This window comes from Sphaerodactylus townsendi, linkage group LG01 (genome assembly GCF_021028975.2).
Source record: "Sphaerodactylus townsendi isolate TG3544 linkage group LG01, MPM_Stown_v2.3, whole genome shotgun sequence".
Classification (NCBI taxonomy): domain Eukaryota; kingdom Metazoa; phylum Chordata; class Lepidosauria; order Squamata; family Sphaerodactylidae; genus Sphaerodactylus; species Sphaerodactylus townsendi.
In genome coordinates this window covers 125,909,989-125,982,077 of record NC_059425.1, presented here as the reverse complement: position 1 = coordinate 125,982,077, position 72,089 = coordinate 125,909,989, and positions in this window count along the sequence as shown.

Sequence of the window (72,089 nt, the reverse complement as noted above, 5' to 3'; positions counted from 1 at the left end):
GCTGGGCCTCTCTCTGGTAAATTCTGGCCCCACTCACGAGGCCGGTCACACACTGGATTTGATCTTTGGGTCAGGTGTTGATGTGGTCATATCCTTTATTGACAGAGTGCCATGGTCTTACCACTATGCCCTGAAGGCTTGGATGAGCATGCCACAACACCCCTGTCTAGGCAACAAGCGAATTTATGCTTGCCCGCAAAGACTTATGGATCCTGTGGGATTCCTGAATGCTCTGCGGGATCCTGAACCCGCCAGCACCCTCGATGGTCTAGTAGCAGACTGGAATGTCTGCCTTTCAAATGCCATCGAGGTTATTGCCTCTCCCCTAATTTCTCTACAACCCTCCTACTCTCGGCTGGCTCCGCTGCGGTACACCTCGAGGAGCTATGTTGTCATTTGAAAAGGGGCCTTAGACGGCTAGAGTGAGTGTGGAGGAAGTCTCATGATGAGGCTGTGCGAACATCTTATAGGATGCTTATGAAGGCCTATGAGATGGCGATGAAGGAGGCGAAGAGCGTGTTCTTCTCCTCCTCTCTCTGCTAGCCTGCATAATCTCTGTGCACAACTGTTTCGCATCATTCAATCTCTTACCTCATTATCAGAGGGTTCAAAAAATGATCAATTGGCTATTAGCTGTGAGGCATTTATGAGCTATTTCGCAGATAAAATCGCGTCGCTCCGCCAGAACCTCCCTGCCACTTTGGAGACAATTAGCGAACTGGAGGCTCCCTTGCTGTCTTTTGGCCCTTGTTTGGCCCAGTTTTCCCTGCTCTCCGAAGACGATGTTGACAGAGTCCTAGCTGCTGTTAGACCTACTACTTGTCCTCTGGATCTGTGCCCCTCCTGGCTTATTAAAGCATGCCGGGAGGAGCTACGACCCCACCTGTTGACTATCATCAATTGCTCCCTTGAGCAAGGAGTTTGTCCGGGTGGGTTGAAGGAGGCAGTGGTCCGCCCACTCTTAAAAAGACCATCTCTAGATCCTAGTGATCCGGCCAATTACCGCCCCGTCTCAAATCTTTCGTTTCTGGGGAAGGTAATTGAGAGAGTGGTGTTGGAGCAGCTTCAGGGTTTTCTGGAGGGCGCATCGGCCTTCGCTCCCTTCCAGACCAGCTTCCGTGCTGGGCATGGGACAGAGACTGTTCTTGTAGCCATCACAGATACGCTCCGTATGCAGCTTGACCGAGGTGGATCGGCGCTGCTGGTGTTGTTGGATTTTACCGCAGCGTATGATGTGGTCAATCACTATCTTTTGACCCACCGCCTGGCCATTTCCGGGGTGTGGGGTATTGTCCTTCAATGGATTGCCTCGTTTCTCCGGGACCGGAGTCAGCAAGTGTGGCGCGGGGACCAAGCTTCCCGGAGGTGCCCGCTTCATTGCAGTGTGCCTCAGGGAGCGCTGTTGTCCCCGCTGTTATTTAACATCGATATGCGACCCCTTGCTCAGCTGGTACGGAGCTTTGGGCTGGTGTGCCACACATGCTGGATGATACCCAGCCTTAATCTCTGTCGATGGAGCGGGGAGCAGACATCACTCTCGCAGCTCTATGGCATTGTTTGGAGGCAGTTGCTGGTTGGTTGATGCAGAGTAGGTTAAAACTGGAATCCAGCAAAGACGGAGATCCCTACTAGTCACGCAAGGGGGGCGGGGGGCTTTCAGCCACCGTGTGTGGGAGGGGGGGTCTCACGGGCACCGGCCCCCTCGGTTCATTAGGCCTGGGGGTCCACCTGGATTCGTCCCTTTCTATGGAGACCCAGGTGGCCCATGTAACCTGGCTGGCAAGCCCATCTTCGCCAGGACCGGGCGGGCTGGCCCCCTTCCTCTCCCAGGGCTGATCTGGCTACAGTGATTCATGCAACGGCCACTTTCTGATTAGACTATTGCAACCTCATTTATCGTGGGCTTCCAATTCTCTTGAGGCTGATCCGGAAACTGGAAACTGGGTCCAGCATGCGGCGTAGTTCGCTTTGCTTCCAATGGAGGTGCTACCATAGAGATCAAGCATCATCACTCAGGTTAAAATCTCGCTTGCACTGGCTCCCAGTTGGAATCTCAATCGCCTTCTGCATTGGTGTTAACCTTTAAGGCCTTACTGGGTCTGGGACCCTCAATCTCAGGGACCCTCTGGCCCCATATGTCCTAATCGGTCTCTGCACTCAGCAGAGGCCAATTTACTGAGAGATCCCCGCCCCCTCTATGATGCAGCTGGCCTCCACTAGGACCAGGGCTTTTATGGCCCTGGCCCCTGCCTGGTGAAATGCTCTTCCTCCAGCTGTCCGGGCCCTGTGGGACCTAAACAAGTTCCGCAGGGCCTGTAAGACTGAGTTATTCCGCCGGGCTTTTGGGGAGGCCAGCTGCTGATAGGTGCCCATTAACAACTGAGATCCGCTGTTCCCCTCTTAGAGGAGTTAGAGGAGTTAATGGTTGAACGCCATCTGTTTGAAGTGATTATGAATTTTGAGCGCTGCATTTTAACTGGTACTAATTTTTAGTATTTTATCTTGTTTATTCACTTGTTATATTTATGTTGTAAACCGCCCTGAGCCCTCCGGGGGAGGGCGGTATAAAAGTGGAATGAATGAATGAATGAATGAATGAATGAATGAATGAATGAATGAATGAATGAATGAATGAATGAATGAATGAATGAATGAATAAATAAATAAATAAATCCTAAGCAGATGTACACCCTCTAAACCCATTGATTTTAATGAAAAAAAGATGCAAGTCTGTTTAGGATAGTACTACCTGTTTATCTTATGGCAGTGTCATTCAGTGTCCAACAATGACTGCCAAACTGCCCATATCAATTCAAAAATGCATGTTTTTACATTACTTCAAGGTTATTGTAGTTTTTCCCTTACTCCTCCATCTACCAAAGTACTTGCTCCAAAGCATTAATCCTGGCACATATCACTCACATTGAAAACTAAAAAAAAAGGTGATTAAATTGTGCTCATATATACTCGTATATAAGAACCAGCTTGTATAAAAGAGAACATTGAATCCACCTCAGGCAATTTAAAGGATACATCCAACTGTGAACGTGCAAAAACTGGGTGAGCATAAGAAAAATAAGTTAGAACTGCAATTTACAAAAGCACAACTGGGCCATGATCCTGGAGCACAAGTTGTGACTGCACATTTGCTAAACTGCTTGAGACACTGATTCAATTTGAACATTGAAAAACAAAGTTGAGGTGATCTGGTGAATGGGATCAACTTACATGCAAACAAGGGATGAAGGTAAATTCAGCTGGCAATTGCATTTAAATTGAAGTTCTTAGCATCACTGACGACTGCCCATAGAAACAATCAGATATATTTAAACACACAAACACCAGCAGTTTTAACAGCCTAACCCATGAATAATGCACCTGTTGGGCAATGTTACATTTCATCTAAGTCACAGAGAAAAAAATATATCTAGCAATATTTCCTGCCTGTTCAACAGAAAACCAATGTGTTGACTAATACCAGTTTGTCAGAACTCAGTAGAACTTCTGACTGCTGCACTGCTTCTTGAATTGTACAATTAAGTGAGGGGCATAAAAGATGGATAGCAATTTGTGTCCTGAACAAACTAATAAAATAAAAGGAGGGGCACATACCTTTTAAATTGTTTGGAACAGAACCTTTTAATGGAAGAATTTAGACCCAAAGAAGGACGTGTATAGACTGTGGATTTGAGAGTTATACAAGATATCCCTGTTTGTTAATGGAGAAGGATATTTTAACCTAGATGTTGTGAAAGTAAATGACATCTAAAACAGAAAAAAAATTATTTCTAAATTTAGGTGCATTGAGTTCTATAAGCAGAAGAGTTCTATAAGCAGAAACAAACTTTGCATGCATTGCCATTACAGATGTTCACCTCTGTGCAGTATATCCTGACCCACTTCACAAAGCTGAGCCAAATTTTATTAAATGTTATAATAAGTCTATGATAACTGAGCAGTGGCAGCAACTGCACTGGTCATGCTTCCAGGTTTTCCTATTGAATCACCACCTGAAGAAATACCAAACAGAAATGTATGCAATGATGATAAACAGGACAGACGCCTGGCTTGCTACAGCCATACCTGTGGAGTGACAGCAGGTTTCACACCCATACTGGGGCTTCAGTACAAGGTGCATGTGGTAGGTACCTAAATAATATGTATTGAACCCATAAAGAACTGATCTGCAATTGCAGCTGCTCCATTTGCTGCTACTGCAGAGGACTCCAGTCTGGCATTTTTACTTGGCCAGCTGATACACAGAGGGAAACTATTACTTCTTCCTCCAAAGTGTAATACTGTGTGCTCTTAAGTGTGCACATGCAAGACCTATAAGAACAAATCCCATACTGTGCACCCTGCCTACTGACCCATGGAGAACTGGAAGGGTTTATGTAGGGCTGGGTGAGCTGTGATTGGGTGCAGGGGAGGAGGTTTGGCCACCACTGAGGGGGTGATTGGCTGCAGCTGTAGTTGGAATAATGTACTACAACAGGGCTTTTGGGAGAGGACATGCCTGTGGAGAGAAGCAGTTTGTCTCTTTTGTTTTATGTGCACTTGTGCCCTATGCTACTGGTGTAGTTTTGCTTTGTTTTGCTGTTGTAACTTTCCATCAGTTATGGGAGGCATTCCCAGACAGGGGTAGCTTTGAGAACAAACTAATTCTTGCAATACCCATGAACCTGCACCTTTCCCTGCTGACATTCATCTGTGCCATTACCACATCAATAGCCAGCTGCGGTGCAGCAGCACCAGGGCACTCTGCCAGTCCATCCTGGAGATACACTGGTGTACCATTTTATTCCAAATGAGCAATCCACTTCCTCTTTGCCTCTTATTTGGAAAGATCAGGTAAAGAGCATCCCATTGGCATGGACAGCAAATGCACCAGTGTCCAACTACCCCTCAGCTCCACGGCAATGAAACCCAAAAGTCAAGGTCAACTCATTCATTAATTTCAATGTCATTTAGTCTAGTTCAGGGTAGGGAACCTGCGGCTCTCCAGATGTTCAGGAACTACAATTCCCATCAGCCTCTGTCAGCATGGCCAATTGGCCATGCTGGTAGGGGCTGATGGGAATTGTAGTTCCTGAACATCTGGAGAGCCGCAGGTTCCCTACCCCTGGTCTAGTTTATCCATGGCTTCAAGGCCCCCATCTATTGCATGGTCATCATGACTTTAATGAGCTCTTATTGTGCCTGCAGCTGTCTTATGGTGGAATCTGGAGGGGGATAAGAGCTGGATTTCCTCAGCCAATCATCTCCAGTTGTCATGTCTTTGTGGCTGCATGGGTGCTGCCTGGTTCTGCCTAGAAGCCAAGCAAAAGGTGTGCATCCTTCAGATGGTGACTGAAGTTTTCCTGATATTGCAGTTGATTTCCAGATGACAAAGTTCAGATCACCTAGAGAAAATGGCTCTGTCCTGCAAGGCAATAGAGATCGTAGCATTTGATCATCAGAAGATCAGAGTAGAGAGTAGTCATTTCAGTGGGTAGTTCTTTCTCTGTCACCACTTGCAGTGCAGTGGATAACACCAGCCTAGAATTGTGCTGCCAGCATAATGATGCAATATCAGCATTTATGTATTTATTTAAAATATTAATACCCTGACTTATCTCTGCAAAGTCAAGGGGGCTAACTACCTGCTCCCCCTTTCTGCACTTACATACTTTGTGCTAGCAACAATTGTGGGAGGCAAAGCTGTTGAAGCTATACCCAAGTTAGGTACATGAGAGGAGGATAAACAATTGCAAAAGGCATGGTTTTAACTCTCCCTGTCTTATTTGTCTGTGTTGGTACACTTTTCTTACACTACCATTTGGAGAGCAGAGTTTCCTCTTTATTGCTTGTGTGATACGAGAGAGTACTTGTAAAGGCTATGATCACTGCAGTGTTAGACAGATACTACCTTATATTAGTATTGTTGCTGCTGATGTTGTTGTTGTTATCATTATTATTTTGTTCTCTGCCTTGGGACCATTGTACCTCCAGAATCTTGGGTGACACATCGGTCTAGCACCCATTCCAATTCGGCTTCTGTCCCAACTATGAGATGGAGACAATGATGGTCACCACTATGGATGAGCTCCATTGACAGCTGGATCAAGAAAGGTCAGTACTTCTGGTGCCTTTAGATCTCTCTACAGGATTTGACACAGTCGACTATGATCTCCTGACCCACTGGCTTATTGTTGCCAGAATGTGGGGAACAGCTTTATACTGGTAGCATTGGGAGAAGGAGTGTTCCAGTGGTGGAGGCGTATCGGGGGGAAATGGTGCCCATGGGAAATTCCTGCTCCTGGTGCCCATGGCCCACCCCCGCCCATGTGCCCCCTGCCTCCCCTCACACCCCACTTGAGTCTGGGGGGCTGCAGCAGCTGGGGGCAGCATTCAGCAGGTCCGCGGCTTGCTGCAAACAACCGCCTGCTGCCACCACCTCTCAACCGTCATTGGGGGTGGCCCTGCTGCCTCAACTTTGGAGGCAGCAGGCCCACTTATCACAAAGGTTGAGACAGGGGCAGCAGCAGCAGGCAGCAGGCCTACAGCTTGCCGTGACCCACTGGCTGCTGTCGCCCCCCTCCATTTGGAGTGGCCCTGCTGCCTTGTCTTTGGTGTATTGCAGGGTGCCCAGCAGGCCTGTGGGAGGTTTCAGTCTGTGGGGGGCCATTTGCACCCTCCATGTGACCAGATAGGTGGTGCCCAGGGACATGGGTTACCCCATGTTCCTTTGGCAAGTACGCCCCTGCCCAGCAGTATCTTTGCAGATGGTTGAATTAAGGTAAGGGGATGGGGAGCGGTGTGCCCCACACATCCCTCCCCCTACCCCCTTGCCCACCCCACCAAGCCCGGCATAAGCTTTTCAGCCAGATGAACTAAGGTATGTGGGTGAGGGCAGGGGGCGGGGTGCCAACACATCCCTCCCCCTCCACCCTCACTCCACCCAACCAGGCCTGGCAGAAGCTTTTCAGCCAGCTGAACTAAGGTATGTGGGCAGGGGGTGGGGCGCAGTGGGGAAGCAGGGTGCTATGGGGGGTGGGGCCCTGGCAGCATTCCCCCCTATGCCTCTGGGCTTCCCCATGGCATGATGAGGCTCCCTGTCACCTGGCAGAAGCCCTAGCTGGCTGCAGTAAATTGACGACATGCCTAACGTGTGCTATTGGCTTAAATCTGGGCTGTAGCCTGCTGTTGTAATGCCAGCAAAATCCAAGAGGGAGTCGATTAACATCAGCTCCTCCCCCAACTCTGTCCCCAGCGCACTGCTGCTATGCTGGCAGCAACAGGGGTGCTGGGACACTGGAACAATGTTTGGTGCCATGTTCAAATGCCCGGGGGTGGGGGGGGTGGGGGGTGGCAGCATGCCAACAGGATCACCCCTTTGCCAGGATAAGTGCCCTGGGGAGGGCAAATCTGTCAGCACAGCCAGCATGCCCCTCCCAGAAGCAGATTCACACCCCCCCTTTTGGATGGGGCTCTTAGTCTCCACTGTAAGCCACTGTCTAGAGTTTGGGATTGTGCCATAAGGCTCAAAGTGATGTCATGTACAATAAACTACATGTGTCTCACATTGCATGATTTATTCATGCATCCTGACCACTGCAAAGAGCAGAAGAGGAATTGTTGCATGTGATGAGGAATATGCACATGAACAATTATGTTTTAGACAGTATTGCTAATGTATTCCTTTTGACAATCAAATATCCTTTTGACAACAAATCTGGAATATGAAAGATATTAATGTAATTTGACATTATTTTCTTGTATTTGAGTAATGTATTGGGTCATACTAGCACCTGAGTTTAAGTCACAACTCTACCATGAAAACAGCTGGATGGTCTTGTGTTAGGTGCTATCTCTATATCACCTTAATCTGAGTTGTTATGCGTTCCTTGGATAAACAGTGGGATAAAATAGAAGAAGAGTGTGGATTTATACCCTACCTTTCTCTCCTTTAACAAGTTTCAAAGTGGCTTACAAACTCCTTCCCTTCCTCTCCCTACAACAGATACCTTGTGAGAGTTCTGAGAGAGCTGTGACTAGCCAAGATCACCCGGCAGGCTTCATGTGGAAGAGTGGGGAAACAAATCCAGTTCACCAGATAAGAAACTGTTGCTCATGTGGAGGAGTAAGGAATCAAACTCAGTTCTCCACTGCTCTTAGACACTGCACCAAGCTGACTCACATAACAAATATGTTGTATGGATATATCACACACCCCAATGAAACAAAAGTTTGACTCCTGTAATTTTAATACAAAAAGTATGAACATATGTGTTCCAATAAGTTACTATTTATATTGTTCGGTGTTTTGGGACTGAGCTTCATGTTTAGAGCCTAAGAAGTATTTTTCTCAAATGTTTTGAGTGTGTTCTAAAAGCGTCCCTCAGCTGGTTACAGTTACATTGAGATGAATTGATTGTTTTATAATTATATACAGTTACTGGAGTTTTCTGCCATGATTGGCATTTTTTGTTTTTTTTTGATATTCAAAAGTCATAGCTTTCCACCATGTTATTAGAATTCTGACGCCCTTACATATGATGATATACTGTAAGAGGAAGAGGATTTTTATTTTCAACTGTAATTATTTTAGAAACCTATGAACTCCATTTCAAAAATATACTTTTATTATACTAAATAATTTGAAAACCTCTTGAAAAGATGGGACTATTATTTGGTTTGAGTATAGTGCAGACTACTTGTACAAACACAGATGTGTACACACACAAACTCAGAATGTGCCTTGTCATTCAGCCATCATTTGAAGATATTTCTGCATGAGTGAATATGGAAATTGCAGTGTACTTACCTACCCAATTGCCTTTTTCAAAAGCTTCCATTGTCATAAATACTTCAAAATGGCCATGCAAGTCATAAATTATGAAATGCATTATTCATGATTTTTTTCCAGAGCTCACATAGGCTGAACAGTATAGTACATATTTTACTGTCCTCATCAATGTCTGTTTGAATGTTATAATCATGATAGCTCTTTAAGCTTTATTAAAGAAAACAAATTTTGTTATGCTTAGATCCCTGGCTAGTTTTAAATATGAATGGTCTCAGGAAGGCATAGGAGCCATAATTGAAAAAGAGGAAGCGGGTAATAAGCAAAAGGGCGAAGTCATGAGTATTATAGTCTGGTACACAAGAACAACAGCTTTTAGTTTATACTGACTTTTCAAAATTTCATAGTTGGTCCAGGAATTAAAAAGGATTTCACATATTGACTGATTTGACTCAAATTTTGATAGTTTGAGTAGGAATGGTTGATTTAAGAATGTAAAAATGAAAGGTTTAAAGGAAAGCATAACCGGAACTTCAAACTTTTCTATCTTTGTCTGATCTCCAAAATGTATTATAACATGATTTAACTGAATCTTGTTCCACAGTTACTGTTTTCTTGATGTTTTTCATATGGACACTTTTGGTTTCAATATCTACTAATATTTTAGGATTTTTTGAACAGCTGGCAATCATATAAAGAATAGCTTTTTTAACCTGTTCACTGACATTGCCTTTGTTATGCTGATGACTGAATAATGATCAGCCAGTGTTTACTCATTTTTGTACATTAAATGATGTGAATGCTAGGCAATAGAAAAAGAAGGAATTAATTCCACAATTTGAAAATATTAATGTCCAGGGCTGGTGTGCAGACACCACCTGGCTTGTGGGACAACCCTGGCCCCAAACGGCCTCCAGGCCCAGCTGACGCTTGAAGCAAGGGCACAGTAGCCAACCCCCTGCACCCCAGCTCACCTGATGACACGCTCGGCTTCAGCACAGAGCCCTGGCACAGACAGAGCCAGGGGATGAGGCAGAGGAGGCCAGCTCAGAGGCAGCTGGCTTGCAATGCACCAATGCAGAAGGGGGCAGTCAGGACCTGGGGGCCTGGGAGCCATTCACCCGATCACTGGGAACAAGTGCCTCACTCAAGATGCCAGATAGCGGCCCCGCCTCAGCCAGATGAGTGAGGCATGCCCTAAGAGGAAGAGGCATGACCCAGGAGATCCTGGGAAATGGCCCACAGCAGCCACACTGATTGGCTGCAGGGTCTGGGGAGGGATAAAAGGGGATGGACCAGGAGGGAGGAGGAGGAAGTAGGAGGAGAGGAGAGAGGGATGAGGAGAGAGGGAAGGAACAAGATGAGGAGGGAAGGAAAGAAAACTGAAGAGACAAGGGAGGCCAGAGGTCGGAAGCAACTGGAGGCAGAGGGACCCAGCCCACAAGGAGGGACAGGGCAGGCATTGCACTCCAAGGAAGAGGGGGCAAGAAGGGTTATAGCCTGAGGGAAATTCAGACCCCTCGCCACCTGTGGCTGCAATGCCTACAAACATTGAGAAAAACCGCTCCCATCAAGGGAGAGGACGGGCCTGACACCACCATGGACGGGTTAGGAGGGACAGACCAGGGACCCCCAGAGGGGACAGGGAAGGCAAGACACCACAGTTAACTTTAAAGGAAAGCACCAGGCTGCCTTATTCATGGCCAAGGTGGCCAAGGATGGTGCTGCTGCTGCACCACCTCCTCCAGAGTGCTTTCTGGAGGTTCAGGGAGGGAGGAAAAACATAAAAGAACACCACTGGAAAGCCCTCCATATGGCTCAATAGTCTCCCACTGCAGTGAAACCCAGAAATTAGGGGGAGGGCGGTTTATAAACCTAATAAATAATAATAATAATAATAATAATAATAATAATAATAATAATAATAATAATAATAATAATAATAATAATAATAATAATAATAATAATTTGGATTCTTTACAAGCAGCTATCCAACAAGAGTGAGGCCAGGAAGGATTGCATTTCCAGAACAGTGTCAACCATCTTCTGAGATTGCAACTTGACTGATAGATGAAGTGACCAGTATGTAGTTCAGCTCTTGGGTGGCTAACGTTCTTGTTCCAGTGTAAACCTTGCATCATTTCAAGACACATGACAGACAGATGTGAAACCAGAAAGTTGACCCTTTTGTCTGCATGCAGTGATAGGAATAGCTCTATCATAGGATAGTTTATAGGATAGCCTTTTATGGAAACTTTATTTATTTATCTATCAATTTTGATATACCGCCCCATTTTTAAGACTGGACTGTAACCTGGTTACCTGGACATAAAAACAGCAGTGCTTGAATTTATTCTAATCTGAATATCCATTAGAAATACTCATCAGAGTAGGGAAGTTATTTCTCTATGTGTCATTAGGACTAGTATATTAATCACTGAATATGATCCTTTTTACAAATTACAGCATGTCTTAGTGGGCTTAAATGTGGCATGGAGAAAAATGAATGACCCATGCATTTAAAGTTACAGGCCTCCATTTCCCAAGTTCTGCGAGGTAATAATTATTAATAGAGCAAGAAATGTTACATTTAAAAATTATCATGCAGAATTTGAAGCCTGTTTATGCACTGAATTTAAAGCAAATGGCTTCATCCTACAGGTAAGTTCTATGCACACAACTAGTATTTTCCTTTAGTAATACAAAATAAAAACATCGAAATCTTCACTTTCCCATTATCAGGGATGAGAATTCTGTGGTATTTGTCATCTGAATTATTATAACAATTCAAAGACAAATATATGCATTATATTCCCAGTTCTGATTAAGGAAACAGAACTCTACAGATTTCTATATCAAGTTATTGTTGTACCACTCCTCAAAGGAGCTCAGGCTGATTCACTTCATTTGACCAAAGAGCAAAACAGGTGGGAAAAAATAAGATGCATCCTGAGTTTTTCATTCTGCACAGCCAGGAAGGAGATGTCTTACAGGAAGCTATGGGAGAAAAGCTTCACTTTGAAGAGTTCTCCAAAAAGATGTCTTGGGCTAAAATAAGGTATCTTGAGGGTGTGTTGGAAAGAAAGCTGTGTGAAGTGCCTTCCAAGGATGCCTTTTTAAGAGTCCCCAGGATGTCTTATTTAGGCTGTGTGGAATGGGCCATTGTTCTCCCAACTTTTGATGAAGTTCAACTGATCTTTGACGATCATACTGGATCTAACTTTATTAGTGGAGAAGCAAGCTAAAGCATCTGCAAGAAAGGCTTTCAACTAAATCAGCCTAGCCTGTAATAAGGCCCTATAGTTTTATAGGCATGATCTGGCTACCTGGAACCATGCCACAATAACATTGAGATAAGGCCACTGTAATGCACTGTACATTGCTCTTCCCTCAAAATCAACTCAGGAGCTCCAACTGGTCCAGAATGGCATGGCACAGCTATTAACAAGAGTTAGACAGAACTTGCATGTAAGGAAATTCAATCACTGTCAGAACTTTGGTCAAGTTGCTCAGGCTGTGAAAGGGAACCAATTTAAAACAGACCTGTGCATTTTTCGTCTTCTTTAATTGGAAGACCCTGATTAGATTCTGTTTTACCTGTTTGATGTTGTGAGAATGAGCAGGGAGTATTAGCTACTCATCTCAGTGTCTCAAAACATTAAAGAGTTGTTGTGATTATCTGTGCCAGGCTGGCCCAAGTCACTGATTGGTTGATATGTAAATATGACCAGATCCCTCCGGGGGTGAGCCGTTATAAAAATCTAATAATAAAATAAAATAAACTTGGCTCTGGAAAGTTCCATTCAAATTTGGCTCTAAATGGTTGAATTAGATTCACCTGACCATGATTGATGAATCCTTTTTTTAAAAAAAAACTTACTGTGGGGCTAAAGTTACTATTCTATTCTGAACCTACCTGAAATGTTGTAACTTTTCATTGATTTATGCTTGCTGGAAGAAACGAAGGCCAACACTAAGTGGATTTCAAGGACTATGCTAATATTTGAACATTTGTGAGTGCCTTATCCTGTCTTAGGTTTCAGCTAAACTTCTGCTATTTATGCAGATTATTCATGCTGAAGGACTTTTTATGCTGACTTGTTGTTGTTGTTGTTGTTATTGTTGTTGTTGTTGTTGTTGTTGTTGTTAAATCCACCCCCTTTGGGATAGATTTAAAGGGAGAATCTGAGGTACCCAGTTTTAATATTGAAAGGGATGCTGTTTCAGGGTGGGGGATAATCCACCCCAAAACAGCATCACTTTCAATGTTGTTTAAACTGGGGACCCCAGATTCTCCCTTCAAGGTGGATTTAAAAGGAGAATCTGGGCTCCATAGTTTAAACACCATTGAAAATAATGCTGTTTGGGGGTGGATTCCAGCATCACTTGTTTAAACTAGGGAGCCCAGATTCTCTTTTTAAATCCACCTTAAAGGGAGAATCTGGGGTCCCCAGTTTAAATAACAGTGATGCTGTTTCCCCCAATTGGGAGGACTGGATACAACACCATAAAATGTTTTCATAGCAGTAATAAAACATTTTGAAAGCATTTTGAAAATGTTTTCAAAAATATTTCTGCTGTGCGGCATGGCCCATTGCTGTGTTCAGATTTGTAAGTTGGGTCATGTTCATAATGTGATGGTGACTTTGAAATGACCTGGTGGAAAAATCATTGTTTGGTCAAGGTGGGAGAGGATGGCTGCCAATGGGGGGGGGGGGGCATCAAACTCAGGTTTTGCCCAGAGCTCCAGTTTGCCTAGGTACACCACTGGTATGCATAAGAGATTCTATTACAGGCAGAAATATTATCCAACTTTCCTTCCACTCATTTAGTTTTCAGGTGTTCACATGTATCCCAGCTGCATTTCAAGGAGAAGAACAAAAACAGGGATTCAGACCACAGTACATTTGAGAATGATTTGCTTGTTATGCTTGGTTGAAGTCACATTTTAAAGACTTCTGATTTTAAACTGTTATATTGGATCTCCTTTGATGTGAGAAATTGGAAAACGTTTTTGACACTTCAATTTTGTAACATTTTTTTAGACAAGAATATTGATAGACTTTGACCAGGCAAAGACCAGAATGTCACCTGTGTTATCATAAGAAAATAATAAAGATGCACCAGTAGAGTTTCTACTGTCAAGTAGCCCTACTGTAAGACCAAGCTAAAGACAGCCTGAAACACTTTTCATCATCACATAAGAATAGAAAATATAACCTAGTATTCTATTGTATTGGAACTCCTAATTTTCTGTTGTTAGGGGAAAATAAATTGAAGGCAGTAGGCTTGGGAAGCTTTATAAACTTGTGGTCAGGAAAAGTGCTGGGTACTGGTAGCTTAAAATTTTTAACTTCTACATCTCTAGAGAAGATATTTTCCTTGAGAGGGGGTGGAAAGGAGACTTGCAAGGATTACCTGAATTGCAAAATACTTCCCTTTCCCCTATTAGGCAGCTGCTTTTTAAGGGATAAAAAATTCCCATTCATGTCACTAGAAGCTTTGTGAAGTTTAGTGCAATCAAAGTGGATGTTCTGACATCAGAACTTTCTAGAAGCACTCCTATTAATAGCGAGGAGCAACCAGCCAGAAAGACCAGACATCTCCAAACTTTTTTTCTGAATTTTTGGGGCCAAAACCAAGTTTCTCCCTAACTTTTCAACTTATTTATTTATTCCACCTTCCTTGTGAAATGAAATTGGCACATCAGTCTTCCACTGCTGTTAGATTTTCTTGTTTATCAGTTTTGTACAGAACACTGCAAATGTGCCCTGTGCCATAGCTTTCTTATCATTCAGCTCATTTGAATCTTTCCCTGCCCCTATAAATAGCCACATGTGCATACTGATAAAACCCGGCAAAGGGAAAATCATCATGTGATTGTACGTATGATTTTATTATGACTTTTTTTGTGTGCAATTGCAATACACAGAGGACAATTAAATTTTCACAGTGTGCTGTCAATGTGCATGTATCTATCAGTAATTGGTGACAAGGATGCAAATGAGCAGAAGGAACCAAAGCCAATCCATGCTCCAATTATAAAATTGATTGTATCCATTCACACTTTTTAATTTGGAAATATGTGGAAGTGGAATTCCAGAATAAAAGCAAAAAAGATTGTAAAAATATTTGCATAATTATGTTTAGATTCTTCCAGACATACTGCATACATGAACAATCTATTTAAATAAAGCTTCCCAAGATACAAATTCCTATTGCACTCATGAGACTGAGTATCAGAGCCGCATACATGGTACTGACATAGTATTTTCCCTTTACTATTTCCATGCTATACATTAGTAACCTTTTCAGAAGCCAAAGTCAGTTAACATTATTGATTTTACATTAGAGATTGGGTACTGAACTGGATACATGACTAGGGCAATCTAGTTCAAAGTTATTTGAATCAGAGACTTCAGTTTGTAACTCTAAACCTCTACAGTGTATTTGTTTATGTGCTAGTTCATTTCTCATGTATGAAGACTGGATTTAAGTGGAATGATTGCACTAGTGTATTCATTGTAAAAACATGTGTTTTTTTTCCTGGCCATGCCTCTAGGTTGGGTCAACAAAAATGATCTAGAAATTCCCAGGCATCTGTGGATCCAACTGAGACTGGGAGCACAAATCACAGGTAGAGAAGCTTGTCTCCTCTCCCTGGTGCTATTTGGCTGACCTGAAACATCTCTAGGGAGTCACTAATTGAGTTAGTATCCTAACTCAAGAATTATGAACTGGCCTGCATGGAAATGTAGTGTAGTCAGAGGTTGTTGCTCTTATGACAATTATCAATTTCAGTTTTCGAAGAAGCAATTATCTTAATGATCAAACATTTATTCAAGCTCTTATGCTTCACATGCTGCACTATAAATATGCTTAACCCGAATTATAAAAAGTTGTAAAAGATTAGCCTGACAAAGAATATGCAATGGCTACTTGCAAAGCTTGTCTATAAATATTTTTAACACCACAATTAACTGCTAAATGTTTTTCCCCCCACAGCTTAGAGTTACTAGTTCCCCAGAGGAGTATTCCCACCCCTGCCTCTTTTTTCCCACCACTGCTCAGGGGGGTAGCAAGAGAACTTTTTTTATAAAACAAAGTTGAGTCAATGATATGAAGTTCCTTCCATAGAAGACCCAGAAGTAACATCGTACTTCTCTAGAAATCACCTCTATGGTTTTACCAGAGTGGTTCCAGTGACTCATAGAGAGGTGTGACATCATTTCCAGGCTTTTTCTGGAAGTGACATCATGCCATTGACAATAGCCAGTACCCATGTCACCTCCCCACTGAACCCCTGCTGGTTGCCAGGCAAGGTCTGGGCTTGGTAACCCTACATTTTTGTAATTAAGGCAATCACAGGGAAAATTTTTCTAAATTTTATTTTAAACAATAAAACAGGAGAGGCAACTTTCAGTCTTCAGTGAGCCTGAAACTATGGCTTTTCCCACTTGCATGACTTCCCCCCACCCCCCTCCTTTGTTTGTTGAACAGAATGTGCACATAAGAAATGTTACTGATGGCACTGTACAGTATTTTAGTTAATCTGCAGAAGGGGCTTGGACAGCTTGTGAACATCCAAAGAATCAGACAAAAATGGGTTCCTCACCATGTGAACAGAATGTTCATGGAATGTTCAGATGTGAATGGAATGTTCAGAATGTGAATGGAATAGGCAAGTGTTGCAAGCATTCCTTGAAGTTAAAGAGGCTGATCACACACTTGAACCACCTATATATGTAACCAAATTGAACTAAATGGGCTATTAGAGACACAGAGGTGGAATCCCCACTGAGAAATTAAATCTAGATACAACCAAGTTTCAAAAGAAATGGCACCTTTTCATCGAGGTTTCACCCTCCCCACTGCAGAATGTTTCTAGTGAAGTCATCTATGTCTATCATGGATTCAAACAATGTTACACTCCCCATGAACACACGATCGGCTCGGCGGGTCTATCCTGCTTGGCTGTCATGCTGTGTTGGGGTGGGAACTTTTTTTAAAAAAAAATTGGTGTGAAAATACGTGGTTACGTAATCATGTATGTGGATAATCACAGTCTCCCCACACAACTTCTCCTCCTTGTGCCCACGGTTCAACAATTTCTGCTCCTTGTGCCCACGTTTAAACATTGCTATGTAGCCTCTGTTGGCAAGGGAAAAAAAGGACTGCGAATGCATCGCACAAAGCCCGTCACGCTCTGATTGGCTGAAAGGCTCTGCATCACTCCCTACGGTGGTAAAAACAAATCTACATTCAAACCCCGATCCTCCCCACCAATCTGAATTGGACACATGTTTTTTTTAAAAGGTGCACTTCATTGCAGGTTTTGAAAAAACACATGATGTTATGCCCCTAGAGAAGCTTTTATTATTTTCTTATTCAGCAACAGTTTCCCTATAGTTATAATGGGTTTAGTTCCTTGTATAGTCTTCTAAGGGGGGGGGGAGTTTTAGCAGACCCTGTACCTTTAAGAAATTTGACTAGAGGCAGTCTTCCTGTTATTACCCAGTAATCCCCCTGGTCAGTCAGTCAGTCTAAGGTGTCTAGGGTCGTTGGAAGGCTGCAATATATGTTACGTCCAAAGTGTATAGAGATATCATAAAGTTAAGGTGTACAGAAAGTAGAATGCAGATAAAGGACACTCAAGGAACCCAGAAGAAACACAAAGTGGACTTTATTGGAAGCAGTCAAAGAGGACAAAAGTCTCAAGCTTCAAACTGTTCCAGTTAAGCAAGTACTTTATTTTAGTCAGACCCTGGGAGGATTTAGGCTCTCAGTTCTTCTAAGCAATAAACCTTGTGCTGTGTGGTTTCCGGGCTGTATGGCTGTGTTCTAGCAGCATTCTCTCCTGACGTTTCGCCTGCATCTGTGGCTGGCATCTTCAGAGGATCCTCTGAAGATGCCAGCCACTACCCCAGTGATTCCGGCCGTGAAAGCGTTCGACAATACAATAAACCTTGTTTTTGAACTGTTATACCATGCTTGTTTGTCTCCCACACTGTTCCACCCAAGAATAGGGCACCTTTAGATTGTTTTACTTGGGGGACAGAACATGTGATAAGGGGGAGAATGAGTGCCAGAACCAAGATGAAAGGGAAAGGGACAGGGAAAGAAAAGGAAGGCTCCACTATTTTGGCCTTCAGGAGACTTTGCAAGTCTGAGTTTTTAGAGGGACACAGATAACTTATTTGGTTCCTCGGGCTGTATTTTCATGACTGTTGTTTTTAAATTTTATTGCAAATTACTTCAAGCCCTGGGTAGGTGGGTGGGTGAACATAACATAAACATCTTTTCTGGCAAATTCCTTTACATTTGTAAAATTCACTCAAAAGTGAATTGTACAGCCCAGTGTGTCATGATACATGGAATATGAATGGCAACAAAGGTCCAGTCAGAATGATGAATTTTTCAGAGTCCATTGTGTACTGAGAAACTTCAGAGAAAGTTCTTTGCATATTTTCCATTCACTAAAACTTACTACAGATGTCTACAGCAGTGTTCAAAGCAAAAATACTCATGTTGTCTTTGTTAGAATATAGGTCATCACGGGCAACTCTCTGATAGAACTGGGTAAAGCTTTACACATCTTTAAAGTTTGCTATTATTAATTAGTTTTGAATCTAAATAAGATATAGGAGTCATCCATAAACACTGTCAGCATATTTGAAAATATGAAAAATAAGTCTCTATTAATATCACTTTTAAAGAACAACTGACATTGTCTTCGGCATAAATAATGACCTCCTTTGAGTAGTGTGACTTTTTCTCCCTTAGCTCATTTTAAAATAGGTTGAGCAAAAACTGAACTTTTAAAACTAGGAGATAAACATAAGAGAAGACCAGAACTTAAATACATTAATTAACCAGTAGATTCAGGGATTGTTACTGTAAGAGATTCCTGTATTCCTAGAGCCTATGAAGCCAGATGTACAAGTGGATTTCACCTTGATCAAACCAGAGAATCATGCAAGCAATTAATCTCAATAAAATGTTGTCTCACAGGGAGGCCTTGTGACTTTGGGGCCTTCTTACACTAGACCAGTCTGAATCTCTAGCAATTGTGAAACAATACCTTGATTTTCCATTTGGCTCAAAGAACGTCCCTTTATATATGCTTGCTTGATAAACTAATTCAGAGTCAGAGTGCAGACCACAGCACCCTGCTCAACTCCTCACCTCCAGCCAGAGGTGCAAACCTAAGCCAGCCACCAGGGCTCCCAATCCTGCCTTCCGTGGCTGGAGAGAGCAGAACTGGGAGGCCCTGCCTCCCTGACAGGCACCCTGGTGGGGGAGAGGCCTTGTGCATCACAGGAGGCCTCTTACCCGCTTATGGGGCCCAGTGGGGGGAGGAGTCTGATGGGCAGAAGTAGGGGGAGTCTTGCCTCCCCAGTCCTGCCTTCCATAGCTGGGAATGGAAGAACTGGGTGCCCCTGAAGCCCCAGTGGCTGGGCACATGGCCTGTAACTGAGCTGGGCACATGGCCTATAACTGAGCTGGGGACATGGCCTGTAATTGGCTCCCAGTTCCTAGGAGCTGGCTGCAGACCACAGCATCCTGCTCAGCTCCTTGCCTCCAGCCAGAGGTGCAAAGCTAAGCTGGCCACCAGAGCTCCCAGTCCTGCCTTCCTCAACTGAAGAGGGAAAGACTGGGAGCTCCTGCAGCCCTGGCAGCCAGCTCAGCTTCTCGCCTCCGGCCAGAGGTGAAAACCTGAGTCAGCCACCAGGGTCCCCAATTCTGCCTTCCCTCGCTGGGGAAGGCAGAATTGGGAGCCCCTGCCTCCCTGACAGGCGCGCTGGTGGGGGAGAGGCCTTGCGCATCACAGAAGGCCTCTTTCCTGCTTGTGCACCTGGTGGGGGGGGTCTGATGGGCAGAAGTAGGGGGAGTCTTGCCAGCTGGGGAGGGAATGACTGGATGCCCCTGAAGCCCCAGTGGCTGGAGCTGGAGGCAAGAAGCTGAGCCAGCCACCTGAGCGCCCACCAAGTCCTGTCTTCCCCAGCTGGAGAGGGAAGGACTTCACAAGCCGGTCTCCATCTCTCCTGTGCCAGAGCAGGTCAGTAGTCTCTTGCATTGCTTTCTTCCCTGTGGTCATTCATTCGAGGAGTGGAAATGCAGCCCTAATCCTTTCCTCCTCATGTTGCAAATGGGCTTGCAAGTTTGAAGTTTCCATGGCTGGAAGATTCCCTGTGCACGCCCCGTGGTTATTCATTTAAGGAGGGGAAGATTCCCTGCACATGTGCCCATGCAATTCCCTGGGAGAGGCCGGGCATGCTGCAGGGGGGAGGAGGTTCGCACCACTTTGGCAGACTAGTGATAAAATGGTGCTTGTAAACAACTAGTTGTTAGTTGGTTGTGGTGGGTTTTCTGGGCTGTGTGGCCATGATCTGGTGGATCACCAAACCTACCACAACCAGTTGAATCTGGCCATGAAAGCCTTCAACAAACCAGTTGTTAAATTATTTGAATCCCACCATCAGAACCAGTTGTTAAATTATTTTAATCCCACCACTGGTCACAACTCTTTGGAAGACAACAGAACGGTGGAGTGTGGAGCTTTGGAGGACACTGTACCCTTTGACCAATCCCAGGAGCTTAACCTTCCTAAAATCTTTGACTGACTGGAATTATTGAGAGACTAGTGAGCAGATGACTTCAGTTTCCCTGTAGCCTCCATTCTGCAAATCAAGCAGCTCTCCTACTGTGAGAAATGAGAATGGAGTATAGCAATGATCTTCCTTCCAAGCGGTAAACATGCCCCTTTCCCTTACAGATTCCTGCAGGTGCAAATAACATCAAGTAAATCTTTTTCATCTTTCTGTAAAGGAGCCTGGGTGTGCTGACATTACCCTCTCTTGATTTAGTTTTGCTTCCCTGTGGCAAACTGGACTCTCGGTTTCTACTTGCATTCTATACTTTTGTAGTCTCAGTACCAATTTTTTTTATCATGACAGCTTTCTATAACCTTACACATAGAATGAATACTTACTTCTTTCTTTTCTTCTCAGACATCAACCCATGCCTTGTTAGAAATCAATTCAGTGGAATTCACAGAAGTTCTTGTTGGCAATATGTTTGTTGAAAATATGGAACTTGCTGTATGAAACTATTGTCTCTGTGTTGAACAATACTATTGAGTAGACTGGTTTCAAAACACTACTACAGACCACAAAGGGAGATCTAGTCTGATTCCCTGGAACCCGTGTTTTGTCAGCAGGTATATTTGTCTTTCATCAAGAATGTGAATTGTAAAATGACAGTTCATCAAATGATGCAGCAGCCTTCTTTTTTCTAAGGCATTTGAAAGATTAAAAAATATATCCAGAAAATATATGTTCAGAAAATAACAATGTTTTATTTATTTTATTTACAAAATTTATTTCCTGTTTTTCTGCCCAATCAGCCACCAGGGCTGCTAACAATTATAAACAGAGCATTATAAATGTAGGTCATCAAAATATTTAAAACCATTATATATATATATATAATATTATATATTATATATATATTATATTATATATTATTTTATATATATATATATATATATATATATATATATATATATATATATATATATATATATATATATATATATATATAATATATATAATACAAAGATGGCAATTAAAATATTAGGTAGGAAATGCCAGATGAAACAAAAAAAGAAGCTTCATCCAAGTGTGAGGGCCTTTTAAAATAGCAAAATACGGAACATCAGAGATCTAAAGCAGCTGGACTGACATAGTGGTTAAGAAGGAAGACTAGGACCTTGGACAACCATGTTCAGTTACTCACTGTGCCATGGAAGCTTGTCACTAGATCTTGGGTCCATCAAAATCTCTCAGTTTAAACTACCTAATAGAGTTTTGTTGTGAAGATATACAGGAGCAGAACAATATGATAAGCTGCTTTAGTGGGACATAAATTAACAGAAATGCAGATGCCTGATCCTCGATCAGATTTTGATCAGAAGCTAAATATATTAGTTCATCTGATCACCTAAAAGAACCCATTCTGAATAGCAATGGGTCATTGATCTAATGGGTTGAGGCATCAGCTTGATGTTGCAAGCTTGGAAGTGCCTCTAAGGAGGAAGTCAGCTGATGAAATTACACCTGTAGAGCAATGATAATGCAAATGAGATGGTTGTTAAAGGTGTTAGTCAGAGGAAGAAGCATTGGGTTAGTATAACATTTGCAGGTAGGCACATAAACACATTCATTGTCTTCACTGGGGTGTATGATCCATGGCTGGAGATGGGAACTCTTTTCAGGGCAAGGGTATTGTGTTCAGAAAGGGTATGAGAGAGACATTATGTGAGACTGATTTGGAGGGGGACAAGTCTAGACATAGCTCCTTTTCCTTGTGGGTACACCGAGTCAATACAAAGAATGGGTTCCCCATTTTGGTATTGCATTGCTAGGCACCCCAAGGGTTGGCTGAGGTGGGTGATGACACCACTGTCCTCCAAACAGGGTTCCCTTAGCCCACCATAGATTGGTTTGGCAACATCACATCCCCAGATTCAGCCCTCCCCAGTTCTGCCCCCAAATATCCAGGAAGTTCCAACCCAGAGCTGACAACCCAAGCAGAAATGGTTGGATCCTCTTCAAATTGAATAGGGCCTTGTTTCATATGTGGGGGTGGGGGGACGTTATGTAAGTTAGGCCATGGTGGTGGTTACTATAACATTTGCATTTAAAGATGAAAGACTATTCCTAAAACAGCCCATAATCATCATGAACAGCCAGGTGAACTGGGGTGGAAACTCTTTACCATTAATCAAGCTATCTTTTGAACACCTTCCTGAGATTAAATCCCATTGAATAAAATGAGACTTATTTCTGAGCAGACCTGCTTAAGATTGCTCATGAAGCTGCTTGTAGGATGGAGGTGAACCTTGGAACCTCTCGATACAATATGATGTACAGGATGGTACAGTAACTCTGGCCAATTTGCAGCATTGGTAGAAGCACTTGGAAATGCTGGTAGTGAAAAGGCTGTTATATATAATCCACACAAGATGTTGATGGTACAGATCAAAGAAAAGTCAGATCCAGTCCAATCAATTTGTACTACTCTGTGGGAAGAAATGTTATTTGGATTGATTGTCCTTCATAAGCTAGTGAAAGTGAGTTATATGACTAGATATTAATTACTATCTACAGGTTTATCCCTAATTTAAGGCAGCAATACATTCTAATTTATTTATAAATTGCATTTAGAGTTTATTTGTTGCATTATGTTATAATTAAAGCCATTTTAATATAGATATTTTAGCAAAATGTAGCTGATGCTGTCATGTGCATTAAATACCTTGCAGATAAATTTTCTAAAGGAGATAGTGCCATGGAACAAGTTTCTGTTTGATTTAAAATCCTGTTGAATAATATTATTTCAGTAATGGATTGCAAATATAAACTATCTGTGGAAAATCTGAAGACAAGACAGCTAATAGTCTTTTAGAATTGCTCTATTAGATTACTTCTTGTTAACTAAACAAAATCAGGAAAAAAATAGGATGGTAATCATTCCAAATGTAAATTAGAACTTTCCTTTTAATATTCTTTAGTATTATGGGATGCCCTCATTTTTATATAAGTTCAGTTGATATTAGCTTTAGAATAGAATACTAAAGTTATTCATGTTTAAAACCAGAAGGCATTTATTGAAATGAAGGGAAAAATCTCTTTGATTTCAAACACAAAAGGATCCTCATGATTACTTGGCTCAAGAACTATACATCCCCAAATTTGCTTTTTTCAAATCATTTAAAAGTTTCTTAGATATCTCCAGTGGTGGGATTCAAATAATTTAACAACTGGTTCTGGTGGTGGGATTCAAATAATTTAACAGCTGGTTGTTTACAAGCACCATTTTAACAACCGGTTCTGCCGAAGTGGTGCAAACCTGCTGAATCCCACCAATGGATATCTCCCTTTCACCACATACTTCCACAGGATATGAAAAATTTATTGGAGGAAAAGTTATAACTTCTCAGTGCTTTTATACAAAGTTACAACATTTTAAGAGAGCTCACTTCATGAATCAGCTATACTTTCTCATGTAAAGACATCGCATCTGATCCTTCTTATTAATGATCTTCCACATCTCATCTAGTATGGGTTTGTTCAGGTATGTTTTCTGGTGGGAGGGTTAAGTCTTATGATCCGCCTGTGACTGTCACTGGAACTTCATTTAGAGTATGGCCTATATGTACACTAAAAAACTGCCAGAGGATATAAGTAGTTATCTGACCTTCTGTAGACATTAACAACACCTTCCTCTCTACACACCTTTCATATTCTCACCACCTGACAAAACAATAGTTTAGGAATCTAGTCTTATGGATATATCATTATAATAATAACAACAGTACTTTAACTTAAATGGCCACTGTTAGATAACCACAACATTCCAGGTTTCTCTGAATAAAAGGGAGGGGGGAAGGTTATTTTCAGGGATATATTAGCATTTGAGGGAGGACTAATCAGAGCCAGGCCTGACAGCAACCACTAGGGAACCATCCAACTTGAATGACTCACCTAAGCCTAGCTGCTTACTACTGTTCAACAGCAGCCACCCTATGAAAGTCAGTGTGGTGTAGAGGTTAGAATTTCTGATTAGGGTCTGGGAGACCCAGGTCCATATCATCAGTCTTCCATGGCAACTGACTAGGTGAAGTTGGACCAGTCAACCTAACTTATCTTACAAAATTGTTGTGAAGATAACAAGGAAAGAAAAATGATGTAAACTTTTTGGTCTTTGTGGAGAAACACAGGTATGAACAAAATATTAAAGAGTTGCTGAAGTTGGAAGACAGATAAGGAGAAGGAGAGAATGAGGCAGGGGAAGGTGAGAGGACATGAAGACTGCCAGGACAGAAAGAAAAAAATCGTGTGGGGAGAAGGATAGAAGGGAAAGTGAGTGCTACTCCACAAGACCTTGAGGGTTCCCTCCCATGCAAATGGTTCTGACCCAGTAGTAAACACCGCACAACTGGGTTATAGTTTTCCTAGGCAAAAACCACTGGCAAAGCTAAAGGCAGAGGGGCAGATAAACATAGTTGGCCGATGGATGGGAAAGAGAGAAGAAAGCAGGGGTCGATAGGATTGAGCAATACTGAAAATATTCAGTAAAATTCAGATTCATGTTTATTCAGGCATAAAATTATCTGTATACCCGAATAAGATGAATATCATATTTGGTATAACTGAATATATTTGGGTATCCCGAATAATTTGGGTGCGTCTGATTTTTTTGGTATTTTTTTCATTTTGTCGGATTTTGGCCTGTAGGGGGTGCATTTTTAAAGGTAGCAGCACATAAATGTTAGGAGATCTTCCAGAGACTCTCCTAATGATAACACCCAAGTTTGGTTATGTTTGGTTCAGGGGGTTCAAAATTATAGACCCCCAAAAGGGGTGCCCCCATTCCCCATTGTTTCAATGGGAGCTAACAGGAAAAGGGGCTACTCCTTTGAGGGTCAATAACTTTGGACTCCCTAAACCAAACATCACTGAACTTGGGTGGTATCATCAGGGAAGTGTCCATAAGACACCCTGAAATTTTGGTGCAGCTAGCTTTAATAATGTGCTCCCCACAGACTCCCCCAGAAATTCCCCATTGGCTACAATGGAGCTACTTCAGAGCACAGAATCTCCCAGATCTTCAGCAAGTTCTATGGTGGGAAAAGTTAATTGTTTTTTCCCACCATAGACATCAATGGGTCTTGCTGTTATGCCAAGCTGGCTCTGTGCTAGAGATTTTATTGTGGGTTTTGGTGGAGGTCTTGCTGTGGGTAGGGGCACCTATTTCCCACAGGGATGCTGATGAGTCTCCTGAAAGGAACCAGCCAACTTTGCTGAAGTTTGGATGGTGGGGCACTTGTTCTGTGGGCAGTGGGCACCACCAGCTTCTCCTTAGATTGGGTGCCCCTCCCAAGAAAACTTCAGCAAAGTTGGCTGGTTCCTTTCAGGAGACTCACAAGGAGTCCTGTGGGAAATAAGACCCAACCAGAGCCCCTCCCCATTGAAATCTGTATCACAGAGCCAGCTGGGCATAACAGTTAGACTCACCCCCATCCCACACCTCCCACTGCTTTTAATTGAGGTGGGATATCGGCATTTTTTTCCCTCCGGAAGATCAGCAGTGGTACATGCTCTCCCTTCCCTAATGTCTTCTACAAAACCTCCACCTATTAAAATGAAGCCACTGTACAATAACAACACCTAATGAACTATGCACATCAAGCCAGGGGGCATGTTTGCCAGCCCTTAGTCTCCTACCAAACTTTCCACAGCACTACACCGCAGTAACAGAAACACAGCCCCCCAAAACCCCATCTAAACAGCAAGACCAACCAGGAAAACAAACGGAAAGAAACTACAAACAGAAAAAACCACTTCTAAGGTAAATGAACTCCTGCATTCCTGCTGGGTGACCTTAGACTAGTCACAGTTGTTTCAGAACTCTCTCAACCCAACCTAGCTTGCAAAATGTTTGTTGTGGGTAGAGGAAGAGAAGAAATTTGAAAGCTGCTTTGAGATTCCTGAAAAGTCAAGAAAAACAGGGTATAAATCCAAACTCCTCTTCTGTAAACAGTTTGAAATTAGAGCAATTTAACAACAGTTACAGTAACAATGGGAAAAATCAATCTTTTTTGCTCCAGGGGCCAACCCCCCCCCCCCCAAATCCAGACACCTGAAGTGAAACACTGAAAATGCTGCTAGCAATAGCATCCATTTTACCACAGTAGAACAATTCAACACATCACAAGTTACACTCCAAGAACCCTGGGCCTTTGTGGCCTTAACCCCCCCCCCCCCAAGCACCACCACCCCCAATTCCACGTAGCAACAAGAAAGCTATACACTTTCAACTGTTAGTAAAACGAAATGGTTTTTTAAAGTAACACTTGGTTGGTTAGTTTAGTTAAACTAAACTAAAATCAAACCATTCTTCTTCTTCAAGTGTCTTCTTCTCTCCAGGCAGGTCTCCTCTGCAGGACTGGTGTGTCTTATGAAGGCAGGCTCCAATGACCAGTCATCAGATAGAGGCAGGACAAGTTCAAGCTATTCTTGAACAATGTGTCTACTTATCTCGAGTCTCTGGCACAGAATGGGTTGGGTGCAACCAGCACCCCTGCAATTTATATGTTTGGGCCATGGAATAAAAACCTTCCCTGATTGGCCAAGGAGCAGTGTTGAGTGGTTATTTTCACACTTTAATGGCCAGTTTAAACTTTTCCCCTCCTCCTGTTTTCTCTGTCCTGGCAACAAATTTTAAAAAACAACATATGGACTGAGACCGAAGCCAGCTCAATAGAACAAGCAGATTTTGGATTCACACCTCCCCCACCCCTTTCTCTCTTGTAAGGACTCAAGAGGAGAATCAAGGTGCCTTAAAGCTCCTTTCTCATCCTCCTCCGCACCTTTTCTGCTTCAGGCTGGTTCTGAAGCGCACCAGAGAGCCCCCAACACAGACAGCAATGCAAGGTAAGTATTGGAGGAGATTCTCGAGGAGGGGGTAACCCAAGGTGGTAAGGAAAGAGAATGCCGGTGGGGATTCTCTGTTTTTGTGTGTTGTTGTTTAAACAAAGCCCTTTGTGCCAAAACCTGTGGGGGTGGGGGTGTCTCTGTTTTTTGGGGGGTTGGGGTGGTTTAAACAAAGCCGCTTGCAACCAAATTGGGGAGGGGTGGGATGGGTGATTCTCCAGTTTTTGTTTTCTTTTGTTTTTTTACAGCTGTGTGTTGCTCAACCGTACTGCTGAATCCTTCCACAGCAGGGGAGACTCTTGGGGGGGGGGGGTTTAGCTTTAAAGCCATGTGCCATCAAATCTAGTGGTGGGAGGAGCAATTATCTGTTTTTTTCTCTTTTTAAAGTCACGTCCGCCGAATTCCAAATATATACAAGTCGATCTGAATACTTTGCATTCAGATTGGCTCATACTCGGGCATATTGTATTCAGGCCGAAGATGGTCCAAATATTCCCGAATATGTCAAGATTCAGAAATTTTTGGCAAATTGAGATACCCGAATTGCCAAGCCTAATGGTTGACTCTGCACAGGGCAAAAATATCAGATGTGGGATGTTATATGACCCATTTTGAGGGGAGAGGACTTTACACAGGTCCTGTCCCCAAAACAAGTCTACCCCATTTTATTTCCTTTAACCTGGGATTTTTGAAAATTGCTAAACCAGTGATTCTTTGAAGAATCTGGAGTTGAAGCCACTCCTGCACGAATGGTCAGGAAGGAGGTGCTTTATTTCCTTCCCTTCCACCACACCATCCATGATCAGGGAGAATCCACCTGCTATTGCCTTGGTTTTGCTGGGAGGCCCTCTTTTTCTTTATATTTTGTGCGTTGCATCTGTGTAGCTACACTGGTGCAGCTGATTATATTGTGGGATGATCAGCATGGCTGTGGGGGTTCATTTCTGCATGCCTACATGTGTTGCAGAATATAAAAAAAGAAGTGTCTCCATGTTAAGGCGCAAAAGCAACCCAGCTTGATTCCATGGGCTCCAATCGGTTCCTGCACAACATGCATGTGAACACGAAAAATGAAAATGGGTTTATTAATAATAACTGCAACCCATTATTCATTTGCCATGCAGAATTGACTGTGGAAAGATTTATGAGTGCTATCATGGAAGGGTAAGATGAATTAATAGGGTGGGGGAAAATGAGATGCCCCAGCCTTAAGTCTGTATGGGTTCCTGCTTGTAGAATCAGGAAGTCCACTCACAGTCAGTAAGATGTAATGATTGGCAGAAAAGGGAAATGTCAGAGAGGATGATCCTGTTCCAAATATACCAGTCATGCATAGTCATTGTTGCTGAGTTATTCTTTCCTCTTGTTGTCCAGCAATGACTTCACAGGAAAAGATGCCAGACAACCATCTGACTGGAAGTTTTCCATTTGCCCCTATATCTAGCAAACTTTACCTTTTTTGTGAGTACCCAAGGCTATATAGATTTATAAATCTCTGAGTATCTCAGGCATAAATAAATAATATAGAAAAGTGGGGTGCTGTGTGGTTTCCAGGCTGCATGGCCATGTTCTAGCAGCATATAGAAAAAGCTGAACGGAAAATGATAAACGATTCCCTATTCTTGGAAAGAATCCAGGGATCACTTCAGCCTCTCTCCAGCTGTGCCTGGAAATCTTCCAGTATTACAAATGATCTCCTGATGACAGTTTCCCTGGAGAAAATGGCTGCTTTGGAGGCTAGACTCTACTTATATCCTGCTGAAGTCGCTTCCCTCAGCAGATCTTTCCCTTTCCAGGCTCAACCCCAAAGTCTCCAGGAATTTCCCAGATCAGAGTTAGCAACTTTCAATTATACGTTCTTCACTTGGGAAGTTGTAATCCTTTCTTTTGGCTGCTAATCAAATTCCCTATATCCCTATGAAGGGCTCAGTTCTTTCCATATATCCACAGAATGGTTCAATCCTTTCCATTTTCTTCCTTGTTCAATACAGAATTCTGCCCAAATGTAGAACAATGCACATCAACTGTGTGCTTGTGCAATGTTTCATTTATATAAATGTATATAATAAAAAATGGTATTTTCTTGGCACTACTGTTATTTGTGAAGATTTCAAAAATATAATCTGTAAGAATTCTGAATTCATCTTTTAAATGTCTAAGGCATGCAGCATTAAATTCACTTTATTAGTTCTATATTTTAATATACAAATTGAATCAATTTGATACTTTAAGGTCAATCTGTTACATTTGAAAGTCATCTTTTTTTCCCTTTAAAAAGACCATCACTGAGTCCAATAAAATGCCATTTGAATACTGTAAATGACATTTTAATATTTGATTTTACATATATTTAATTTCAAAATCTTTGTTACAAGTTCATGATGAGTGATTTCTGTCATGCCTTGCAAGATAAGAGACACAACAAGAATAGGCTTAATAGAAAATTAATGTAGGTGAATTCATTTCTATAGGGCAATTAAAATGTAATAACACTTCCAAGATTTAGCTGGACTATTGATAACCTTTCTGAAATGTAAATTGAGCAACTCAAATTGCTTCTTTGATTTTTCATTAGCGATGTCCTTGTTCATTGTTCAATATACCAAAGTTGTTCAACAGTCCATAGAAGTAGAAATATATCTTCAATTGTTTTTCTTAGGCCAATTGAATTATGTAAAAAAATGAAAGATCAGAACACTTCATCAAGTAGCCAAGCAACATATATCAAGGACAATTTAAGGGTAACTTCCACTAATTGTTTGACACATGAATGCTACAAATAGTAGACAAGAACTGTGAAACAGATGTGGAAAGGATGTAGTTATTCCACTTCACAGTTCTCCACATACAGCAGTGGACTATGTATGTTTTGTTGTACCTAATTAGTAGTACCTCTGTAGTTCACCTCTGCTTTGCCTTTGCAACAGGTTTACCTACAAATCATATTATTGTTAGACAAAAATCAAGGGCAAAAGAAAAGGATGTAACCTTACCTTTTGCCTGTTGAACAGATGGTTGAGCTTTAGCGACACATTTTGGTTAAGTGATACATAAACTGACTCTCTGTATCTCAACAGTTGACTGTTGGTTCCAAAGCTTACCATCAAACCATCTGTGTGCATGTTATAGTGTGACAATCAGGTAGGACACTTTTTTAATGCTAGGTTTCTAGTAGTTTTCTTTTAAAAATATTTTATGCTGTTTTATATTTTCATTCTGTTTTATACTGTAAATCACCTTGAGTAGATTCTTTGAAGGAGTGGCATACTTTTTTTTGAATGAATGAATAAGGATCCAGAGCCATACCACTGAAATCAACATGCCCAAAAGACTGTAGTTCTATCTAGTTGGTACTGTACAACTACAGTAGTGGCAACTGGCAAGGGGGTGAAGTGGTGGTTAGGCACTTAATAGAAGCAAACTGAAGCATAGGCCTCTGGCATCAGCAATTCAGCAACATTACTTCTGGCATGCATTGGTATAAATCAGAAGTGATATCTGGTAACATCTCTGGTAACAGAGAATTATACCCAAGTTTGCTGCTGGTAAGTTCCCCTGCTGACAGGCTGAATGGTGCCAGGGAGAGGAAATCCAAAGTGTGGGGTGGGGGATGATCCTCAGCTGGTGGTGGGGTTCTGGTTACCCTAAACTGCAACTACAAATCAAATATATCATTACACTGCAAGTCATGTGTGATGGTATATTTATTTTTTCCTCCTTTTAGGAAACAGTAATTATTAGTTGTAGTGAGAAGATAAGACTCACTGGAAAACCCCCCAATAATGTTAGGAAAATCTGAAGACAACAGAAAAAGAGGAAGACCCAGCATGAGATGGATTGACTCAATCAAGGAAGCCACACCTTTCAGTTTGCAGGAAAGCCTGTTAATTATAGGAAGTTTTCAGTTCATTAATTCATAGGGTTACCATAAGCTGGAAATATCAAACAGCACACACACAAATATTGGTGCATTCCTAAGCAGAGTGACATCCTTCTATACCCATTAATTCTGATAGACGCAAATATAAATCTGCTCAAAATTACATAAAAAATAGTATACTATTACTATGCATGAATGTTAAAAATATATTGCAGAAATGTCTGAGGCCATATAATATAAATAATCAATAACCAGACAGAATTGGCAACAAAAAACATCAAAGACCAATACATGCATGAGGTCATTACAGAAAGTTCAGAAACAATATTTTCTAATTACCCAGAGTGCAAAATAGACCCTTTATATTACTTTCAGAATCTTTTAAAAATATTTATGCATGTACAAATGACAAAAAGATAGAATGTCATCTCTAAGGGAAATGGTGGAGAATTACTGATTGTTCTTCAAGCAACAATGAATTTCCCTGATGTATGAGGTACTAATTTTATTCAATAAAATGAATTGAAAATCAAATTATGTGTGTACATATCATCCTGAATCTACCACAAAATGAAACAGTCAAAGACTATTCCAGAGCTGCTGCTGCTTCTTCAAGGGAAATAACAATCTATTATGAACATTTAATATTAAAAAGCATATGTAAATAAATATGATTAGAAACAAAGACTAGGGAAAAATAAAGAAATTATAGTTGATATCTAACCAAATTATAAGCAATAAAAATTTGTTTGCCGTTTTGCATATAAAGCATGAGAGCAATTATGTTTTCCAAAAATTGTATAACATGCCGGACATGGTGATAACTTACAGGAATTTCATAAATTAATAAAGTGTAATAAAGGTGTACCTATAAAACATTAAAAGTAAGAATTATATTCAAAATTTCCACCATCAATTTAGTACAATATTGTATTTGGATTTTTTTCTAAAGTTTGATGTTATGATTGCCAGGTACCAATCGAAAGAAAACATTACACAACTATTTAGGTGTTACTAGATTATTTTGTAAATTAAACTGATTTGTACAAATATTTTAAATATCCCACATAATTAAATGGGTAGGCTGTGCTAAGACAGCATATTCGAGGCTGTCTTTTCAAACAAACCCACCCTGACTCCAAACAAAGCCAACATCCTCACTTGTTGTTTCACATAGCCATGTCCAGGTTTGGAAAAATGTTGATTGCCACCAATACTGCTCTTTCCAAGCTGCACCCCGCCACAAAGTCAATGACACTCCTCCAATCCCGTTTCATGGAAACATGGAAAACTAAAGAAACTTCTTTAGTTTTTTTAATATTGTAGCTTGTCGATATCACTTCTGGAACTATTTAAAAGGTAGAGACTCTAAAAAATCTGTCATGTGCCACTTACCCTGCTTTGATAAACATATTATTTAATTAGCCTTTTAAATAGTTCTAGAAGTAACATTAAGCATACACGTATTGTATTTATATTGCTCCTGTATTGGGTTTAGTGTTTTCTATTTTTGGCTCAACCTTCTTGTCCAATGAGGCTTCACACCTTCTTTGAACCAAATTGGGTCTGGGCAAACTGCTCCCTAGAAATAATGCTGGCAATTACACTTGTCAGTGAAGTAATAAAATTTAAAATGGCTGCAGTTTTATAAACAGTTGGTGCGACTCATCAATGAAGCATTGGGAAAATCTAAATTGCATAGTGACTTCTGGTCTGACTATGCCAGCATCCAATAGCCTCCTGAGCAACTCATGAGGACGCTTGAAGGTCAAATGCAAAAAAGTGGTGGAGAGTCCTTTAGAAGCCTCAAAAATGAACCTGCAAACATAAGTGGTCCCCAGAAGTGGGGCTGCCCAAGAGAAAGGGACCTTCCAACAGACCGAAAGAAGGACAGGGAAGATGCTGACCAGTCAACCCATCGCCCGTCAAAACCAAAAGAAAGAAAGAAAGAAAGAAAGAAAGAAAGAAAGAAAGAAAGAAAGAAAGAAAGAAAGAAAGAAAGAAAGAAAGAAAGAAAGAAAGAAAGAAATGTAATACCAATGGTTAAATGAAGTGGGGAAAAGAAAGAAAACTTTCTCTTATTTGATGAAAGAAAAGGCTAATATAATTTGTTTCTAAGAAATGCACATAAAACAGGGAGATGAAAGATATCTTTTTTGTAAGAAATTAGGACAATTATTTATGTCATCACACAAAAACAAAAGAGGGATTGCCTTATACATAAATGAAAAATATAAACCAATCCAAAACTTCAGTGATTCAAAAGCAAGATATTTTGGGGTGGAAATAATGAACAATGGAGATAAAATTTTGATAGTGGGGATTTATACACCCAATGATGATAAGGATGTTTTCTTTCAGGAATTAACAGAAATGATTATAGAACTACCTTACAATTCAATAATAATGCTTGGGGATTTTAATGGTGTGGTCTATACAGAGATAGATAGGAAAATAAACATAAAGAAAGGGGGAAAGGGTAATGAGAACTCAGTGGGAAAACTGCCTAAATCCTTTTTTTAAGATGGTAGAACTTCTACAAATAAAGAATGTGTGGAGATCAAATCTACAAATAAAAGATGCGTGGAAATCGCAGCCCAAGAACTTGGGAATTAAATCCTATTAATATCAATAGAACCATGGTCCTATAGATTTTTTACTTCAGGTGCATAGGCATTTTTTATTGCAAAGAACACCAGTGACTCCTTTCCATCTCAGCCATGTCGCATTAACTCTCACCCATATTTCATCATTAATTCTACTATCGCTCTGTAAGATCGAGCCAAGGTACCGATATGCATCTGTTTTCTTCAGATTGCCACCACTGACTTGGATCAAGCCCATACCAGGAATTGTTTCCAGATATTCTGTCTTTGCAGTGTTAAGGCACAGGCCAAATTGACTAAGATGATTGTTCCATGCCTGCACCTGGAACCACTCAGGTAGTGGTTATGATCATGATGTTGTCAGTGTAGAGCAACGACCAGGGTACAGCACTTTGCAAATCCTGAGTGATGGTGTCCATGATGAGAATGAACAGCAATGATGACAGTGCTGATCCCTGGTGGACAGCAACATTCACTGGGAAGCTGTTGGACGTTCCAGCTGCGCACCACATTCAACTGTTGATGTTCATGTAAAGAAGTTTAACCAGTTGATAAGTTCTTCAGGCATAATGTGATCACACAGGACATACCAAATAAGCTGATGGGGTACGCGGTCAAAGGCTTCTCCAATTCTAGGAAAGCGGTGGATAGTGGTTTGTTTTTCTCATGATGCTCTTCCATTAACTGTCAGGCTGCGAAGATTGCGTCAGTTGTTCCAGAGTCTTTCACAAAGCTGCACTAGTTAATGTTAAGGTGGATGATTTCGTGTAGGCTGGAGGCATTCCCAGGGGTGGAGCTGTCCACTTCTACCTGGCTTTTAGGGCCTGGAATGTTGCAGCTTTCAGGTGGCATAACTCAATTAAGCCCAATGTAGGGCATTCAGGTGGCCAGAAGTGTTTTTTTCTTTGACTGCACCCCTGTGCTTTCTGAAAGCCCTCTGGTATGATGTGAAAACAGAGCCATCTCCAGCCATGGCGGCCTCTGGATTGGACTGCCCACCATTTTTCTTTGTCCAGTGTTTTCTCAAGGTTCCATGTCTGTACAATAATAGGCAAATGTGACAAAAGGGTACAATTGCTTCCTTAAACTTTTGTTGGATTTCCAGAAAAGACATAATACTATGTTCTGCACATAAACTCCTTATTCTGGACAGCCCTATTTATATGCTACTTGCTATCAGTCAAGACTGCCAACCTTAACAAAGGTAGTATACTGGACTGAGTACAAAATGCAGTTCCAACAGTGCATTCTAATTAGTTACATCATTCTTAGTCCACTGAGCTTAGAACAGTTAAGTCTGTAAAGTTGCACAACTGGTTCTTAGCATTTCTATCCTAATAGTTTTAGCCCTTCCCCACAAGCAGCTTCAGAAAATATCAGAACAGTTTCTGGTGCATGCATTTTAACAGGGATGAAAATCAACCAATATTAAATGCTGTTTATTAATTGAAGGATGTCATGCTCCAAAGCATATGAAATTAATTTGCTTCATTTGAAACAAATTTGTGATAAGTGGATTTGTGATAAGGAATGAGTAATTTGCAGAGAGTTGCCAACAGGAACAACTTAAGCATATTTATCATTAATAGCAGAGCTTACCCATCTAAATAGACAGTGAAAGAGGTTGTCGGGGGTATCATAATTCTTAAGACTTCAGGCTAGACTGGAAAATATATTGCAGTTCTTCCCAACATGTGCCTATGCACCATTCCAGCCATTAATACGAAAGATCTTGAGGTAGGGTATTCATACCCTGCCTAATTTTCCTGATTGCAATCCCAAATAATTCATTCCAGCAGCAAAGAGAACCCCCTAAAACAAAAGATGCACACAAGATGTATGTTGGGAAGGGTCACTTGGGAGCAACAACTAATGAATGTTCACTTAGAGCAGCTGAATACCATGGTCAGACATGGTTGATAGCTTGGCTTAACTTGAAGTAGAGATGCTTAAAAAAAATCTAATCTATATTTCCATAGTTTTGGGCATTCTGAATTGCCTTATTTTTTAAATGGAACAACATTATAGTGGAGGTTCTTCATAAGACCAACAATCCAAACCTTTTAATGGAGATATCAGGAGTTGAACTATTGAAATCAGATGCTCTGATCCAGCACTGCTCCAGAATAAATCTACTGTCAGCTAGCTCAAAGAAAATAGGATGCATGTACCACAAATATATCTGGTTGGTTATTCATTTTCCAAGCCTCACGGGCCTATTTCTAACCAAATACTTTCAAAATTCAGATGAGATGTACAACACTGAGATGTTGAGATGTACAACACTGAGTTTTGTTAAGTCTACTTTCAATAATGTGCCAAGAAAATATCAAAACAAAATATTTTAAAAGGAAAATAGCAATTCTAATGCCACACAACTGAGTAAATGTGCTTGCCTTCCCAAGTTCTTGCTTTGTTTTTTCTATAGGGAGGTCAGAGATGTCAAGAAAACTAATTAGTGAGAGTTTATTACAGGTTACTGTAAAAATAGTTTTGTTTTAATCTTCTAGAAATACTCAGAATGCAGTCAGAGATCTCAGCCTGTTAAATGCATAAAAGAATGCAAGTGACCAAAAGTGACTAAACGGAAGGCTACCTTCCAGTTCTGTCTGTTTGGTGTTTTAAGCTAATTGGTGTGATGATGGCAAACCTTACTGGTTTTATTTTCCTAATTGTGTCACTGTTCATATCACTGCTGTATTTGAAAATTAATGTAAAAATAGGTAATTTGAAATGTGAAAGACATTCATTAAGAATGATTTCACCAAAATGTAATTGAGATAGAATTTAACTGTGTAAGCTTTCATCAGAGATGTATTATTAGAACTTGCAAATTACTAGCTGGTTCTTCTTATTTCCAAAGGTGAAAGCTATTAAATGCCTCCCAGAAAGGTGAAAGGCTTGATCAGATAGCCTGAACTCCAGAAGCAGTTTTAAAAGTATTTCTCACAGCTGAAATACATCAAAGATTTTTTGTTCGAGTACCTTACTTTTTTTTGAGAAACTGATTTGCCTTTCTTAAACTTACAAAGGCATCACACAGATGTTTATACAGTTGTTCTGGGTAATCTTTTTTTGGTATTTTAGGTGATAACGATCACTTACATTAGTGTAGTCCTCATGGACTTTGTAATGGTCATTGTAATTTCACTTTCAAAATTGTAAACAGGTGTACAAAATATTTTACATGTGTTTCAGTCAGAGCATTTTTGTGCTGGTTCTTGATTGTAGCCATTTTATATGTTTATTTTCTTATTTATTCACACCCATTGGTTTCTCTGAAACACATTTCTACTTGTAAACCCTCAGAAAAAGTACTCCTCAGTAAAAAGGTTCTTTTGAGGTTTAATGGATGTCCTATTGCTCTACTAGAGCCCTGGTGGAATTCTGTTTACCAGGTGATGTTATTTACTTCAAAGCAGGGGAAGATTGTTCATTATGACCACCAAGACTTTCCCAGGTGGCCTGGGCCATCCCAATGGTGAGGAATGGGGCCCTTGGCCAAGCTATAAAAAGAGTGGGGCTGCTTGGGCAGCAGCTAGTTCTTTTTCCTTCCCTTGTTTGGGAGGCCATGGAACTCTAAGGGACAAGCCACATTTCCAGAGCTGCTTTATCCCCTCCCAGTCCACCATGCCTCCATGCTATAAACATTTTCTACTTCTCATTTCCACCTAAACAACCACCACACAATTTTACTGGTAGCAGCTTGAAAATATCTTTTCCAATCTCACACAGCCTTTTAAGTAGCAATACAAAGATTTCACCCAAGGCATTCTGTAAGCAAACTGTGTGCTTACTACTGAGATATGACATTACCAATTGAACATCTATATGACCCATGAGATATGAAATACCAGTGCTGTATTCAGTCATGGCAATAAGTTAAATGAGACATGGAGCAAAGGAACAGAAAAGTTAAACTACAGATACATCACCTGAAACACAAGGAGGTAACATGTGAAGAATCTTTCCTTTTGACCTGTAACTTTGGTCAGCTAGACAAAGGAAACTGGGCTACTAATCTGAAACTTCTCCTCTGTAATATATAAAGGTAGCCATTTCAAAGAGCTGGATAAATCAAGTGGCATATATTCAATAATTCTGGAGGTATGATGGTGCCAGGAACAAGGATTTCTCATTCTGACACCCATCTGCATTTTGCATTACCTTTAACAACAAGAGCTTTGACCTGTCAGATCAAAGGAACTGAGGCATATGAAAGAGTAAGGTTTAGTGAAAGTGAAATTGTTTACATAGCTCTTATGTTTCTTGTCAGTTTGCATTCTGCCTTGTCATTTCACTAAACAAGTGGATAAACAAGTTTCCTTTTTCCTCATGCATCATGAACCAAAGTTTGCTCTGTACACTCCAGTGGGTTTCACTAAGTCTGCCAAGACAGATGTTTGAATTCATAATACAAATATTGGACAAGGAATACAGATGTACCCAAATCATAATTAAAATGTGAAAGCAAAATTATCTCTAATCTGGAATGTGCAAATTTATGTTTGGAGTTCAAAGGCTGTAGTATTTAGGAACTTTAATAATAGTGGAGAAATAAAGTGACCAACAATCTATGCTCATAGACACACATAATCTTACCTTCTTGGAAGACAGGTCTACCACCTCTTCAAAAGCTTTGGGTTGACCTGCCCTCCATGAACTGAGTTCTTTTTTGCTGTACAGGAAAACAAGTTGGTCTGCAAACGGAAGGTCAATCCAAGAATGCTGTATAGTGTTCTTTGAAGAAGAGTTGTAAAAATGATCCTTATTTTGTGTCCTTCTACTAATGCCACCAAATTAGCCAATGCCTCAGATAAGGATGCTATATTCAAGATCTCAAAATCCAGGCAATCTAATTTGCATATAGCAAAAATCACTAATTAAACAAATCAAGAGAATTAATATTGTATAATGGAACATTTGCTTTACAGAGTCTCCTATTAACTACCATAGAAAAGAGAAAACATATCTTAGCCTGGCACTTTGCTCAAGCTATGATTTATCTGACTCTCCTGAGATAACAAGTTTGGGGAGGGTGGGAATAGATCAAGGCATTATGTGACCTCTGGCTTTGTTGCTTTAGCTGTACATGGCTCTGTGTCTGTTCAATGACTGTGCAGGTAGAAGTTCATGTGTAGAAAGTTCTTGTTTGCTATTGAAACCTTGATAGATAAATGCTAACAAACACACAACATACTTTTTGTAGTTCACTTTTGAAGAAATGGAATATACTTCAGTGTGAAATAAAATTTGGGCTGCTATTCAGTGCATACCTTTTTCCTATTTATTTCACATAGGTTTCATTGGTTTCTATGAAACCTATTGTCAATGATAGGTAAATAGGACATCAGCCTTAAAATCAATCCTTAAATTTTGGTTTTCAGGAGCAATCAAGAGCCAACAACCCAAAAGCTCTGAGAAGAAGAGGTAGGAACAAAACAAAATAGAAACCTTTGAGGCAAGAGTGTAAGCACCCAAAAGGAATGAGTATGGCACAATGTAATTGTTTGGAGAAACACTTAACCATTGTACTATAGGCAGGGTAGACTGGAAAGCTGATGGTGGAGAGAGGGAGCTGCCTCAAGAGCTCTCCTCTATATAGAAGGAGAATGGGCTGATGCAATCTGCCCATGATGGATGTCCACATGGCCCCTTGCCCCACCCAGTTGGCACCCTGGTGAAGTGGCCAAGGATCTTGCCTTTGTGCCAGTGCCTCCAACTACTGTGAACCAGATCAGCTCCTCGCCATGCCCCTCCCACCACCCCGTGTTGCAAACACAACACCCAGGTGAGTCAGGGCCAGGGTTGCTGCTAAAAAAAGAATGAAGCACTGTGCTCAAGTATGAAGCAAGCAAAAGTTATGTTTAAAAGATGCTGCTTCTGACAAGTAATTTTGGACCTCTTTATCCACCTTCTTGATATGTCTTCCAGGGAACTCAATGGTGTAGACTTTAAGGGACGTCCTTTGTTTAAGTGAGTTGGCCTCATAAAATTGTCTCTTTTAAAGGGTTGAAATGTTTCAGGTAGTGAATTTAGTTTTAAATACTATTCCCACCACCCAGCCTAGGTTTAGTTGGTCTTGTATGACCACCTGTATAATCCTATGGTCTTGAATGGTCTTATTTCTCCTGAAGACTTTCAAGTAGATGGGCACATAGATACCCCTAGTTTTAATTATGTCAGTTAATCTGGGGGTGGGGTTGTATATCATTGTGGGTTAGATGTGTTTTATATTATCTATAATTGTATTTCTTCAATTGCCTAGTTAGACCTAAATATGTCATGAATTTCTCAGCAAACCACTTGAACTTACCTTGGTTGACACTTCCAATCAGACAGCAAGTCAGCTGGGATAAGATTTCATTAAGTTGGGTTTTGAATCTACCCTCTCAGAAAAATAACTATACTTTATGAATGATAGAGGAATAAGCTCATTTTACTACACACTCCTTGAACTGTGGGCAAGAACAAAAAACAAGGCTTTTGATCTTTGCATTGCAAAAGGGAGAAAGAGAGTCTCTTTCTCTTCTCTCCCCTTCAAGCTGAATGAGGACAGAAATAATAAGGTGGGAGCTTCAAGGGAAAAACTGTATCTTAGTTTCAGGGAGGACACATTTATTGTTTATTCTCTAATTTTGAGTAGGATCTTAATTCAGGATTCAGCTATTTCAAGTTCTGGAATTTGGGGACTGTTATTTTCAATGGAACAGCCAATTCCAGGGACTGGTGAAACTTTTTTTAAAAAAAGATTATAGCACCAAATTTGTACAGAGCATATCCCTTCCTCTATCCTAAATACCCTCTCTGTTTCAAACAGGGAGTTGATTTTACAGACCTTATAGAAAGTGCTTTTTGGCACACTTATCTCCAATATTGCCTGTGGGGTGGATGGCAGCAGCACAGCAGGAAGGTGCTGGTCTGCAGCATTAAAAAATCTTTGCTTTATCTTGTTTCTTTATATATCGTACAATGACTGACAATATGTATATTTTAACTTTTCTCTTGAAAACTCTCCAACTGTGTATCCTGCTTCATTGTGATCTATTTTCTCATTTCACAAAGTAAAGGAATCTTCACCTGCCCCCCACAGCAATCTTTGAAAATACTTTGATTTTTTTCAAAGGAACAGAACAGGTGTGTATGTGACTATGTGTGATGAATCAATCATCCAATTGCTATGAAACATGTCTTCATGCTGGGCATCTACTCTGGGAGCACTTTAATTACTACTACTATTTAAGGAGTTCCTGGTGGGCGGGATCTCTTATTCTTCTGTAAACATAGTTTTTCCCAGAGCAGCAGCTGATAGCCTTAAATAATTCCTTCTCTAGGACTTATCTCCAATGGTGTTTAGCTAGAAGCCTCCTAATACATTGCAAGTATCCAGATAAATGTTGCCTAGGAAATCAGGATGATTTTTTTTCCAAAAAGACTTCTGCTGCTTTTGGCAATGGTAAGCACCTGAATTTGAAAAACAATGTGGAATTGGACAAAGTGGCTTTTGTAATATCTAAGAGTCCTTACATTGTGTCTGCTGTTGTAGAAATCATGTTAATGATCTGAAACAGCATTTTTGTGTATATTTTCTGTTCAGGAATTTTGGGATGGATATCCCTAGAAGTGATGTGTCCGAGTGCCCCACTGCAAAATGAACAAGGGAAAGATTTTTTTGTTCCCATTTCTCTGCAACTCAAGTCAACGTAATGGGTTGAGGAGAAAAGGAAGTCAGCTAGATTTCTGATCAACCCTGCCCCGTTCAAAAATTGCAGTGTGGTAGGCAACTCGCTTTCTAGGATGAAATAGAGAAATGGACCCACAACTGATTAGCTAAAAAGGTGGATCTTAAATCCCACCCCCTGCTGGAAACAGAACAATATTCCCCCTTCAGGAGATTACAGGCCAGAGCTGATCCATCATCAGCTGGGTATTGGTTACTGATGGATGCAACTGGTCTATTCCTGCAAATGCACACAAACAGGTTGCAAAAAAGTTAAACAGCCCACTGAATAATTGACTGCCTGGTCACCACTGCTGAATGGGAACTGAACCTGAATCATTGTTGATTCTTGCCTGGGTTATCATTGAGTTATTGGCCCACAGTTATATTGCCCTACCCTTTTTACCCCGCTTTATTGGACAATGGATTCAAAGCAGTTGTTATGCAATATGTATTGGCAGATGCCAACAACCATGTGTGTGTGTCCAGACCAAAGACAGGCCAAGCAAGCAGAAAGGCCTGTCAACAAGTTCAAACCTCTGAAAGGGTTAATCCAGTCAGCAGGACATCTGGAAGCCCCATGGACATGTCCGTGAGCACCACACCCTGCCAAAGGTGATGCAGCACAAAGGATCTAGGAAACACCCTGCCACAGCTCTGCATTTCCTTTCCTTTCCTATAAATCTATCATCTCCTTTGAGACAACTGTTCTTTTTTTGTACCCCCATGCCTCAGCCAAATCTGCACACCACATCTGGGCTCCTTCCGCACATGCAGAATAATGTACTTTCAAACTGCTTTCAGTGCTCTTTGAAGCTGTGGGGAATAGCAAAATCCACTTGTAAACTATTGTGAAAGTGGTTTGAAAACGCATTATTTTGTGTGTGCGGAAGGGGCCCTGGACAGAGACTCTTAAAAGAAAATCTGCCCAAGCCCTGATTTAATCATAGACAATTGGTTCTAATATCCCGGTACTTAGAAATCAATAGATAAACTGTTAATCAGTTCAACCCAGCTATTCCAGCATGGAAATCCAAGAAATTGAGGAAGGGAGTTCCCTGCTCCTGCTGTAGACTATGTTCCCGGGTATAAAAGTACAGTTCACCCCAAGCTCAGGACTCTCCCTTGTGTCCAGATAGTTTTGAAACAAGATATATCATCCTTCTTTTGGATTCACATGCTGGCCATCTGAATCCTTGCCTCCTTCGGGAACTTCTCATCTGAACCTAGGTAACGGATAAGTCCCCGCTACTCCCCTCCTAATCTTTCATCCAAACCTATCATTCCCCCCTGCTTATATCTCATAGGAACCGCTCTGTAAGCCTCTTTACATCTTACTGTATGTATGTTTCTACCAAACCTATAAAAACATTTAATTTTACTTTGGTTTCCTTGTATTCTCTGTAGAACATTTCAAAGCCATTTTCTGGTAGAGTTGTTAAAGATCCCCTCGCTAGCCTACCTCTCGCTGCCAAGCTGAATCATTCCCCATTGCTATTTTAGAATGTTCTTACTGTTGAGATAGCGTAACAGTTAGGATATATGGGCCCAGGATGACCACCCCACTGTGGCTTATGTCTTAATGAGACTGGCTAATTTTTGACACCAACCAAGAGTGATGTTAGGAGAGGTGAAATTCTCAAGATCCCTTAAATGGCAGTGTGTTTGGGCTTTGTATCTATGGTAACTGCTGTAGTAATTTGTCAGGGTGAACAGAGGGCAGAGGACAGTATGTGACATTTCACAATAATGATAATACAGAAATGTGCATGACTTGGGTCTTGTGTGAACAAGTGATTGCTAAGAAAAGACACACTGGTTGTTGACTGCAGCACTAGGATAGAGCAATACAGAGAAGGTACCAGTTTGTGCTGTAATTCAGCAATGGTCTTTGTGTGTCTACTCTTTCAAGACTGGAATAACCTTGATTGCTGAGATTTTGGGATGACAACACAGCATATTTAAAAAGTAGTTGGCTGTGCTTGTTCTAATTTTATATTGACTCTCCTAGTCCTTTTTTTGGCTGAAGTGACATTAATTAGTAATGTACAGTATTTGTCAGTGGCATAGCTATAACAGGGCTGGGTGGGGACAAACACCCTGAACAGGCCACCTTGGGTCACTGGGGGGGGTGAAAAATCACCCCACATCCCTCCTCCTTCCCCCCACACCCCAGCCCCACCTGACTGCTCCTTCATCTGGTTCCACTGGCTGAAGGAGCAGTTGGGTGGGGCCGAGAGAAGAAGGAGGGCCTGCCCTGCCAGTCTGCCCAAGACTACTACCGTGCCATAAAGGTAAGTGGGGTGCAGGGGTGGGGGCATGGCCTGGGCCCACAGGGCCAAGCAGAGGCCTTCCCTCCCCGCTTCCACTCAAAAAAGCCAGCCGGACCTGCAGGGGCCCTGCAGAGGACTTCCCTTCCCTCACCACCCCTTCCCATTTTCCCACTCCTTACCATCTCTTGACACCTTCCCCCACCTCTAACCACCCCTTGCCACCCTCCCCACCCCTAGAGACCCCTTGCCACCCTCCTCCACCCCTAGCTACCCTCCTCAACCTCTAGTCATCCCTTGCCACCCTCAGCTACCCCTTGTTACCCTTTCCCACCCCTTGCTACCCTCCCCAACCCCTAGCATCCCCCTTCCCACCCTCACCCCACCCCTTGCCATCCCTTCCCATCTCCCCCACCCCTAGCCATTCCTTGCCACCTTCTCCAATCCCTACCCAACCCTTCCCCCCTCCCCACACCCCTAGCTCAGCTGGCATTGTTCTGAGAGGTGGTGATTTTGGGGTGACAATGCAAAAATCATGAGGATCCATGAGAATCCATGATTTCCAAGCAGGTTTTTGTGCCACTGTGGTGCCACGGAGCATGGGATGTGTGATTGTTGTGTTCAGATATGTGGCTGGGGCCTGGGATATGATTTGATGCTGACTTGGGGGGAACTTAGTGCGAAAATCATAAGGATCCATGAGGATCCGTGTTTTCCAAGCAGGTTTTTGCGCCATAGAGTGATACGGAGCATGGGATTTGTGATTGGTGTGTTCAGACATGTTTCCAGGGGCATGAGCTGTGATGTGCTGGTGATTTTGGGGTGACCAAGTGCAAAAATCAGGAGGATCCATGAGGATCTGTGTGTTTTAACCACATTTTTGTGCCATGTGGTGCCACAAAGCATGGGTTACAGGATTATTGTATTCAGACATGTGTCTAGGGGTATGAGCTGTGATGTGCAGGTGATTTTTGGGTGACCAAGTGGAAAAATCATGAGGATCCAGTAGGATCCATGCTTTCCAGGCAGGTTTTTGTGCCACTGTGGCACCAGGAAGCATGGGATGAACTTTTAAAATGAACTTTTTAATTAAGGCTAAATTTGTTAAAGCTATTTTGTCATTCTGCTATAAGACTGAAACACATTCAAAGCCACATTAGAATCAATGGTATAGTTCTGTTTTGAAAGCTACCAACATCTTTATGATAATTGAAGCTAAATCATGAATGAATGAAGGAAAATAATTTTGTGGGTGAGAATTATCTTGTGATGTTGGATGAAATATTAGTATAGCTATGATAAAATGGATACAATACTGAATGTGTTACAAAGAAATGTCAAATATTGAGAGAATCTTTTGTCTTTTTGAGTGTTTTGTTATCTCAGTGGACCCATCAAATTGTCAAAAAAGCCAAACGTGAAGCAGTTTTTCAGGATGTGCTGCTGAATAAGAGCAGGTTGATCATAAAGCTGTACAAGTGATTTTTTTTGTTTTTTCGGGTTTTTTGGCACTCAGTACATTTTGATTGTCCACAGAGCGACAGAAACAATTTGCATTTCCATAAAAATAAGCAGTTTTCAGCTTCTCAAACTGTGAAAAGTATTCCCATGGCAACATGTAGAAGGCCACTTGTTAAAGTCATATTCATAGTAGCATGATGACCTTCAGTGCTGCTGTATATTTCAAATGTATTCTGATTTCTATGATGAGTTACCTAAGTGCAGAGATACACTGCATTTTTTAAAGGAGCTTGGTCTATTTATTAAAAAAAAATTGTCTTTCTCGGTCCATATCTTGGAGGTTCAGTTTACCCTTACCTTGCTATTACAAATACATTTTTGTGCTTTTGTCTGAAAGATGATGAGTGGGCACAATATCTTATAAGGTTCTGTGATAGACTGCACAGAAAAATAGAGGTTTAAAGGTGCATATCAGTCAGTGGAATAAGGTGTTATCACAACAGAGTGGAGAAAAACTTCATTGGAATGGAAAACCTGATTGGGTAAGCTGACCTGCCCGCTGGTTGGTGGAGAAACCAGCTGACTCAGAGAGAGAGGAGGTATCTCTCTAAGAGGGAAGGTTTTGAAAGCTTTTGGATTTAGATGTCTGTGAGTTAACATCAAATACCTCAACTGTGCATGTTAAAAATAGTCATGAATTGATCTGTGAGTGAATTTCAGTCAGGGAATGATCTGACTTGAAATATACTGAGTTCAGAATGTGCTGAGAGTAAAAAAATACACAGACAGGATAACTGGGAGTTTTATTTAGTGATCAAAGCTGAAAGTGGAATAGTAGCAAGATTTTCTACAGGTGACCAGAAATGAAGGGGATATATCTTCTGAACAATGAATTTCTAATCCAGTTTGTACAGGAATTATACACACTGGTGGATTCCCAATCTGGTGTATTAGTGTTCTGCTAAAGTTAACTCAGGAGGGAGATTTATGTGAAGTGGGTATGTGACAGTGTCAAGGTTGCATGTGTACTATGTGAAAGAGTAGGAACAGTATCAAAAACCTACAACACCCTAGCTACTGGCAGGGGCATATCTGCCAGAGGGACATGGGATATCAAATGTCCCTGGGTGCATGCCATCTAATCATGTGGGGAGACAGTAGACCTGGGCGCCTCGACAGCTCCAGCCAGTAGACCTGGACACCGGCAGCCGTTCCGGGCAGTAGTCCTGGGTGCCAGTGGGGGGGGGGGAGAGAAAACTAAGTCCCCCCCCCCAGGCTCAATTTTCCCTAGATACCCTTCTGGCTACTGGTTCTACAAACTCCTACTACTTAAATAACAAAACATGCCAAATTAGTGTACCAGCAAAGTGCAAACATGAAACAATGACACCTAACATATAAAGCAAGAAGACAAGGAAACAACAAATATATATGTTAGCCAACTGGCAAACACACAACAGTTCTAATGTGAGAGGTACACAACAAGTCATGGTACTGAAAGTCTCGAAGAAGGTCAAGTCAAGTTATTCATGACATATCTGTTTGGGTCCTACATGTGAGAACATTTGACTTGGCCTGCTTTGAGATTCTCCTTGATAATCTGGACTATGTGTACACTCCTCCCCCACCATTTGTCTTTCATCTTTATTCTGTTTCAATTTCAAATAGAGGGTTGACCTTTGGAATAATTTGGGGAAAGCTGTATTCAAAGTGTGGTGAAAACAATTTTTAAGAAGTCCCACATGAAATTCTTTAGCATGTGTGAGGTAATAGGTCTGCAACCATCTGGGTGTCTCAGAACAAGGCACACTTAGCAAGAAACAGTATCAGGGATATTATTTGCAGCCAATCAAGGATTATGCAGTGTATCTAAGAGTGCTGTGAAACTATGTTAGACAATAAGATCTGTGCATGTACTTTTTTCACTGAGAGTAAACAAAGATAATTTAGAGTGAAGATACCATCTCCAAGATCGTTATATGATTGATCATATTGATCAGGAAAGTTATTTTGGTCAGTACTTCTGACTTGTTGAAAGTTATTGTTCCTTCCATAGAAAATTGAAGTGCAGGACTTATCCAATGCTACCATGCATGCCTGGGAAGCAGGGAGGTTGAGGGCTGCCATCTGTGCTGACTACATGGCACCCAGAGGATAAGGCCAGCAAAGGCAGGCTGGCACAGATCAATAAGATGGACCAAGAATAGGGCCTGAGCACTCTGGGCCATATATAGTGGGGGAGGTAGCACTGGTCATATGGCTCCCCCTGCTTTGTCAGTCGTTGGAGAGTCTCTGAGGAGAGCAGATGAGATAGGGCTGTGCTACCCAGGCATCAATACCTGTATCCTATGCTGCACCTCTGCTACCTTCACCAGTATTCAATAAAACAAGATGTGGCCAGTTTTATTACCACAAAAAGGTTTATAGCATATTTATTTTGTGGACTGATGGCCACCCTCCCCTCCTCACGTGGCAAACTCCTCAAAATCACAGGAAGTGTGTGAACCTTCCCATACGGATGCAGGGGTTCCCAGGTGCAAAATTTAACACACAAGTTGTGGCCAGTATGGTTTTTCCTATCTTCTATGCATCACTACCCTTCCTTCCTTGAACCTGAAGTTATATTTGTTTGCTGTCCGTGACAAAATCACCTGCAAAGATTTTATAGTTCAATGTCGTTTCATGGCACTATCAGATATACTACATAATCCTTGATTTGCAGCAGATGTGTGGTAAAGGAAGAAATCTAAATTGCAACAAAGCATCATTACTTTTTTCCATGAAATATTTCAGCTAGAGGTTTTGAAGAAGTTTGTACATTTGTCAATTTGAATTGAACTTTGATAGTTTTAGTTGGTCCATATAAACTCAGGGACAAAATCATGGCTGCTAAGTAAATTTGATTTTACAGATTATATTTGACCTAGAAACAAATATTAATACTGATACTTGTTTTCAAATCAAGTGAACTTGAAGAATTTTTTTTACCTCCAGCACCTTAATACCCTGGGACAGACATGCAGAGCTATTTGTGTATTGCTGTGAAAGTGCTGCAGATTGTTCCTCTTCTTTCATTCTTGGTTTTGGCTTAGTATGAGGTGGTGTACACTTCTTCCTCTTTCATCTTTGCTCTGTTTCAATTTCAAATGGAGGCTTCATCTTTGGAACAACTTGAGAGGCCATTCAGAGGGAGGCCAACTACGTATGCTCATTTCGTGCCTTGAAAACCCAATGAAGAGTCTCCATGAAACACATGTGATTAATGGCATACTTTAACTTTTTAATATGTCTGCATTTTTAAGATATTAAGCATTATTAGTCTTTGAGAGAATAATCAAATTCATTGTACATGAAAGGTTGATTTGCTGTTATCTGAAAGTTTGAAACAGAGAATAGTGTGATAGAGAGGTCAACAGGAAATTATACAAGGTAGCTTGAATGACTTAGGGTCAGCCATGATTAATGCCACTGGGAGAGCCAAAATCAAATGTAATTATGACTAACAATATTCTAAAAGTGAAAAGCTGATTGCTGCCAGTTTTAACCACCATGCAAAAACTGAGGATCCAGCTAGAATTTACTGAAACATGTTATCAGTGAGGTGAGTATTAATTTGAAAAGCAGTAACGCATTTCCAAACATTCTAGGCTCTAAACTATAGAATTTTATTTTATAGAAATTTTCTATTTGTAAACATTTCTACAAAATGTTTAATGAGATAGAATTGCTATGATATAGTAAATATAGTTCTTTTATAATGAGTATATTGTAAGAAATATCTGATACGTTAAAATGTTAATTATAGTTTAGCATGAAATTAAAAAAGAAATTTAAAAAAGAAGTCTTTAAACAACCAGTCAATTGTGTGGAATATCACATGGTGATATCTGTGTGGAGAGGGGGAAATTTGCACATTCTCATTTGATAAAATGTATCAAATGAGAAGTAAAAATATTTATGGCTTGTCTGTCAATAAACCTGTTGTATAAATAAAGACTCAGCACTAAAATTCTAATGACATGACCCCACTGCATTTATCCCATACTGGAATCAAGACATTATTATATGTAAATAATTTTATGCAATATTATTCACAATATATTATTCACAAAAGCAAGAATACATCTCCATTAATTTTCTTCAAAATAAATAATATAACCAGTACTGAGCAAGAAAAGGTAAATAACTGCCTAATCCTTTCACCAACACACAAATACTCTATTCAATATCTGAATTCCTTTCTGGACCTTAACTGATTTTTTATGTGATGATCTTAAGAGAAATAAGTCTTGTGTCAATAAGGGCACAGACACACATAGTCTCTCAGCAACTAAATACTTGCTTGAAGATGAAATCAAACTGGCTTTAATATCAACTAGGATAATAAATATTTTTATTGTAAAGATAAAAAACAACCTTCTAGTTTTATAACAAGAACCTGCCATCCATTCTGCTAGGACTAGTTAAAAAAACTTTTTGTCAGTATAAGGCTTGTGCTTCAGCAAGGCTTGTGCTTCAGCAATATTTCCAACAGCAAAAACAAGCAAAGAAAGCTTATCCTTATCCTAGGATAAGTGATCAACAGCCTGTTTCTAGATAAAATGCATTTGCTGGAGTAAAATTTCTCCTGGGATCTTGTTACATTTTGTGAAGCTATGAAAGCTTCCAATCCAGAGCAGAAGCTAGTGTTCCGTTAATCAATAAGGACTTTGAGAAATCCAAAGGAAAGAACAATTCTAGGCAACAAGAGTTGTAAAGGAAATACTGGAATATTTCAGCTATTTCTGTTTTGGATTGGTTTTAAGTGTTAGATCCTAACATCAAAAAGTATCTGAAACTTTAGCTACAGCTTCATATCAGTTTTATTGTATTCTGAAATGCATTTGAATAAGGAACATAGTAGGACTAATATGAAACTGTAACTAAAGTCTGAAATATTTTGTTGGCTTTAGCATTCTAGAATGGGATATTAGTATTACCATCTCCAGCTATATGGCATGTAATCAAGGAAGCTAACCAAGCAGCAAGTTGCAAAATCATGATTTTATTGTGTGTTGTATTGTGTTTTTACTGCCATGATTTTAATATTGCATGTTTTATTGTAACCCACCCTGAAACTGAGGTATAGGGCAGGTAATAAACGTAAACAAAAATGAATAATAACAATACAGCAGCCCATCAACAAGATTAATGACACTATGTTAAAAACACATCAGGTTGGGATTTCTGGTCTAGAAGGTCATTCTTGAACTTGCTCCAAGATCTAAAGCTCTGAATGAGAGTCATGCCTTTTAAGATTAAGGGGAGAGCAATAGAAAACCACCTAGACTCGTAAGACTGCGCCCACTGTAATGGCGGCCAAGATTGCCAAGGAGGTAGCTGCAGGCAGGATAGTGGACCCCTTTGAGTCTCCTCCACTACCAAACTTGAAGGTTTCCCTACTGGGGGTGGTGCCAAAAAAGGCTCCAGGCAAATATCACTTCATACATCACCTTTCCTACCCCAAGGGCTCCTTGTTAAACAACTTTATTGGCCCGGACCTCTGTTCCATACGATACACATCCCTGGACCATGCCGCAGCATTGATTCTCTCATGTGGCCTAGGGTCTTAATGGTGAAATATCATTGACATAGCATTACCCGGTGACAGCAGGATCATTGAAAAAGAACACGAGAAGGTCACATGATACCACGATTTGAAAATCGAGCTTTAGCGTCTATGGCACAAACCAGCTGAGGTCATGCCAGTGGTAATCGGCATGCTGGGCGCCATTCCGAAAACACAAGGGCAGCACTTGAAGCATCTTCAAATTGACAAAATTAACATCTGTCAAATTCAGAAGGCAGCCCTGCTGGGATCCGCACGAATACTACGCCGATACATTACAACTTCCTAGGCCTCTGGGTGAGGCTCGAATTGTAATGAAAGCCAACAGCCAGCTAAAGATCTGGCAGCTGTGAAATTTGCAACAACAACAACAACAATAATAATATTGGGCTCAGCTAAACAACCAATTTAGCTTCAGTTTATTGTTCTTGAAATATACCGCATATACTCACGTACAAGTCGACCCGCATATAAGTCGAGGCACCTAATTTTACCTTGAAGAACTGGAAAACCTTATTGACTCGAGTATAAGTCGAGGGTGGGGAAGGTCCATGCAGAGGTGGGGCGCTGAGCCAGCAAAAAAGCCACAGTTGGGGGAAAGGAGCGCCCCAGAAGCCTTTGGGAGGCTTTTTAAGGAGGGGCGAGGCCAGTGCATGTGGGTCCAGGGAAAGGGAAGAAGCTGAGGGCCGTGGAGGGTGAATGGGACAGGAGATGGTGGAGGAGGAGAAGGCAGAGGAGAATGAAGCAGAGAAAGTGGCTGAAAGGGGGGTAGCAGAGAAGAAGACAGGAGAGCGAAGCAGAGAACGCAGTGGCTCATCCCCCACACTAACTCACCCTTTCTTTCCTTTCTCCACAGGCTCTGAGGCTTGGCTTCAGGGAAGCTGCTGCTCAGGCAGCCTGTCTCTATGGTTTTCTTGAAAGAGCAATGCTCCAAAGATTGCTTAAGCACTCTTTGGAGCATTGCCCTTTCAAGAAAACCATAGAGACAAGCTGCCCGAGAGAGGAAAGGAAAGAAAGGGTGAGTTAGTGAGGGGGCCCGCCAGCTGGCAGGAGAGAGCGAAGCAGAAAACTAGGCACAGAAAGCGGCTGAAAGGAGGGCAGGCAGAGAAGAAGGCAGGACAGAGTGAAGATGAGACAGGGGGAATGCCACACAAGAATTACCGGTAAGTGGGACCCGCATATGAGTCAAGGGGGACATTTTTCAGCCTATAAAAAGGACTGAAAAACTCAACTTATATGCGAGTATATATGTAATTGTGGCTTAGATCAGATTGTCGTATGCACGAGCCAGAAGTATGTGTCCATATTCTCAGGGAATACAAGATTTCTTGTAAGTGGAAGCTTCTCATATCACTACAGATGTCATTCTAGAGGGCCCTCAGTTTGCACATGACTCCCATTGTGCATCGAGTCTTTGCAGCTCTCCCTTCCAAGCAAATGCTTTGTGTAATGTTTTGGAACCTGTTAGAGTTTGTTGTGTTTTTGACAGCACCCTTGAAATATTTGCTATTTTCTCTCCAAGTCATGGGCAACAGTTCTTTTATTATCTATGTCAGGGAAAGGAGAGTTCCCCTGAGCTCTATAAAGCAGACTTTGGGACTTCCATCACAACTCCCTATGAGTACTGCTTTGTGTCCAGAATGGATAAAAAATACTGTATGTTTGAGTACCTATTTAAAATATTCTCTGGAGAGTTGGAAGTTTATGGCACACAAAGTAAAACAGTAATAAAAGAGATAGAAAATGACATTTTTAAAAGGTAGGATTGAAGAGCTAAAATTGTATCATAGGCTTCACATATAGAAACAGTTGAATATGTTCTAAAAAAGATTTGAGGTTGGGTGGGTCCTTTTTAGAATAAAAAAGGGTGCTAAATAATCAATTTCTGTTCAGTTTGTTTTTCTCATTGTGGGACTAGTATAAATAATTTAATTACATTCAACAGTATTTTTAAAACTCTGGAAACTAGAAAAAATTGCTCCTGACTCACATAATTATGTAATGCCTGATCATAGGACCAAAATGGATGTTAGAGGCATATATATATACACACATACATATAGGTATCCAAATATAGGTACCCATATGATGCTTGTACTTTCCTCCTCTAGGAGGACTGGCATTTTTGCACATGCAGAATAATGCACTTTCACTCCACTTTCACAAGTGGATTTGTGAAATTTGCAAGTGGATTTTCCTATTTCACACATCCAGCTGCAAAGTGCATTGTAACTGGATTGAAAGTGCATTATTCTGCATGTGTGAAAGTGCCTTAACAGAAGCACTAGGGATACAAAAACGAGACAGCAATGAGCAGATACAGAAATTAGACCATCACATTTCCAGTCCAGTGAGATGCTCCATTCCTCTGCTTTGCAATAAATAAAACAAAATTAGAAAAATCAGCTCTGAATTTTCTATTCCATGCAGCTTTTTCCCAGAGTCATAAGTTAATATCTAGTCAGTGTGGTATAATGTATATAGTTCATGAAAATCCTGGTTATACATGGAACACCATGGATGATCTTGAACAGGGAAATCACGTATATTATCTTGAATGCATCTAAGAAGATCATAGCTATGTACATAGCTTAATGCTGTTAGGTTATGTATAAACATCTGTTTATTTCCTTGTATAATAGTTCAACTTATTTTTCAGTAAGGATTCCACTTCAACAACTTAGCTAATGCATTTTTTTTTTTACAAATCAAACTTCCAAGCAATCTAAGAAAGTAACATTCTGGTGCCCAAATGAAATTTTGGAGTGGATCCAAGCTAATAAATTAAAGCTTAATACTAACAAGACATAGATGCAACTGATGGGCAGAAAGTCTGTCCTAAAATTTAAGGTGTCACCCATTCTGGATGGGGTCACACTCCTCTTCCAGGAACAGGCCTTAATGTATTACTAAAGGCTTTCACTGTCAGAATCAATTGGGTATTGTGGGTTTTCTGGGCTGTGTGGTCTGCTAGTTTTTGTTTTTAATGTTTCACCTTCATCTATGGCATCTTCAGAGGCAAGTCACAGTAAGATGTTTTTCTCTCCATGGCACAGTGTGGAGTGATTTTATGGTGGGTTATCTGTTTTGTTCACATCATTGTTGTGTGTGACAGAGTGAGGCACATTTGTATGTGTCCTACAAACCAGAGATACTCTTGGATCTTTTTCTTCTACTGGGAAAGCAGGTGACAGATGTAGTCAAAAGGGCCTTTTATCAGTTTCAATTGGTAGGCAGCTGTGGCTTTTTAAGGGTACATGAAGTTTACTGGGTGACCTTGGACCAGCCACAGTTCCCTCAGAAATCTCTCAGCCCACACATAGGCAGGAAATAGCAGACCATCTCTGAATGTCTCTTGCCTTGAAATGCATACAGGATCACTATGACAGCATACATGTCTATTTTAAAAGAAAACTGGAATGCAATGGCAAGGGAGCTAACCCTTCTTCCTCCACTTTATTGCATTATGTTCCATTGTTTAAAGCACATTTTCACTGGTCAGACTTATCAGCAGGGTTGCCAGGAAGATGCTGAATGACAGTGTGTGCCATAAAGCTGGGTATAGATGAATGCAGGAGTTAGCTCCTTCATATACTTAATTTTTGTAAACACAAAACAAAGCAAAAATGAACCAAAAAACCTCCATACCCACCTTGCTTGAGAATCTCTGGAAAGAAGAAAAAACATTAACTGAACCCTGCCTTTGCCCACTAAGCAAATGAAAATTACATTAGTTCTAAAGTGAGGAAGTTTTCCTATATCTGCCTGAAATGTGGAATCATATAGCCCTTGAGAATGTCATCCTACTTGGTAAGCAGAAAATTACACCCAGAGATCAACTGGCTGTAAATCCAAGGAGATTATTGGACTGATTTTCTAATATGTTCAGTAATAACTTAGCTTTTAAAGTCAAGCTGTTTGTGTCTATTTGTCCAGGGGAGGCAATATAATTTGCATTCACACCAATAAAGGGTTATAGTTATTTTGTCTAATCAGTTTGTCAGTGCATATTTGGCTGTCATAAAAATATAAAACAAAATACCTCTAATTCTACCCCCATGCATATTTTTCATTATTTGAGAGGTAAGGAATTCCACTAATGTATCATTGACTGTTATTTTGTATGAGCAGTTGGACAGAACCTCTGAGTAGGGTTTGAATTCTGTTCACATCTTGGGGTAACTGACCTGACTTTGGTGAACTCACCCAACACTAAACTTGCTGCTGTGAGATGGATTGGGGACAGGAACTTTGTGTATATTATAAGATGTGCTGAGGAGAGGAAACAGTGTGGATAAACATGCATTTCCATAAAACCTAAAAATGGCATTTAATGACTGAGGTAAAATAGGCCTTCTCAGTAGACAAGAGTGCTTCAGTTTTCCTGTAGAATTATTTTTTTACAACAAACATTCATAGATGGCTGCAAATAGACTTGAGGAAAAGGAAGAGGGCATTCTTTGACAGTATCAGTGAAGTGGAAGTATGTGCTAGCAGCAGGTGATTGACTTCTTCAAAAAAAGGTGTAACGATGGTAGCAAGAGCCAATCATCTAAGATAATTGTCACCATTTCAGAACGCTGTTCTAAAAGTTGCCATTGGTTTAAGGAAAAAAGCTCTTAAATGCCCAGACTCACAGAGAATATAAATAACAGATGCTTTTTGCAAAGCAATTTTTATTGTGGATTATAGAGTACCTAGCTGTTGTTACATATGGCATGGAGTGAAGGTTATATAAATAAAAATGGAAACAATTAAGACCATTAATATGAAAGTAAGCACAGCTCCCATACTCACTGAGGACAGAAAATACATATTTATTGTGAAGTATTACAGCCTTATATGATCAAAATAAATGCTATCTTCTTACAGAACAAGAATATGATCCTCTTTTAACAAAAACCAAACAAACTAGAGCTCTGTGGCTTTGACTGAATATTTGTATTTGCTCTGCACTGCACCATTTTAGAACACAGTTATATCTTACTACAATAGAAGCTCAAAACATTGTTTCTTTTTTAAAGGTTAGTTTTATATCTAAAGTAAAGTCTTTGAAAACAACTCTGTTTTGTTCAGTCAATATATATATATAAATATGAGCAAAAGCTTCATTTTCAACCTGCATTGCAGTTCTTTTCCTCTGCACTGCAGTTCTTTGTTTGTTGTAGATTCTTTGAACTTGTAGAAGGATTTTTAAAAAATAGCCAATACAGGTAACATGTTGTCAAAGCAAGCCAGAGGTGAGAATTGTTTTCACAGTGCAACGAATGAAAATGAAACCATTTTTCCCTCTAAAAATAACATATCTTGCAATATTTTACAAAAAAAGAGACATTTGGGATCTCACTAAACTGTTTCCTTAGAATGTGTATCATGGATTACTGAAGGGATAGAGGACAGGTAATTTCAGATATTTGAGAAAGACATATAATTGGCATATATTTTATAAACAAACATTCCTAATATGCATTATTAAAAACACTGAACATACAAAAATATATTAAATTCCTTGACTCAGAAGAGTTAGTTTACTTCTATCTGTTCTAACTGGCAGCAGCTTCCCAGGGTCTTGGGCATAAAGATCCATCTTTGTATTATTTTAGTGTTGGTTTTCAAACTGGTAGTAAGGATGACAAGGCCAGTTTGTGGTATAATTAGGGATCTTGGACAGACTTGGATTAAACTTCTTTTTTGTTTGTTTCTTTTGCTGAAAATTTGATGCTGGTGCCTAAACTGAAGTAAAGTATCAATTTATTCAACAAGGTTTAGTCCCAAGAAGACATTCTTAGAATTGCAACCTTAATCTTGGCAGACTGACTTTATGACTAAGCAGAGATTTAACATAAGAGCTATTTCATCCTAAATCAAGCTGTTGCTTCACCTAGCCTGGCAAGTCTAGTCTGAGACTTAGAAGCTCTCCTGAGTCTTGCATAGAGAAAGGTCTATAAGTGAATGGTCTTGCTAAGACAAAATACCTTTTGATAGTTAACTAGTTTGAGTTCAGTTTATTGCCTTCATGGAGGAATAATAGCTGTGTTATTAAATTATGCTTTAAGCAATGAACTTGACTGTTCTTCCACTGTTTTGGCATTTTGAAGTTGTACAGATAGTATCATATAACAGATAACATAACATAAATTCATTTTACATTAATATAGGAAAAATCTTCTGTATTTGATAGGAAAGCCAAAGTAAAGACCTGCTCTGGAATAACTCTGACAGAAATACTGAATGCTGTTTAAATGATAAAAGTAAAATGGCACTTACAATGCAATCCTTAACCTATAATGTCATGTATAATGCCCTTTTAAGCCACTGACTGCAGGGAATTTAGAATGGTACCAATTCTGCCAAGGATTGCACTGTTAGTCTCTAGTGTTTTGCTTGATGAAATCAAAGGAAGCAATTGGTCATTAAGTGGGCACCAAATGCAAATGTATAATTTCCCAAATGTATAATTCCCCAGTTTCCTGGCAGGTTTTGTGAACCATACTGAATGCATGTAGATTCATCATTCATAATGAACAGGTCATGATTTTTTTTTTTTTTTGCCATGCTTAAACCATGCATGTGAATGCAAGGAAGTGAATTAACTGGAATTATTTGCTTGAAAAGCACAAGTCATCATTATAATTGCTGAAAAGTTTTTCAATTATTTACAAACTGCACATTATCTTCCATGCTGCAGTGCACAATTTTCCTAGTGCCTTTCCAAATTCTGCTCCTCAGATTTTAGTACTGTTTTCTCTCCTGAGTATTGTGTAAAGGTCAATAGACCCAATTTAGAACTAAAAAGAAAAGTACGTAGTAAAGATTTAGGCAATTCATAGTATTCATATGATTTTGTAACAAACACCGATAAATTATTACCATGAGGAACACTTTTAAGCTGGTTCACCATGTAACTGATCCCATTCACAAGTCATATCATTCCGAGTCACTCTGGTCAGGCCTGATGCAGGTACAAGCATTCGCTTAAGGAACCCTGGCAACTTTCCTTTACTCTTTGACAGAGATGCTACAGGTTTGTTCTAGGAAGAGTACTATTAGAAAGTTTCTGCTTCCATTCTAAATGTGATTATTAAAGCATGATTATTATATTTTTAACATAGACTAAATCAACAAAGCACTATACCATCCTGTTAAAGTCCTGACCTGGTCTTTGGGGTTGTAGCAACACTGAACAGTGAGCTCTAAATCAGAATTCCAGTCAACAAAATATATTTTAAAAATATTAAAGAAGTAAAACATAGGTTTAAAACATACTGGTGAACACAAAAATTTAGGTGCAATACAGTTACACAAATAAAACACCAAAAACTAAAGTCTACATGCCAAAAGGAAACACTGGCAGGCAAAAGGTATTAGATACCTTCAATACATGTGCAAAGTTCTAACAGCATTTCAGGCAGAGTGGAAAGCAAAGCACAGAACAAAGAAAAGGAAAGTAAGTGCTAATAATGATAAAATTAATTTATAGTTTGGTCCAGTCACATCAAGCGATCATTGATTAACTAATCAGAGTATCGGTTGATCAGAATGTTCTGGATGAAGAGCAGACCTACCCTGCTCAGAATCATCTAAAATAAAACCTTTCCAGTTAGTCACTAACTGACCAGTTCCAGCTAGTTAGAATTAATGAAGATGATTCCATGCCTCTTAACAGGCATTAAGATCTTGGGGAGATAGTTCAGTTATTTCCAATTAAAGACAACTGCTTTCTGAACCCTCTGAGCTCATGAAAAAGGCAAAAAGGATTTTACTAGGCCTTCTAGCAAACAAGTGAATTCTCTCTTGACACATCTGTTGATCCTTGTTACACAGAAAATTAAAGCAGAGCAATTACATAAGTCCATACGATTTTATTATCCCCAAAACAAGCACCTCATAGGGAAAAAGTCCCTTCTGAGAAGAAACTTTCAATCAATTCATCATCTATAGTTACAGGATTTAAAAGTCATCTCCTAGTTAAAAGCTGTCTCCCTTGATAAGGGTGAACATTATTGGTCAACTCCTGATCTTACAATTTCAGGCACCATTCAAGGTTATTTATATTTAAATGATTTCATAGAATATATATAAATGTTAGTTAATTTTTGCTATTCTCTATCCTAGCAGAGTCTATTTTAAAATAATGTAAGTTTTTCACACATATGAATACTTTTGGCCCGCAATGCATACTCTCCTCTTTTTATCATACCTTCACTTCTGAGAAGTTGGACAATCTTGCAATTCTCAGATGCTTCTATACCTGGGCACCAACAAATTGTACTATTGATAATGAGTTAGATGGCTTCTAACATACACAATGCCATATTATTATTACTTCTTTATCTTCTTATCCTCAAAACTATTGTATTCTTTGTTTCTAGATTCCCTTCTTCGCACACTTCCCTGAGTGGCTAAATTTGTTCAATTATGGGTGCTGCAATATTCTCTATGAACTTTTTGGTCAAGTTCAGCAACTGTTCCTCTATATTTCTAGCAAAATCTGTGACACATAATTCATATAATGCATTTTGCCATGGCAAGAGTATAAAAAAAATTAAACTAACAGTGCAATCAAGATTTTGGGGCACTCTGTGTCATGAAGGCAGTGCCACATCACCTTCAGTGAAGCTCCAGACAGAACAGCAAGCAATGGGGCAACCCACCCTCCCCCCCCCCCCGCTGCTGCTGCTGCTGCTGCTGCTGCTTTGAACACTTCATGGGAAATAATGACTTAAAAACTATTTTATTGAATGAATATGCAACAGTTTTTCTAGTATTATAGATGTCTGTATGTATTTTAAAGTATTTATGTGCTATATATGTTCCAAGGCTCTTTAACAGAACTGTAAGGGATTATTTACAGAGCAATCTTAAGAACACTTAATTCCACTGAAGATAGTGGATTTAGAAAGGTTAGCAGCTCAATCCAGATGAGAGATGTGAAACAGGTTGTGGTAGTGGTGGGCGTTTGTGCTAGTGTAAGGGCATCCCTGCCAGTGGAGAGAGCAAATATGGCAGCAGGCAGGTGCTGCACAACTCTGCGGCACCCAAAACTGGAAGGCCTCAGTGCCCTGAAGCTATGCTAGCATAGGAGAGGAGAGGACACCAGTACAGTTGGGGGGGGGGGCAGGCTGGAGTCCTTTCCAGGGTGAAGCCAACTTTCGTCAGCTTCCACTGGAGTTTTAGTCTGGGAATGCCCCTTTACCCAACTGCAGACTTATGCCCATGGGAAATGTAGTATAAGCCCTTTTCTCCAATGGGCCTATTTGGGTGGTGGGAGACTTCTCAGTTTTGTCTCCTTTTCTGAACTGCCAGAAACCCCTTTGTGGTGTGGTGCCATCTTCACCACTCTGTGCCTAGACAGTAGACACCACAGAGCTTCCACCATCTGACTTGGTCTGTCCATGCTTAAGGATGTGAGTGTGATCTCATCAGGCCTTGAAAGACTAGCAGGGTGGACCTTGGAAGAACACTAAAGAAATCCAAGGTTGCTACAAAGAAGCTGTGCTGGCTGGCCAGGGGTGGTGTGCTGCCACAGCAACATGCAGTACTCAGGAGGCTCAGGGCTGGGCTGCTGACAGTTCAACAAGGAATGAAGTCCAAGTCCAGGGGTGAATCCAAAGAGAAATCAATCAGGCCAAGAGTCAATTGCCAAGAATACATACAATAATCAGGAGAATCCAGGAATCAAGGTCAGAAGCCGGTCCACAGTTAGTCAATCCATGGTAAACAGCAGCAGTGTGCAGACAAGGTCTGGTAGAATCCATTTTGCAACCACAACTGCAGTACCTGCCAAAGGCCTTTTATTCCCCAGAGCTACTTGCCTGGGGCTGCTTTTGCAAAGACTCTGGGCAATACCTAGCCTGCAGTCTTGCTGAGTGGTGCCTCTCCTTTAATGCCACTCTCAATCTCTGTCTGCAATGCTGACTTACACCTGGAGACCCAGTGCTGCTAGAATCTCCCTTAGCCCTGCTAATTAGCTCGGAGCCAAAAGCCTGTACTGGTTCAGGTTCTGCTGATTCAGCTGACCTCTCTCTGCCAGGCTCAGTTAACTCTTCCTTGGATGAGCAGTCAGCTACAGCAGAAGGGGCCATGACACTAGCAGGGAAACTGCCTCTGAACATCTCTTGCCCTGAGAATCCTGTTTCCATTGATTGGCTGCAACTTTATGGGACTTTCCACCAGAAGCTTAAAATTGCAGTTAGTCTGTCAAGAATGTTTGGTTTGTAAACATGACATTGAAGAACAAGGACTCCCCCATCCCCAAAACAGTGCACATATCCAATTTTCTGCAGTATTTATAAAGAGGACATTTTCTTTTCTTCCTACTGCTGAAGGCCATTTAACCTCCTTAAATCTTGTTCTTGTAGATCAACAAAATCTCAAGATCAGCTTGGGGCAAAGTAAAGATCGGCAGAGGGAAGGCAGAAACAACTTCCTTCTCTTCTGAAAAGATAAATTCTGTTTCACCAAAATTGCAGCATAACTGGATACATACCAGTGATTTGGATCCCCCTGTTTCATTCCTTATACTAGGTGGATTTTACTGAGCATTTTGCATCATCAGAATGTATCTTATGTTGGAAGAATGCACAAGCACCTATGGAAAAAATAACAAAATTAATCATTATTTTGCATGTGGAAGCATTTTGTGATCTGGGGATTTTTCTGTGATGTGTACATTTTCTCTCAGTAAATTAGTCCTATCAGAGTAGTGTAAATGGATTTATGGATTGGTAAACATATTGTTTTAAATGTTCTGATTTATTGTAAATCTTTTGACTGTCCATGTATTGATTTGTCATATGTTAATATATTGTTAGTGTTATTGTATTATTGTCAACATATTGATTTGCTGTATTGCTATGGTAGGGATTTCATATTGATGTCTGATGTATTGTTTTAGTGCTGCTGTTGCTATGTTTAAGTCGCCATCTGAGTATTTTGGTCTTCTTTCTAGTTCTTAATGCATTATTATTGTTATTATTGGTTATTCTATTATATTGTATGATTTTATCATGTTGTTAGCCGCCCTGAGCCCTTCGGGGATAGGGCAGGGTATAAATTAAAATTGAATTGAAATGAAAAAGGTTATTTAATTATTTAAAATATTTACAATTTGCCTTTCTATAGTCATATTCAAGGTGGTTTACAAAATACAATATAATACAATAACATATACAATAACATATACAATCAATAACATTACAATAAAATCTCGCTGTACCATAAAAAAATCAAGTCTACAATAAAATACACCAGTTTAATCTATATTGCTGCTTGCTAAAATCTAGATGTTAAAAGCTATTCAAAATAAAAACAAGGCAGCAACACAACAGGCTTCAACAGGAAGAGTGTTCCGAAGTCTGGGTGCCACCACCAAGAAAAAGGAGAAAACAAGGAGGAGGAGCAGTTTGGATTTATACCCCTTTCTCTCCTGTTAGAAAACTCAAGGCGGCTTCCAAACTTCTTCCCTTTGTCTCCCCAAATAGACATCTTGCGAGTTAGGTGGGGCTGAGAGAGTTCTGAACAAACTGTAAGTTGCCCAAGGTAATCCAGCAGAAATTTCTAAGTGAGGAAACAAATCTAGTTCACCAGATAAGCATCTCCTGGTCAAGTGAAGGAGTGGGAAATCAAACCTTCTTCACCAGATTAGCCCCTACCTGTTCTTAACCACTATGCCAGATAGATCAACTACCATCAACTTCCATAGCTACAGACAGTATATGGGAGATGTTGCTCCTTAAAAATACACCAGACCATCTCTCTAAATAGCAAAATTGGACTAGTGCTTTTGATCCTTAAATAGAGAGATAATCTATTTGTGTTGTTTATATTCAGTAATAGGACAAGTGAACAAGTAATGCAGCATATATTTGTGGTAATTTCTCACCACAAATACAATGATGTGAACATAATCCTTTAATTCTACTGAAGCACTTTTTGTGGCCCTAGTAATATGTCAATATGTTTCATATGGGAAATCTAGTCAACACAATCAAATATTTCTTATAGCCATTCAGAAGCTTGATCCATAACTCCTGGGGAACCCTCATTGTATCCATGTGTGAAAGTTCCCAGTGGATAAACGTGATTCAGCTTTAGCAACCAACGTTATGTGTACAATGTCTGTACATAGTATAAAAAGTATTTTAATAGGAGTGTCAGACTTACTACTTTGAATCATTTATTGATGCATTAGATTTACTGTAAATCTTATTATTTGTTCTATATTTGTTTATCTTCTTGATCTAAGAAGCAAAATATAGAATGTGGCTCACCATGTGGCTAATTAACACCCAACAGTTCACATTAAAAGGTTAATCCGATTGTATTAGCAATGTTTTGTGAAAAAACTTTAAAGGAGAAAAATAACTTCATTATTTTACTTCCTCTCTGCTTCAATAAGAAAATAGAAACGAGTAATGGCTCCTCTTCATAAGAAAATAAACTGATTGATTTAGCAATGCATTTTGAGAAATTCTGAACACAGACCTGAATTATCTTTACAATAAAAGAATAAATAACCTTCAGCAACTTTGAAACTGCTGTCTTCAATGAGATTTAATTTACACCTGTTGTACCTATCATGTCATTCGGTCCTATGAAAGATTTATTTAATCTGATTCCACTGTAACCTTCTTTGTCAATTATTTTAGTATATCTCTCCAGCAATGAAAGTCTCATTTTTTAGAAATAGAACTAACTTCAGGAAAAAAATGTTCAGATTTTATTAATCTCATATTTCAGCACTACGCATATGCAGTACAGCATGATTTATCTGAAATCATAAGAAAAAATTCTCATTTTTTGCAAAATATTGAATATTACTAACATGTTAGAAAATATACAGATGTGCTTAATACACTGTTCCTATGGGACATGCTTAAAGTATTTTAACATTTTATTTAGAGAAGATTTGTAAATTATGGGTTGCATGCACCAAAAACATTTACTAGCCTACAATATGGCTTCTATCTAATAATATGAGCGAGCAGTATTGTGGGTCAGTAGATTTATTTGTAAGGTATTTAAAAACTAATAAGATTTTCATCAGCATAGCTGATAACCTATTCAGGAGGCAGAACAGAGAAACGAAGGGAGAGAAAGCACTAAAAACATTTTGAAAAGCTCACATTGTTCTCATAGAAATAAGTCATACATGGTGTATTCTGAATCATTTTTCCTTCTGGTGCACAACATATTATGTTTGCTGATATAACATATTGCTGATAATCTCCTCTCCCCACAAATGCTTTTTTTTTAACATGGCGCTTGTTCGGAACTATATAAATGCTCATTAATAAATATTCTTACTGAGTAACTCCTGATGAAAACAGTAAGGTAACTATTGCAAAAGTTTAAAAAGGCTGTCTATCTAGCTTGTGCACCTCTGGATGAAACCCAATCCAAACAGTTTTATTGCTGTGCATACAATATAGCCTGCTGGGTGGGAATCTTTTAAATTATCCACATATCTACCATTTGCTTATGAAGTTGTACAAAACTAAAAACAGACATACAAACATACAGAAGTTGAGAGATAGAATAATCAGGAATACTTGTTGAAATTCCTTTGCTTATTGTGGATATTTATTTATCACTTGTCAATACATTCTTGGGAAAACATACAATAAGAATCAATAAACATTAAACATTTATATAAATTAAATAGGTAAAGCCCATAGCAGCAGTTAATGCAAAAATGAAGCTGCAGCTGTATGTAATGTTTCAGAAAGTGATTGTTTTTACATCATGAGCAGCAGTTCTTCCATTAGTTTCTGAAACATGATTCTATATTATAACATACATTATACTGTATGCAAGATTTTCAGATCTTTTTTCCTGCTTCCACTTGCTGTTTTGCAGGAACTAAATTTTCCATCGTTGATTGATTTTGAGTTATTAGTGCTTATTATTTTTGCATTGTTATTAACTGATTATGATAGCTGTCAAAGTTATACATTATAATTGTGACATTTTTAAATCTGGAACATGATGTCCAAAATGTAACACCATAATTAAGAAACCATTTAATGGAAGGTAGTGATGCTAAAATTAGTTATCCCCCACATATGTATAGGGAAGAGAAAAACAAGTAACCTCACGTGACTACTTAGCATACATCATGATTAAATGATTCAGCAAAATGGCCATTGCAGGAGGCTATTATTATCCTCCCCACTCTCCCACCACTTGGAACACAAATGGCAATCAGCTGGCTGATGGCAAGAGGTTAAAGTGTATTCAAGGTAGATAAGGAACTGGTATAATCAGATGATTGAAAAATGGTAGTTTGAAAACTTTTAGACTGATTTTTAGTCTAATGATTAGCTGCAACTCAGGGGACCAAAAATATAGAAGGGCCCTGCACAAGTTTGCTCACCCACCTCGCAAAAGCTTATCTCTGTGACCCAGAATTAATATTGTGCATGTCTGACTGTTTGCTGCTAAACGGGGAAGGCTATTTCTAGCCATATATGGCAATAGGGCTATATAGAATTTCAAGGACTATTTACACTGTATTACTATTTATCACTATTAACACTATGATTAATGAATTAAAAAAGGAGTTGTCAAAAATTACAAGTGATTTATACAATAAATTTAAAATGCACATTGTAACCAAAAGTATTTTAATAGATATATCCTATGATTTTGCATCACTGTATTTAAACCCAGAAGTGGATAAGAATTGTCAGTGAATTAGAAACACAGTTTCTATTCTTGAATTAAAAACGCAAGAAATCCAGTCCAACATAATTTTTGCAATGGGACAAATATACTATGAAAAGATACCATCCAAACAAATCTTGCAGTACCACAATATAATCAGAAAGTGGTGACAATAGTATTATTCTGTAATGCAATTTAAAATACAACAGATATAGGTAAAATATTGACAGCACACATATCAAAATCTATCCAGTGTGCGACTACAGACATCAAAATCTGTAATCCACCAGAGGAATTAAATTGAACAATTTCATCAGTACATCTAAAATATCTCTAAACATTCTGAATAAAACCTGACTGATTCATGTATCCATCTGGAACAAACTTTGTTCAGAAATGTCATTTCTTCCCAGCATGAGAAGAAACATCAAGAAAATACTTTAACAACCACAACATGGCAGTAATAAGATGCAGTGAAAATAGAAGATCTAGAATATCAGCAGATCTAGTATTGAGTTATGTTGATAGGAATGTTGAATACACACTGATGAGCTCAGCTTATCAAGCAAAGATAAAAACTACGATCTTTTATCTTGTAAATCATGCATCAAGACCAAAACTTCTCAATAAATACATCGATATCTCTGCTGGTAGGGTTTTAAAAGTCAGGTTGAAGAAAGTTTTGTACGATGGTTTGCTTTCTACCCATCCAGTGATACTATAACCTGTCTTTCATTGAGAATAAGGGACATATGAAATCCCTCTAAAATTTCTCCAGTATTACTGAACTCTTGGTTTCTCCAGACTTTTTTAGAGTTTTGACAGCGAAGAAATTTTCAGGTATACTTTACATTTCATTCTGGACATTTGGACGTACACTGAGAGTTTAGGGATGTATGTGAGAAAATGTTGCTAGCCATCAGAACCCATTTAACATCTCACACATTGCTGTTATGGTAATTCTGAAAAGCTATTAGCAACATTACTAGGATTAGCAGCATTTCTAGGATTATGTGCACTTTATGTATAAAATATTATGTCCCACTTTCAGAAAAATCTAAAAGAAAATGTTATGTTTAATGTAAGACCAAGAGTAAATATTAGAACAACAAGAAGGAAATGGCATTTATAATGTATGAGGGGGGAAATAGACTATCAAATATGAACAGAGCTGTGGTTGAGTTGAAGCTTGTTTGGTTCTGGAGAGGCTTTTAAAGATAGTTTTGAGGATGAATTCAAAGAAGCAAAAGGGGATCTAATCCCCTTTGCATTGCAGAAACTACTGCAGGAACTCAGGATGAAGCTGGAAAAAGAACTCAAATGTGACTAATGGGAGAAGATGGATGTTCATCTTTATTACACCAAAGAAGTCAAATAAAAAAACAATGTTGCTTACTGTGACTGTTGTTCATCTAGTGGCCCGCTGTATAGGTACATGTGGAACTGCACTTACACAAGGTCAACTATGGAGCATTTTAGATAGCATATTGAGAGCTTCTGCTGAATGGTGAGTGTTCCCCTCCGCCAGCTACTTTCCCCACCCAATTTATGTGATAAGGGAGGAGCGGCACACCCATTCCCTCTAAATCTCCCTTTGCTGCCACAAGGAGTCACCACCCAGACAAGATGACAGCCCACAATGGAGAAGGTGGGAGGGACTTGTGCTTGTGCACAGGACCACTTAATGAACAACAGTTATGGTAAACAACACTGCTTTTTACCATTGTGATTTCTGTACAGACCCATGTGGGAGAATAGCAAGCTTACTAACTGTGGAGGAGGGCGTGCCTGTTTAAGGAACCACAGATTGCAATGCAGCTTGGCCTACATTCATCTCAACCAGAGCATTGAAGTCCACAGCATAATGTATGATGAAAGTCAAAGGAGTAGACCACATGGGTCCTCTACATGCATCATTAAGGTCCAGTCTATTCTTAAAAGCCATAGAAGTGGCTAGGGCCCTTGAAGAGTGTGTTGTAATGGCAATTGTGCAAGGAACCTGAGCCTTGCTGTAAGCCAATCTAATTGTAGACTTCACCCAACATGATAAAGTAGGGACAGATACTTGGAAGTCCTTCTTGGGGCCTCTGAAACATATGAACAATGCAGAGTCCTTCCAAAAGGACATAGTTCTATAAATGTAGAATGGGGAATGTGTAGCCCTATCCCGCGCAGACTGAGGGTCTGGAAAAAATGCAGCCAGGACAACATCATGGGAAATGTGAAACCTTGACACCACTTTAGGTAAGTGTTCAAGGCTAGGCCTCAGTACTACCTTGTCAGGAAGAAAAACCCTGTATGAATGGAGGGTCACAGTGTTGTTGTGACCCAGGGACGTAGGTATAGATTTTTTATGGGGGGGTTCGGGGTGGGGCCACACACCCCCACCCCAGGGCATGGCCACGCCTCCCCAAGCCCCGCCCCTGGCCTAGTGCTTATAAAAGCAGTTCTCCGAGGTCGGGGATGGCAGACTCCCCTGCCCTGCCCTCCCCTGCCCTTCCTCTCTGGGCTGAGGCATAGAGGGAAAATGAAGCCTGGTGCAAAATCTGAGTTTTGCCCCCCCCCCCCCGGCAGCCACTGTGATGCTGGAATCCACCCCCAAACAGCATCACTTTCAATGGTGTTTAAACTAGATCCACCTTAAAGGTAAAATCTGGGGTCCCTAGTTAAACAACATTGAAAGTGATGCTGCTTGGGGGTGGATTATCCCCCACCCTGAAACAGTATCACTTTCAATGTGGCCGTGAGTGATGGTTAAAACGGAGCAGGTGCATTCCTAATCTGGAGAGGAACCGGGTTTGATTCCCTGCTCTGCCATTTGAGCTGTGGAGGCTTATCTGGGGAATTCAGATTAGCCTGTGCACTCCCACACATGCCAGCTGGGTGTCCTTGGGCTAGTCACAGCTTTTTTTGGGAGCTCTCTCCAGCCCCACCCACCTCACAGGGTGTTTGTTGTGAGAGGAGCAAGGGGCAAGGAAGATTGTAAGCCCCTTTGGAGTCTCCTACAGGAGATAAAGTATAAATCCAAACTCTTTATTCTTCTTGCTTCCTAAACTGAGGGACTCAGATTCTCCCTTTAAATCCATGCAGAAGGGGGTGGATTTAAAAGGAGAATCTGGGGAAATTTGGGGGGTGCCTGCTGTCAGGGGTGCAATGGTTAAGCTAGAAGCACACCAAACTTTCAGGGTATCTTTAGGAGTCTCTCCTAATGATACACCCAGGTTTGGTGAAGTTTGGTTCAGGGGGTCCAAAGTTATGGACCCTCAAAGGTGTAGCCCCATCTCCTAAGCTCCCATTGGAAACAATGGGGGATGGGGAACCCCCTTTGGGAGTCCATAGCTTTGGACTCCCCGGACCAAACTTCACAAAAACTGGGTGGTATCTATAAGAGACTCTCCCAATGACCCCTCCCACGTTTGGTGAAGTTTGGTTCAGGATGTCCAAAGTTATGGACCCTCAAAGATGTAGCCTTCATCTTCTATTAGCTCCTATTGAAAACAATGGAGGATGGGGCACTCCCTTTGGAAGTCCATAGCTTTGGACCCCCTGGACCAAACTTCACAAAGCCTGGGTGGTATCAATAAGAGACTCTCCTGATAATGCATCCCAGGTTTGGTGAAGTTTGGTTCAGGGGGTCCAAAGTTATGGACCCTCAAAGGTGTAGTCCCCATCTTCTATTAGTTCCCATTGGAAACAATGGAGGATGGGGGCACCCCCTTTGGGAGTCCATAACTTTGGACCCTCTGAACCAAACCTCACCAAACCCGGGTAGTATCATCAGGAGAGTCCCCCAAACAGTCCCTGAAAGTTTGGTGCTGCTAGCCCAAACGATGCGCCCCCTGCAGGCCAAAACCCAAAAAAGCACTAAAACGTTTAAAAAACCCACAAACGGGTGGGCGGAGCTTCGGACGTGAATGGGGGGGTTCAAACCCGAGAATCCCCCCTTACCTACGTGCATGTTGTGACCTGAAGTCACTGACTCTGTGTACTAAAGTGATGGCCACCAGGAAGGCCATCCTATAAGACAAAAGTCTTAATGGACACAAAGCCAAGGGCTCAAAGGGAGCTCTCGTGAGATGAGTCAGCACTAAGGTAAGGCTCTATCTGGGACAGGAAGTTTAACAGTTACATGTTATTAAGCCCCTTAAGAAACCTCTTAGAAAGAGGCAGGGGAAACAATGAGTGAGAGTCAACATCATCATGAAAAGCAAATATAGCTGCCAGATGGACTTTAACTGGCGAGTAAGCCAACTCAAACATAGCATGCTTCAAAGACACTATCAACAGGACAGGAGAAAGAATCTAGCCTTTTAGATTTGGTCCATGCCATGAATCTAGTCCACTTAGCAGAGTAAGACCTGCTAGTGGAAGGTTTCCTGTTGCTACCAGCACTTTTAAAACTTCATCTGACCACCCCATCAGAATGTAACGAGCCAGACTGTGAGGTGCAGGGATGCCACATCATGATGGTGAACCTGACCTATGTTCAGAAGATCAGCTGCCTGAGGCAAGCAAACATGCCTCCATTGGGATAGGATCCAAAGGATCAAACCATGGCCTTCAGAGTCAGAGTTAGGCAAGCTTTATCTGGTTTCACCTGAGCAATTACACTGGAAATTGGTAGCATGGGCAGAAAGGTATACATTGGAGGCCCCACTCAGCTGATCTGGGAAACATCCCTATGGAGTTCTGACCCCACTCCTGATGCAATACTGGGGACACTTGGCACTTATTTCTGCAGCAACCAAATCTATCTCTAGTTCCTCCCATAGGTGGAACACCTGCTGAATGTACTTCCCTGATATCTCCCATTTGTGCTGGGTATTGCCAGTGCTGCTCAGGTCATCTGCCCATATGTTGTATGATCCAGTCACATGGATTGCTGAGAGCTGAAAGTCATGCAAGGTGGTCCATTCCTAGGTCTTGCTCTCCCCCTTGCACAGTGACAGGGAGCCAGTGCCACCATGCTTGTTGATGTAATACTTCACCACCACATTGTCTTTGGTGATGAGAACCACTCTGCCATAAAGCAGAGCTTTAAAAGAAACCAGAGCATGTCTGATGGCTCCGAGTTCAAGCAGGTTAATGTGCAATGGAGTCTCTTGCTGAGACTAAAGTCCCTGTACTGCATAATCTTGACAGTATGCACTCTACCTTGATAGGAAGACATCAGAGGTTACTAAAATACAAGGGGCTATTGTTTCCAAGGACATGCCTTCCACAAGAATCTTGTCCTTCTGCTACTAGTTAAGCAACTTGAAAACATAGTGTGGAATAGTCAACTTCCATCACTGTGAGTTTACATTAATTCTGAACACACTAACAAACCAGTTTTGCAGAGAGCGAATGTGAAGCTTTACAAACCAAACCATGGAGGCTGCAGATGTCATTAGATTAGGCCTAAAAAACTTCTGGATGGCAATGACTTTTTCTTAATGATGCCTTTGGAATCTGTCTGCCCAGACTTGGATAACTCAAACCCTTTGTATGGGGAGGAGAACTGTTCCCACATCTGAATCTAGACTGTGCCTATGAAGTATGTCCTGTAAGTAGCAGTTTGGACTTGGCCAAATTGACCAGAAGCCCCAGGGCCTGGAAAACATGAAGAGCAGTTACCAGCTGGCACTGAAGATCACCGGCTGACTTGGAGGCAAAGAGCCAGTCATCTAAGTGGGGAAGTATAGTACACCCTTGCAGGGATATGTATTCCACCACTGCCACTACCTCCTGGTGAATTCCCATGGGGAAGATAACAAGCCAAATAGCAGCACACAACATTCATACATTGAGTCTCCCACTGCAAATGTCAGATATTTGTGATGCTGTTCATAGATGGCCACATGAAAATAAGCATCCTTCAAGTCAATGACTGCAAACCAATCACCCTTATCCAGTAAGGGCATAATATCTGACAGAGACAGCAGGCAGAACTTTCTGGGCTTAATAAACTTGTTTAGGGCCCTCAGATCCAGGAGACAACACTGCCCTCCATCCTTCTTACTCTCTAGAAAGAACTGCAAATAAAAACCTTTCCATAGGGAGGAGGGAGGCACAGGCCTCATTGCACCCATGCCCAGTAGTGCTGAGATCTCTGATTCTTGGGCAGTAGATATTGGGGAAATCTAGTGAACCTCTATGGAAAAAAGGAGGCAAGGGGGAAAGGAACTCCGGTGAGAAACCAATGCTTATTCAAGACAGAACCTAAACATCAGATAAATCAACAACCAACTGTGACTGAAGCACAATAAATGATTGCCAAAAATCAATTCAGGTGCAGGCTGTTGGGGAACTACCACTAGACATGCTACAGACTTCTTTCCTGTCAAGGCAGACCTGTCAGAGGAATTGTTGCCCTTCTTGCCTTTGTCCCTGGGGTGGTAATTGGGCCTGCCTTGAACTGCAGCCCCTATTGAGGGTAGCCATTATGGGGATAAAGACCCACCCTTTATCTGGGGTAATGCTTAGAAATGGTGCCACACCTGTTACAGGAGGAAGCAGCACCTGACTGGCTGAACTGCAAGATCCCCATGGACTTAGCAGTTTGTTTGTCCATCCTGAATCCATGAAGAACATGATCCTCATGGAAGTGTCC